The following is a 72,089-nucleotide window of genomic DNA, read 5'->3' on the forward strand; positions in this document are numbered from 1 at the left end:
GAATATTCCTATCTTTCTTAAGAGCCATCAAGTTTCTAGCAGGATAGCTTCTATTTCAGACATGAAGTTAGAGCCGCCTTTCAGAATCTGTGTGACCTCGTTGCTCAGATTATTGATTCAGTTAGGAGAGTCGAGGAGTCTTGGGAAGATACATTTTCTGAGAGTACTGAGTTAAGCGGTGAAGAGATTCATATCAATGATCTTGTTGAACAGCCTGTTCTTCGAAATTTCGATCAATGTAAGATGTTGGATTTAGTAATGTGTGAACTTGCTAATGGATTTTCTGATTGTGAACAGGATTCAATTGAGTTTCACCTGGAGACTTAAGCCCATGGGCCGGTTGAGGTCCATCAAACCCCTGAGCTTGCACACTCCATGCTGACATCGGAGAACCATTCAAAGCTATTAGTCATCTATGGCACTGAAGCCGATCTAGTTTAGGAGTTTCCCTGGACCGACGATGAAGATGATGTTTATCCCACACTATGTTCAAAACAAGTAAGTAAGGATAAGTATGAGCTCGCACCACACATCAAGGAATCTCAGGTAAAATAGTTAGAGGGTTCCAAGCCTAGAACCGTACTTTCTCCTAGTATTTTTTGCATCTTTGATTATTGCTCGTATATTCCTTATGAGTTAGAGTAAGTTGTTGAGTCTTTTCTTTCTTTCGACTCTTTCGTGTCACATGAGTCTTTCGATTCCTTCTTTTTCTCTTTTTTGCCAAAGTTTAAAAAACTAAAATTTGCCCTATCTAGTTCTCGTCAAAAGATGAGTTCTCTTATAGCCCTTCCAGACTATATAGATTCATCTAAGTGAAAGGTCCGTTGAAGGAAATTTTGAGCAGAAGCGGGTCGTCCTAATTTCCATTCTTTTACATAATCAAATTTTTACAGAAACAAACAAGAAATTATGCATTTACGAAAATTGGTTCAACATGCTTTTAGAAACAAAATACTCAGGGTTTTAGAAACCTTTACCTTTGTAGACTTGTCTTTAAGAATCCCTCAATCAGTAATAGGCACTAACACGACAAAGACCTCGGTATCCTTAGGCAGAGAACCCAGGAGAGGTGAGGCTCTGACTATTTCGGAAAGAGAGGGACAAGATTGTGAGAGGAGATGAAGGGAAGAAAAATTTCTTTGGAGATTACACACAAAGAGAACTATTTTTCTGTATTTTCTTTTTCTTGTAGGATGATCATCTTCCCTAGGACTCTCTCTCCCAATATATCAAAATAAATTTTCAACCACCCACTTACATAGGTGGAGAGAAAAAAGTGGAAGGAGTGGTAACTCACTCCCTTAATTAATTAAATCAAATTTTAATAAAAATATTTTATTAAAAATAATTTAACATATATTTAAATATGATAACGAATTATATATATTAAACTTTATAATATATCAAATATAACATATAACCTATAGTTTTAATATTGTATCATATATGATATAATCTATAGTTTATTTTCTCTCACATATGACATTTAAAATAAATCACATTTATATTAAATTTAACAAATATGAATCCAATTCATATAATTAATATTTGAATCATATTCAAACATTTATTTCCTCTTACAATGTATCAAATACATAATAATTCTATCATATATAATTAAAAATAACTTAATTATATCATATATGATTAAATCCTTCATTTAATTTGAACAATTCAAATTAATCCAAAAACTGATTCTCATTTAATCCCATTGAGCTACTAAGGGGACCTCATATACCGGACACTCCACTAAAGACCAATAGCTGTGATAGAACCAGTCAATAGTATGATGATTCTTCACAAATTGCTCGTAAGTACAACTGAGATAAAATCACCGTTTTGTCTCTATAGTTACATCTAACTCTCCTTAAGTATCACTAATTCCTCCAATGAACAATAGATCATAGTCTAACTATTACGGGACTCCTCTTGGGCCCGGAGAAGGTGTGATGCCACATTTTTCATGTACTGGAACCCGCCCTTAAGGGAGAAATTTATCTACTTACCCCGACCTCGGGAAAGGAGTGAATTTCATTTTGTGTAGTTTCGTTCCCAGCTCCCCATTTAGATGAATCCCAAAATGGTAGTTTTATTGAATTGGCGATCTGGCCACTCTCACCCATACAAATCAAAGGAACACCCTCATAAGTAGGAGTTCACAATTCACTCAGGATTCGGGTCATGTTACCTATGGTCATCCTGGTGAAACGTAGGTAGAAACTCATTTGTATAGAATATCCGCCCTCAATGTCAGTACATGAATGATCAGGATCAAATCATTTGTAGCACTTTACAACAATTGTAACACCTACAAAGCGAGTCATACTTGTAGTATCATTAGGATAAGGTATCTTATCAATCTACTATAGACCTTTTAAGTCATCACTAAACATGCCCATATGTCTCTACTTACATGTTTAATCTACAGAATAACCTTGGATATTAGTTTATTGGTTTGTGGTTAGTTTAATCTATAGAATATCTTATATTTTATTAAATAAAACAATGAGTTTATACAAAACATTTACAAACTATAGAACCCTATGAGATTTAGGGCATCAACCCCAACATTAAGAGAGGATCGGAGAAGTATGAAAATTTTTATGTACCTTGAAAAACGGAAAAGATAGATCGTGTCGAGCAATCGACGTTAAAAATTTTCCTTTCCTGGAGGTAGCCAGGTGTAAAAAATAAAACACATTCTTTTATTTTTTGGATTCATTTTTAGAATTAGTCTTAATTTTAGATTTGATTTTTAATTTTTGTTCTTAATAAAGTTAGGTTAGTCCTAATCTAATTTCTTTAAATAATAATAATAAAAAAAATAAAAAATAATAATAGAAAAATAATTAGGGCACAACGTCGTAACGCTCTATACGCATCGTCACAACGCTGCGAGATAGAACTACGATTTAAAGCAATTCCTGCAATTTGAAGGATACCAAATTCGATTTCCTCTTCTCCAAACCTATTTTCTCTAAAAAAATCACCCACCCCCACCAATTTTCATTCCCAAACTCAAAATCCAAGCATTTTTTTCTTCTAAAACTCATCATTTTCCTCATCTTTCAAGGATTTCTACCTTGAAATTTTGGGCTTCTTACCCAAAAACCCATCTCTTGGGATTTTCCTTTTCTTCTCAAGCAAGATTTGTAGCTCAATCTAAGGTAATGCATTCTTTTTTGTTTGAATTCTTTAATGATTATCTTAGTTGTAGTTGATTTTTACTTGATGGATATATGTTTTGCTTGAATGAAATGGTGTTGTAGTGATTTTGTTGAATTTTGGATAGTTAGAAATAAAATGCTCGTGATTTTTCTGTTTGCAAGTTTTAAAATCGAGTAGTGGTGTGATTTTCTTTGTTGAGATATTTGTTAAAAGAGTTTATTTCAATTTGAAGGAACCCTAATTATAAAGGATCTTTGAGCGAAAGCGGATCGTCTAAACTCCATTGTGAAAGAACACATACATTTATAGTTAAACAGATCAGATCATGCACATAAGCTAAATTACAACATGCTTCTTGAATTAAATACAAAGGATAAAGAGACAATACCTTTGAAGAACCCTTCTTCAAGTATATCCCTCTATCAGACACGAATGCAACGAGCAAGAACTCGATCTCCCTTAGGCAGCAACGAGTAGCAACTCGATCCTCGAACAAACTGGACACAACCACAAGAACAATAGATCATAGTCCCACTATGACTAAACCCCTCTCAGGTCAAGAGAGGGTGTGACACAATTGTTCAAGACCTGAAATCAACACTTAAAGGGGGCAATTTATCTATTTACCCCTGCTTTCAGAAAGGAGTGAATTCCATCTTGTGTAATTGAGTTCCCAGCTCTCCAATCAGACGAATCCCCAAAATAGTAGTCGTGTTGAGTCGACGATCTGATCACTCTCACCCATGCAATCAAAGGACCCCCATGTTCGGTTTAAAGTAGGTGTCGTTAATTCTATCCCAAAACAAATGAAATTGATTTGTACTCTACTACAACTAGAACTAACATGTAGTAATAGTGGAAGTAAGAGGTCGATCCCAAGAGAATCACAAATAATTGGCATAAAAATTGACTATTGAATTCCATAATGCAGAAGCAATAAAACGGGGCCGGGGGGGGGGGGGGGATTGTATAAGAAACTTTTTTTTTTTTTTTTTTTTTTTTAATAAAGATTGATAGAGAGAGATTATTGGAAAATCTTGTTACTAAGTTTAATTCTATCATTATTCTTGAACACATGCTTGAAAAATCATCATCTCATATTCCAATAGGGAAAGTCCCTAAAGACCCATATAGCCAATTAACATGAATTATACCAATTAACCCTAATCTAAGTCAAAAACACTTCTATATAGCATTTATCAGGTTTTTTTCTTAGATTGCTTAAAGAACTAGGGTTATTGTGATTATGACATTCAAGAAACACATTAAAGTAAATTTCAAGAATAATTATCTGAATGCTCTACATTAAGAAATTCAAGAGTTAAATTCGGAAATAGTCCTAACTAACACAAGAAAACTTAATTTTTGTAACCTATCTCTCTATTATGCAATAGTGCCAATGGAGATTTACATACAAGAAATCAACAGAATCAAGGCGTCAATTATCATCCATCAATTTCTATTCAAATTCAGTCCAAGAACATTCCAAGAAAATTACTTACCTAGCCATAAATTGGAGAGCTTTTGAAGAAATCCATTGAAGTTGGCATTAAAAATGAATAATGATTGAACAAAAATGACAGAATCTCTTAGGAAATTACAAGGAAAAGTTCTTTGGTTCGTGGAATCTCTTAAAAAATGAGTTCTCTTACTGTCGAAATCTGGAAAATTTCAGTTTTTGTATTGCAGAGGGTCGCAGCGTCGCGACCCTAGGCTGACGCTGGTCCGACGCTCACTTGCGCAAATGCACGACACACATTTTTTTTTTTATTTTCCATCATTCTTCGGAACTTCACGACACTGCCCTATTTTGCAGCTATTACCTTCCAGCTTTTAATGTCAAAATAGCAAAAATGTGCCTTTAATAACGCACAAAAGATGTCAGTTGGCAAAAAATCTACACATCTTCATATTTTCTTCCTTCTTTTCTCCACTTCCTTTGATCTCTTTTGGTTAATTTGACTTCATTATGCTCTAAACTCCTCAAAATAGCTTCAAGAGTGTCGAGATTGTCTTTTACCTATAAAATAGACATTTTAAGTAAACGAATATGATAGAATTAAGGGTTTTAACATAGAAAAGATAGTCTTTTACAAGACCTATCACGCTCTCATAGGCAGAAGTTCAGAACTTACTCAGGATTAAGGTCATGTTACAGGGTCATCCTAGTGAAATGAAAGTCTCAATTATGAACGACGTTATATAACGAGACTAAACATTTCGTGGTCCGATTTTATACAAACTTCTTTTTATAGAATATCCCCGCTCGTATGTCTAATACATGAATGATCAGGATTAGATCATTTATAGAACTTTACAACATTTGTAACACCTATGAAGTAGGCCCTAATCGTAGTGTCAACAGGATAAGGTATCTAGTCTTATCCATATACTACAAACCATTTAGGTTATCACTTAAAACACGATCCACTTGGATGTCTCCACATACATGTTTAAGTTACAACGATAACCATGGATCTTTGTTTATTGATTTCTGGTTAATGAAACTAAAATATCAAATATTTCATAGACAATGTGAATAAAATATCATATATTATAAATCATAAAATGATTGTTCATACAAGTCACTACAGGACCCTACAAGATTTAGGACATCAACCCCAACAATCTCTCACTTGTCCTAAAGCTAGTGAGGTGTATAAGATAATTAAATTACAAGTACACAAAACAATAAACTAGGGCACAAATGCCCAATACATGTTGTTCATGTAATGACATGAGGAGTGGGGGCGTTCTATGCAATAAGTTTGCATAAGATCGAACCATGAAGTAAGTCACTCTTACCTTTTAACGCTGTTTACTGTTTAAGACTACCTATTTCACTTAGATGACCTTGGTAACTCGATATTAATCCTGAGCTAACTATGAACTCCTGTTTATTCGGGATTATCCGTAGATCGGGTAGATAGCTGGGGAATAGGGTGCAAGACGGAGTTCTTGCCTACCCGATTTAGAGATAGGAGAAATGTTGTTCTCTTAAGTACTGTATCCAGGTCTTGAACAAGGGGCCCTACCCTCTAACTGGCTCGTGAAAGATACGGTTTAGTAATTGGATTATAAACCAATTGTTCATTAGAGTATCGGTTGGAACTTAAGAAACAAGACATAATATCAAGGGTAAAATAACACGTTCACCTAGTCGGTATTGCGAACAACCTGTGAATGGTCGATTTACTAGATATGGTTATATCGTGTGGACACAAATATATCTATAGTGAGGAAAGTGAAACTATCGAGCTATAGTGGTGTGACTTGATAGTTAACGAATACTGATTAATTCGGTCTACAGAGTTTAGCCAATTAATCTTAATTGTTGGAGCTCGTAAAACATTAACACCTTGAGTTATTAAACTGAGTGAATTTGGAATGGTATCAATTTGAATTGTGCAAATTGAAATTAGGGTTTTTGAGTTTGAATTAGTTCAAAATTAAACTAGGGTTTGTATAATTATATATGATATAATTAACATTTAATTTGTTGAAATTAAACAAAATTGGAGAGTTTATAATATTTAAATATTGATTTAAATATCAATTACATGAGTAGGATTCATGTTAAAATTAGATTGTGATTAGTTTAATATTTTATATTAAATTAATTAATTAATTAAATATGTTTAATTAATTAATTTCCAATTTTATTCAATTTAAAAAAAATATGATTTTTAGTATTTAAGATTTAATTAATTAAATCAAAATTTGACTAATTTTTGAATTAATTAAAATTAGTATTAAAATATCAAAATATCAAAATTAGGTTTTAGTGGGTTTTTTTTTCCTACAAAAACCAACATGGGGTGTTCTTCCCTTAGATGCACAAGAATCCAACCAATTTGCCACTTAATTTTAAAGTAGCTGTTGGCTGGATGTAATCCTTGAAGTGCTTGCATGGTGGGACTCAATAAAATCTCCTAAATTGAAGAAGAAAAAGGAGATTAAGAGCTGGAAAAAGTTTATAAACTTTATCATCTTCTTCCTCTAAAAAAACCGAAAACTTTACCACACAAATTCACTCAAATCTGAGTTCCACCACTCAAATTCAAGGCATAGAATAGTAGAGAATTTCTATTGATGGTTGACAGTTGATTTGAAGCTGAATTGGAGTGAAAAGCAGTTTGGAGTTGAAGAATTCATCAAGAGGTATGTAACATGAAACCCATTTATGTTTCCCCCCCCCCTAAAAATGCATGCTTTAGAACTCAAATTAAATGTAATTAGAGTAATTATTGATTCTGTTTGCTTCCGTTGCATGTTAGTATATCCTTTCATAGTGAACCGTATCCTTGATGTAACTTTAATAGTGTTGGACATGCGTGACTTTAAAGTGATATTGGACATGGATTGGTTGGCTGCCAACCATGGCAGCATAGACTGTTCTCATAAGGAGGTGATTTTTAATCCTCCTATGGAAGCTAGTTTTAAGCTCAAAGGGGCCAGGATCGTGGTTTTGCCCAAGGTAATTTCAGCTGTGAAGGCCAAGAGGTTGCTTAACCAAGGTATCTGGAGTATCTTGACTAACGTAGTTGACACCAAAGAAACTAAGGTTTCCTTAACCTCAAAGCCATTCGTGAGAGTCTACCTTAATGTGTTTCCAAAGGAACTTCCAGGTTTTCCTTCACCAAGGGAGATTGATTTTGCAATCGAGTTAGAGCCAGACACGATTCCTATATCTATAGAATGACTACAGCTGAATTGAAAGAACTTAAGGTCTAGTTGTAAGAATTACTTGATAAAATGTTCATATGATCTAGTGTATCCCCATGGGGTGCACCAGTGTTATTCGAAAAGAAGAAAGATGACTCGTTACAATTTTGTATTGATTATAGAGAATCGAACAAAGTGACTATTAAGAACAAGTACCTCTCCCTAGAAGATGATTTTTTTGATTAGTTTCAAGGTGCCACAATGTTTTCCAAGATCGATTTATGTTCGAGATATCACTAGCTCAGGATTAAATATAGTGATATTCCTAAGACTGCATTTTGTTCTAGGTAAGATATTACGAGTTTATTGTAATGTTGTTTGATGAACATAGTGTTTAAGGAGTTCTTAGAAACTTTTGTTATCGTCTTTATTAAAGTCGAATAAGCTATATGCTAAGTTTTTCAAATGTGAGTTTTGGTTAAAGCAGGTGACTTTCCTAGGCCATGTGGTTTTTAGAGATGGAGTTTCGGTGCATCCAAAAAAGATTGAAGTGGTTATTAGCCGGTCTTGACCTACTATAATTAGGGAGGTGCGCAGTTTTCTTAGGGTAGCTGGTTATTACCAACTGTTTGTTAAAGTTTTCTTTCGTATAGCTACACCTTTGACCCGGTTGACTAAAAAGGGAACCCCCTTTGTTTGGAGTAAAGCTTGTGAGGAGAGTTTCCAGGACCTTAAATAGAAACTTATTACTACCCTAGTTCATACAGTGTCAGATAGATCATGTACTTTTGTTATTTATAGCAATGCCTCAAGTTAAGGGCTGAGATGTGTACTTATGCAACATTGTAAGGTGGTTGCTTATGCCTCTCGCCACATGAAGAACCATGAACGAAATTATTCTACACGTGATTTGGAATTAGCAGCAGCGGTTTTTGCTTTAAAGATTTGGAGACACTATTTGTATGGGGAGGAAATTCAGATCTTCACAGACTATAAGAGTTTAAAATATTTCTTCACTTAGAAGAAGTTAAACATGAGACAACGCAAGTTGTTAGAGTTGGTGAAGGATTATGATTGTGAGATTCTTTATCACCCAGGAAAGGAAAATATAGTGGCAGATGCTCTAAGTAGGAAAGTAGCTCATTCAACAACCCTTATTAACAGACAGATACCATTGTGTAGTGACCTTGAGCAGGATGAAATTGTAGTAGCGTTGGAGGAGGTCATCGCACAATTGGCATAGTTGACGAAACTACTGACTTTGAGACAGAGGATTATTGATGCTCAACAGGGTGACCTGTACCTTGTTGAGAGTTTTCATCAGGTGGAGCAAGGGCGGGACAGTGAGTTCTGTTAGCTTTAGGGCTTCAATCAAACCAAGTATTTTGATTATAACAAACTCATATTTTTTGTTCTAACAATTTCAGTGTTTTAGAGTCACTATCTTGTAGAGCTCGGAAAGACGATTCCAATGCAATTTGAATCGCTCAAATCGGAGTTCAAACGAGAAAGTTATAAGCAAAAGAAGAATGGAGAGGAAATCCAACGTGGCAGTGACACGTAGCACCTTGCTGACGTGGCACACAAACGATCAATATTGATGATGTGGCAAATGACGTGATGTTCCAACCGGTCACTTTTTGCTGACATGGCGACCGTGGACGAATGAGATAATGATAAGTGGTGGTCACCCAGCTTCACGCGTGGACGCGCGCGTGCGCCGCACATGCCTGTGATTTCTTCACAGAATGCGGCGCGTGACACTCAATCTTCTTCCGTGTACGCGTGGTGCTCATATCATCTGGCTATTTTTTATTTTTATTTTTATTTTTATTTTCTTATTTTTCTTTAATTTCTTGATCCAATTTTCTCCAAATTCTCACCAAATTTCAGCCTTTTCAAATTTGATTTCCTTCCTAAATTTTCATCCTTCAAATCCTTTTTATTCTCCAAATCTCAATAATTCCAATCTTTCAAAATTCCTCATTTAATTACAAATCCTTTCCTTTTCTTTTTTTATTCAATCTCCACCCTTCGTTTGTAATCATATCCAATGGCCAAAATTTATCCCCCTTGCCTATAAATTCGACTTGATTTTACTCTTCATATACACATAGCAAAAGCTATCAAGTCTTAAACTCTTAGTTCTCCCTACTCTCAAATTCTTGTCCTCCTTCCTCCTAAATTGGCCTAGAGTTATTTTTGTGAGTTTTTTTTTCTGAGTGCTCAACTTGTGTATTTAGCCTTCAAGAGGTAATATTGTGAGGTTTTCTTTTAATTTTTGGGAATTGTAGTAAAGTGTGGGTGCACCTTGGATTGTGAGAAAAAGAAATTGGTTTGATCCTGAACCAGTAAAAAGGATCTTGGGTTTCTCTTTAGCCTAGGAAAAAGAGGGTCGTGTGTCGGTTTGGTCCTCACCTACAAGAAGATCACTTAGTGAAATCCCCAAGAAGGAGTCTTGGAGAGTGGAGTAGGTAATTTGCGGAACCACTATAATTTCCGGTGTTTTCTCTTCCTCTCTCTTTTTTATTTCTTGTTTTCAAATTTTTTACTTCTTGTCTTAGTTCTTTTTTTAATCTTTCCTAATTGCATGATTTAATTTCTAGTGTGTTATTTAAATTTATCCTTGATTAAATTGTCTTTAAATTTGAAGTTATCATAGCTTGCATGATAAGTTTTGTCTTGCATAAATTTTCTTTAATCAAATTAGTAGGTTAACTTTATTGAGTATTGTTTGAAGATAAAATTATTTTTTAAAAATTGGTAGTCAACCCTATTCACCCCTCTAGTGTTGCCTTTAGATCCTACAATTGGTATCGGAGCGGGTAGCTCAGTTTTCTTATTTCAAAAAGATTTTGTAATTTTTTTTCTTGATTTTACATTCTGTTTTTTTTAATCTTATTAAATCTCGAATTTTTCTAATTTTTGTAAAAAGTTTGAAAAATTGAGTTTTAAAAGCCGTTTTCATTAGAATTTTTTTTTCTTGAAAATTGGTTATTAAAACCTTATTTTTTTTCTTCTATACTTCTTAATCTTTGAAATCTTTTTGATTAAAATCCAAATTTTGGAAAAGTATTTCTCTTTACAAAAATCTTTAATTTTTTTTTTATTATATTCTCTTCCTTTTTCGAAAAACTTAATTGTTCGAGCTTATGGCAACTACTGGAATAAATGGGTATGGTGAAGATCAATCTACCACTAGGCCACATTTGTTTGATGGAAATAATTATGCATGGTGGAAAACTAGGATGAAAATTTATTTGATTTCTATTGACTATAGTCTATGGGAAATTGTTTCTAATGATCCTTTAATTCCTACTAAGATAGTTGATAATAAAAATATTCGTAAGGAAGAAAAAGAGTTTAATGAGGAAGATAAAAAGAAGTTTTCTATTAATGCAAGCCATGAACTGTCTATTTTGTGCTTTATGTCCTGATGAGTTTAATCGAGTCTCTGCATATAATTCTGCTAAAGAAATTTGGGATATGCTTGAAGTAACTCATGAAGGAACTAATCAAGTTAAACAGTTAAAGATTAGCATGTTAGTTCATAATTATGAATTGTTTAAAATGGATGCAAATGAAACTATATCTGAAATGTTTACTAGGTTCACGAATATTGTTAATGCTTTGATAGGATTAGGAAAATCTTATGCCACCTCTGAAAATGTGAGAAAAATTCTTAGATCATTGCCTAAGAGTTGGGAAGCTAAGGTGACGGCGATCTAAGAAGCAAAAGACCTCTCAAAACTTCCACTGAAGGAGCTCGTTGGATCTCTTATGACACATGAGATAATCATGAAGGCCAATGTGGAAGAAGATGTCAAAAAGAAGAAGAGCCTAGCATTAAAGTCCACTCAAGTCAAAAGGACTCTGAAACTGAAGGTAAACTAAATGATGAGAAGTTCGCTTACTTGATCAAGAAGTTCAAAATACATTTTAGGAAAAGGAACTTCTCAAAGAAAGTCAACAATCAAGAAGGCAAAGGAGAAAAGAGCAACAGAGATACAATTATCTGTTATGAATGCAAAAAGCCTGGACACGTGAAGTGGGACTGTCCTCAAAGGAAAGCCATTTCAAAGAAGAGCAGGAAGGCCATGAAAGCTACTTGGGACGAAAGCGATGAAAGCGAATCTGAAAGCGAGGAAGAAGTAGCAAATCTGTGCGTTATGGCTTTTGGAGACGACGATGATGAGATAAGTCCTGAAAACCTTACTTTTGATGAGCTCATTGATGCATATAATGAAGTTAAAATTGAATTTGAAAAACTAGGTTGCAAATATATGTCTCTTAGGAAGAAAAATGCTAAATTAACTCTTGAAAATAATAATTTATTAATTGAGCTAGATAATCTAAACGAGAAAAATGAGACATTAGGAAAAGATCTAGATTTATCTAAATCAAATTTGCATGCTTTAAAAGAAGAGTATAAATTATTAGAAAATAAAAATGAAGATATTTCAGCTACTCTTTTAAAGTTTACAAATGGGAAAAAGAATTTAGATATCATGATGGGTAAGCAACAATGCATATTTGATAAAAGCGGCTCAGGTTATAAATCTCACCAAAATCAAAAGAAATTTACAAACTACTTTGTCAAAGAAGGTTCTATTATTTGTCATGCATGTGGAAAACATGGTCATAAAGCTTATGGATGAAATTTAAGAAAAATCAATATTATGAATGAAAAGAAATGGATTCCTAAATTTTTGTTAGCTAACCCAAGGACCCAAACAAATTTGGGTACCTAAGGTTACATCTTGAGAATTAATTCTCTCAGGTATGTTTGAGATCCATAAAGAATAAGTGGTACTTGGACAGTGGATGTTCAAAACATATGACTAGGGATCACACAAAATTCACATACCTAGAAAAGAAAGATGGAGGATACGTTACCTTTGGTGACAATAAAAAAGGTAAGATTGTTGGCAAAGGTAATATTAGTAACGGTTCAAATTTTCTTATTGAAAATGTTTATTGGTTGATGGTTTAAAGCATGATTTATTAAGTATTAGTCAATTATGTGATAAAAGATATAGAGTAATTTTTAGTGATAAAAATTGTACAATAGAAAATGCATGTGATGGAAAAGTTCTGTTTGTTGGAAATAGAGATAAAAATGTTTATACTATTGATCTATTAGATTGTCCTATAGTAGAAAATAAATGTTTATCTGCATTGCATGAAGATTCGTGGTTGTGGCATAGAAGATTAGGTCATGCTAGCATGCATTTAATTTCAAATATTTCTAAGAAATCTCTAGTTAGAGGTCTTCCAAAATTAAACTTTGAAAAAGATAAAGTTTGCGATGCTTGTCAAATGGGTAAACGAACTAAGTCTTCTTTCAAACCAAAGAAAATGGTTTCTACGCCAAGGATCCTAGCACTACTTTTGGGAGTAAGTTTGATTGTCTTGCCTATACCAACTGCTATATTTTTTTTTTCTTACATGTCTTCCTTGATCGGTAATAGTCCATTCTTGCAAAATCTTGAAAAAAATTCGGTATCTTCTTTCTTTTCTAGAATTTAGAGAGTTCCCCTATATAGATGTGGATTGTTCAATAACGAGCACAACTTATGAAGTTCCCTCTTGCGATCAGTATCGCTAAGAGTTTTCTGGTCTTCCAACGGTGGTAATCAACATTAGCCCAGACGGCTGTTCTAATACCAAATTGATGACTACAATAGAGAATTTTTATTCAAATGAATCAAAAGTTATAAAAACAAGAAGACAATCTTTATATTTATAGAGAACTGAAAAGTAAACTAATCTTAATCCTAATTAACAAAAGAAACTAATCCTAATCTTAATAAATTAAAGAAACTATTCCTAATTATAATCAACAAAAAAACTAATTCTAATCTTAATAAATGAAAGATTGGACCAAGATATCCTAAGTTACTCTAATCCTACCACATCATTATGATTAGGATTGATGTGGTAGGATTAGAATAACTTAGGGTATCTTGGTCTAATCCTCGATTTATTAGGATTAAAATTAGTTTCCTTGATTGATTAGGATTAGGATTAGTTTCTTTGGTTTATTAGGATTAACATTAGTTTATTTTATTAATTAGGATCAGGATTAGTTTGCTTTTCAGTTCTCAATAAATAGAAAGTTTGTTTTCTTGTTTTAATAACTTTTTATTCATTTGAATAAAATTCGAGAATGACCAGAAAACAAGAAGCCAATCTCTCTATTTATAGAGAATTGAAAAGCAAACTAATCTCATTCCTAATTAATCAAAGAAATTAATATAATCCTAATAAACCAAGGAAACTGATCCTAACTCTAATCAATCATGGAAACTAATCATAATCCTAATCAATTAAGAATTTGACCATAATACCCTAATTTACCCTAATTCACATTAGAGGGCAAGACCAAGGGGGATAGGGACGGGTAATTAACTTACGAAAAAAAGTTTTCCACTCCTTCCCCTATTATTCATCTAAATGAGGAATCCTCGTCCTATTTGGAGTGACCCTAAGGGAAAAAATGGATATCTCTAATTAGATTCTGAAAAGTTTGAAATATTGAAGATAGGAATAAGTTCACATTTCTTCTTTATCTTTGATCAATCTTTTTGAACCAAATATGTTTAGCTTTCTTAGTGTTTTTCATCAATTACTTAATGTGGTCTATTCTTATTATCATTGTGGGGGTTCATCTAAACTATACAAGGGGAATTCTCAAACATAATTAGGGTAGTTTCCTTTATCATTTGATATAAGAGCTTTAGATCTAAATAGATTATATCCTTTCTTATTTTTCATTTTATCTTAGTTTTTCTCTCTTCCAAATTAATTTCAAACTATCTATTTTTTATGATTTTTTTATCTTCTTTCATTTCCTTTATATTTAAGTGTACTTGATGTTTTTTTTAAAAAAAAAAATTGTCTTTTTGCATCTTTCTATAATTTTTTAAAATTTTGGGATTTTGTGACTATTCACATTCTTAGACTATACTGAAATATTCTTGGATGATTCTCATAAGAATGCTGTAAACTTGTTGAAGTATGAGACATTAGAATCCTTACAGTATATTTCACTAGAGAAGAAATCATCATGTGGTACTTACAATAACGATATAAATTTTTGGAAGATTTTTGGAGAAAGTTTAGTTAAGTTTTGATCCATTGATTATATAGCTCAGCTGAATCAAGAGTTGAAGTTGAATTTCAATGAAAGTTATTGTCGGGCTTTTTATACTAATCAATCAAGGCCCAAAATAAGAACTAATCAATTGCGAATAGATAGACAACTGTAGAATGAGTGGAGATTCTTCAGCCGCATATGAGAGGGAGTAAAACACACTGTCTGGAGCTTCTGTTGATCACTCTTTTGTTTGGCAAGATTTCAGAAAATTAGAAGCTCTCAGGCTCTCTCTAATGACAACCAATTCACAGAGAAGAAAATCCACATGCAAGGAGAAAGAAGGAAGATGATGGCACAAGTTTTAAGATGGTTCGATTTTAAACATCAATATCTAGGGGAAGGAGCTCAATCTTGAAAAAATTAAAAAATAAGTACAACCCTTCTTTTCTAAATAACTCACTCTGTATGTATTTTATCTCTAAATCTCCTTCATATATGCATGATGATTTAGTTTCAACCATTAGAGAAATTTTTTTTGATTTATTTTACCGTTGATTTCAATTTCTACATATCTCCACCTTGAAATAAATGGGAAATTTTTCTTCAAAACTCCTTATAGTAACCTCTCTGACTAACCCTTTTCAGGAAGATGAAAGCCAATCAGCTCGAAGCACCTCTAGAATTTAAGCTTGGTAATGAGCTTTGTCAACATATCGGGTGCATTATCTGAGGTATGTATTTTAAGAACCTCCATCTCTTAGTTTTTGATAAATGTATAGTGCTTTAATTATCACGGTAGACCTTTGCTGCATAAGTATTTAAGTAGTCTTTTTAGCCATATACTCTCTTTAATAACCTATGATGAATGCTATGAATTCTATCTTTGTAGTAGATAAAGCAACTACTAGTTGTAAAGTAGCTTTTTAGCTCATGAGGTTACTACCATACATGACAATATAATCTGATAGGGATCCCCTTTTATCTAAATCCCCTCCAAAATGAGAATCCACAAACTCATACAGCTCTGCTTTAGGTTTTTAGCACTTTTGATAGATATGTCTAGTTTCACTAGATCTTTTAAGATACTTTAGTATCAATTTAGTGGTTTCTCAATGTCTTTTACCCGGATTAACCATGTACCTACTTACCAGGCTTGCATCATAGGATAGATCTAGTCTAGTGGAAATCATTAGGTACATCTAACTCCCTTCTTTTTGACTATAGGGAATAGGAGCCATTTTGGTTGAAGTGATCAACACCAGTTTCCTTAGGAGAGAGTTAGCAACTAACAACTTAAAATGCTAAGCGATAAGTGTATTTACAGATTTGACTTTAGATAGGTGAAACCCTAGACAACTTTGTCACAGTAAGTTTTCTGGCTAATAAAGAGAAGAGTTTCTTTATTTCAAATTCAATTCCTAAGATCTTTTTAGACACTCCTAAATCTTTCATGTCAAGTTCTTTCTTTAAAATTTCCTTGACATCCTTGAAGTCCTCTTTGGAATTCCCAGACAACAACATCCACTTATAAGAGAAGGTAAACTTTATCACTATAAGATCTTATGTTTATGTAAGCACAATTGTCAAAAGGATCTTCTTTCAAACCCAATGCTTGCAATACCCATTGAATCTTTGGTACCAATACCCAAGAATTTTAGTCCATAAATGGACTTATTTAGCAAACAAAATAGGTCTTCTTTTCCTTTAACTTCATAAATTTTATGTCACACCCCACCCCGAGCCTACCTCCTGAGTCCTAGGGGAGACGTGAAGGATCGCAGATACCACCCTTTTGTGATACCTACTGCCCAACTGAACCTCTTTACTCTCAATAAACTTTAAGCCAAAGATGTAAACAACAACTGTTTGACTAAGCTCATTTTGTTACAACAGTATAGCGTTTATACAACTCTCAGGCTTAATTATAAAGTTTACAATAACAACTCTTAAAACCCGTAAGTGTGACTGTGGCTGTGGCAGACCTTAACCTTAACAGCACCCTGAAACTCCTCACCTTTCGCTACATGGGAAGAAAAAACATGAAAGAAAAGGGCGAGCTTCAAGAAGCTCAGTGAGTGGTAAGCAACTTCTAGAGTCTATTTCAACTCATTAATAATACAAGTATATCACAAATACGAGGTTAATACTCAAACCTTAGCCTTGAATGAGTCTGATCTCAAACTCTACCTACACACATGGAAGATAGTTCAACTGATACAAGTCATAAATGCTTACTCTAATGCATCCCCTTTGTTTCTTATGTGCACATAGCTCCCCACTTATTGGCTCAGAAACTAGGCCTACCGGGCCTCTGACCATCCTACACAAGGTTCCTTCCACAAGCTCAGGAACTAGACCTCTCGGTCCTCTAACCATCCTGTGAGGTTCCACTAGGGGCTTAGGAACTAGGTCTCCCCCTGACCATCTCAGTCACACATTCTCAATCTCATGCTAATTACCCATTCATAATATAAGCATATACAATTTACTCTAATAGATATGCTTAAGACTTAAAGGAAAGTACCATTCACCTTAGTAAAGTAGGAACCTTCCTCTCTAGAAGTTCCTTTGTTTCCTCGGCTCCCTTTTGAACCCTAAAATCCAGATTCAACTTTAAGCTCAGATTACTTATAGTTCTAAGCCTTATTCTGAGATACTTCCTTCTACAAACGTTCTAAAATGTCTCAGAAAGCATACCTTAAAATCTTAGCTTAGAACTTCTCGTGGTTTGGCCGGAATCATCAAAACATGAAGACTGAGTCAAGCTTAACCAAGAGCTCGACCCTTCTGTCTTTTCCTCACTCTCCAGCCCGATTCCTTGGAGCTTCTTCTTCGAAAGCCCTATTTTGAAAACTAGACTCTCTGAGCTTTCAGGTGGATTTAGAATCACTCAAAAGGCATGAGCATTTTGGGAGAATTTCTCGTCTCAAATTGATGCTACTTCAAGACCTCACTGTTCGATATCATTTCCTCCTCTTGGAATTTCTTGATCAACGCATGGTCTTGCTACCAATGCATGCCCTTCATGATCAACCTCCTTCAAATCTACCTTCTAAAACTCTTTCAAACGTTCTTTAAAGAGGATTCGAGTTATGAATTGAAGAAACACTTTAAGGTGGTATTTATAGGCCAAAGGAATTGATCTTTCTCATCTTATAAAGCCTTCAACACAAGACACCTCCTACTTTGGAGTGTTTGCACCATGCTTTGCCACCACCTTCTTCCTTGCCATTCACCTACTTCCATACCACTCACCTGCTTGCATCTTCCTCATGCTAAGTCTTCCTTTGCATGAAACTCTATTCGTCTAGCTTTTAATAACTCAAGCTCAACCTTCTCTTCGTATAGCCACTTATCCGGGTGAACTTATCAGCCTTGCGTAATGCAAGCCTAAACACCGTATAAACACTCAACCCATCATCTAGTCCATCGTGTAACTCTTACACTTCATCGCACAGTTCCATCGTCTAGCTAATCTTTCGCTGTTGCTTAACATCTAACCCTTTCGCTGTCGTGCATCATCTAGTCCTCTCGCTGTTGCCAATTGTTTAATGCCTGCATCCCATCGCATAGTTCAATCGTTTATTGATATCTCGCTCTCAACGATCTCGCTACCGCGTATCTCTTGTTGATAACGATCTCACTGACGCTCAACACATAGTGCATAGCCTATTGCATAGCTCCTGCACTTATCGTTTAGTGCCATCGTGTAGCACTGACGCCTATCGTCTAACGCATCACGTCCATTGTCTATCGTGTCCATTCATCGTGTAGTCTATCACCCAACGCCCGCGCATCGTCTAGCATTTACGCTTATCGTCTAGTGCCCGAGCTTATTGTCTAGTGCTATCGTATAGTGCTATCGTATAATGCTATCGTCTAGTGCTATCGCCTAGCTTTATGCTTATCGTCTAGCACTTAAGTTGATTGTGTTGTGCCATCGCCTATCGTGTAGCTCTATTATTTAGCGCATCGCTTCACAACGTTTAGTGTCGCACGTAGCTACACGATCGTTTAGCGCATCGCTCAGTGCCGCCTCTAACTACACGATCGTCCACCCAACACCTTGCGCTCAATGTCTTGTTCTCTTGCTCTCACTCACATAGCCTCAACGCATGAGCAACTTTTGGCAATGCCTCTTGCCAACGCTTCGACCAACATGCATCCAAACCTCCCAAGCTCAACACATGGTTGTTCTTTGGCTGCAATGCTTAATCCCTTTTAACCTTTTCAAACTTAGCCTCTTCTTATGCATTAATGCTTCCTAACACTAAACGCTTGGTTTCTTTTGATTTCACACTTAGCCAAATTTCCACTAGTTAAGGCTCAACTCAAAACTACTCAAGGAAAATCTATTTAACACTTAGAAATTTTCCTTCTCTTTAACATAGGATTTAACTTACACTTAGTTAATTCCCTTAATTACCTGCTTAAGAAGGGAAATTGAAATCCGGGTTTCACATTTTAGCTTAACCATATAGATTTTCTCTTCTAAATGTCCATGTAAGAATGTTGTCTTGCATCTAGTTGATCTAGCTCTAGATTATTCTGAACAACCAATGATAGTAATAACCTAATTAAGGTTTACTTGACAATTAATAGGGGAAAATTTTTGAATAATCAATCCCTGCCTTTGTGTCTAGCCTTTGACCACTAACCTAGCTTTATGTATAGGTTTTTTAACATTTAGAATACTTTTCTTCAGTTTATAAATCCATTTGGATGCAATTGATTTATACCACTTAGGAAGAAGAGTTAAAGACCAAGTTTCATTCTCACTTAGTGATTCCATTTCTTCATTCATAACCTCAATCTATGAAGCATAGATACTTCATGTGAGGCAAATAATCAGTATCAGACACGTATCAGATATCGATACTTCCAGATACTTCCCAGATATGTATCTGACACACGATTTTGACGTATCTATACTTTCAGATACTTCCCAGATACGTATCTAACACACGATTTGACGTATCTATTTTTATGCATATTTTTTTTAAGAAAAAAGATAAGTAACTCATCTAATCTTTCCCAATATAAAATTAGACAACCTATTTAAAAAGCTCCTTACTCGAGTCTAAAACTAAAAGGAAAAAAAATTAAAATAATGGACCAAACCCTAGACTAGAATCATCCAATCTTCATCTTCACATTTTAGTCCCCATAAAGTCCACCAAAATATGAACCATTTGGATATCTTCAACAACAAGTTCTTCGTTAATCTTCATACTTCTCCCTCTAAACTTCTTCTTCTTCTTTGCAATATGAGTCACTTTTCTATTGCATTTTATTAACTATTGTACTACATCAGTTTAAATGTTTTTTTTTTTTTGTATTGTATTTCAGTGTTTGTATTCTATTTTGTGCTATTGTTGTTAACTTATATGCTAAATTTATCTATATCCTAGATTTTTTAAAGAAAAAAATGTATCTTCAACGTATCAGTATCCTCATTTTTTTAGAAATATATATAAAAAAATGACGAATGCTTAAATGTATCTGTATCTTAGTTTTTTAGAAATTGATGAATCTCTGTATCCGATCATATCCGTATTATGTAGCCGTATCTGTGTCTGTGCTTCATAGGCCTCAATCCACTTTCTAGTAATAGGGTCACTTACAGTTTCCTCAAAAATGGATGGTTCATTATCATTAGGAGTCACTAAAACATTTAGGACTAAGTTCAGATAGTTTCAGTGTACTTTGCTGGAGGTATTATAGTTCTTTTTTTTTTTTTTTTTTTCTATCTCTAGCTAATGAGTAGCGATTCAAATCTTGCTCAACATCTTCAAAATCATCATGTTCAACTATTACTTCCTCTTCCATTTTAGTTTCAGCTTGGAGATTAAAGCTTGAAGGTTAGTCATTTAAATTCTCTACCTCAATTTCTTTGGTCATGGATTTCAGGATACTTTTAGGACTTTCTTTCTTTTTCATAAACATTTCAATTTTAATGGTAACATCCTTGTTGTTGATAAACCATTTTTCAATAGGATGTCACAATCTAAACCCTTTTACACCTTTTGTGAAGCCAACAAATAAGTTTCCTTTGATTTTGGTGCACATAACCAATACATCCAAATAACTTTAAATTATCTAGGTTAAGAGGATGTTTGGTCCATTTTTCTTTAGGGCATAGGCAATTCAGTGAGGTATGAGGGCACTTGTTCAATGTATAAATAGAATAAGAGGCTACCTCTATCTAAAACTTCTCATGTGAGATCGCATTAGAAAGTAAGCACCTTACTCTTTCCATGATTGTTGTGTTTAAATGTTCTGTAACCTCATTTTGCTGAGGAGTGTACTTATTGTTTTATGTCTTGTAAAACACCGTTCTCTAAAAATTTGATGAACTTTTCACCACAGAACTCTAAACAATTGTCAATTCTTAAGTACTTGACTTATTTAGTGGTTTTTTTTTATAGTAAGAAACTTCCATTCTTTAAATTTCTCTAGCACTTGATCTTTTGATTTCAATAAATAAACCTAATTTTTCTAGACAAAATCGTAAGTTAGGGAGAATAAGTACCTTGATCCACTTAAGGATGGAGTTGAAGGTGACTCCCATAAATATGAGTGAATGTAGTTTAAAGTTCCTTCCTTAGTAGTATGTTGAGCTTTAGTGAAGTTATGTCTAGTTGCTTTGCTCATAACACAATGTTCACAGAAGGATGGTTTGTCACAAATGCCTTATTGAAGGATTCATTGTTTAGATAAGGCTTGATCCCTTGTTGTTTATGTGAGACAATCTTTTATGTCAAATATCACCCTCTATTAGGATGATCTCTATCACAACATAAGCTGTATTCACAATTTCAACAACTTTGATCAGAAAAACATCATCTAGTTTCTCTCCACTTAGAACTACCTTAGAATATTTAATGACTTCGTAAGTGCCATCTCTGCCTCTATACTCACAACGAATAGAATCCAACATTCCTAAAGATATTAAGTTTCTCTTTAGGAGTGGTACATGTCTTACATTTTTTAGAAGCTTTATGGTCCCATCCTTTAGTTTAAGCGAAATAGAACCAATGCCAACAATTTTTCATGCTTCATTGTTGTCCATGTAAATTGAATCTTCATCTCTCTCTTTATAAGTATTAAACCGAGGTTTGTGAGGTATCATGCAAAAAGCATCCATAGTAAAAAAAAAACCCAATCATGTTTCCCTAAAAGACTAATTTATTTGGCTTCATCTTGCATTGAGGCTAAGGCGAATAGATGATTGAACTTTCATTAATTGAGTTTTCATCAACAGATTAAATAACTGTTGGGAATTGTGTCCTAAATCTCCTTGTAATCTCGTAGTTTGTAAACTCTGTATAAACATATTGTTGTTAATAAAATAAGTGTTATTTTATAAGCATATACTCAATCCAATAAAATAAGATCCGAGGTTATTTCATGTAATTTAAACAAATATGTAGAGACATACAAGTGGATCTTGTTTAAATAATAACCTAAATGGTCTGTAATAGATGTATAAGACTGGGTACCTTATTCTGGGGACACTACATATACGACTTGCTTTATAAGTGTTACAAGTGTTCGAAAGCGCTACAAATGATCTGATCCTTATCATTCATGTGGACACATGCGAGCGGGGGTTATCCTACACAAAGAGTTTGTATAAGACTGGACCACAAAATGATTAGTCTCTTTATATAACGCCCATTAATAATAGAGACTTACATTTCACTAAGATGACCATAGGTGACATAACCTGAATCTTGAGTGAGTTGTGAACTCTTGCCCATGAAGGTGGTCCTTTAATTTGTATGGGTGAGAGTGACCAGATTGTCAACTCAACAAGCCAACCATTTTGGGGATTCATCTGACTGGGGAGCTGGGAACTCAGCTCTACAAGACAGAATTCACTCATTCCCTGATGCAAGGGCAAGTAGATAAATTGCTCCCTTAAGGGCTGATTCCAGGTCTTGAACATAGTGGCCACACCCTCTCCTGGCCTGAGAGGACTTGGTCATAGTGGGACTATGACTTATTGTTCATTAGAGGAATTCGAGGTACTTAAGGAGTTAGATGTAACTACAGGGGCAAAATGGTATTTTGGTCCAATTGTACTTACGACCAATTTGTGAAGGGTCATCGCACATTTGATTGGTTATATCCAATGGACACAGAAATATATCTGTAGTATGAAGTGTGCAGCTGTTGTCTTTAATGGAGTGATCGATAGTTAACGGATGTTGAGTAATTTAATTAAAGAGTTTAATTAATTATCCGAGTACTATTGGAGCTTCAATCTATAGGTCCATAAGGTCCCCACTATAGCTCAACAGGGATTTAATCTTTAGATTAATTTGAATTGTTCAAATTAATTGAGGGAATTAATTTATATGATATAATTAATTATAATGTATTTAATACCTTATGAGAGGAATTTTATGTCAAATACCAATTATATGAATGGGATTCATATAATTAAATATAAATATGATTTATATTGAGAGGAATAAAATATTTGGATATGATCCAAATATCATTTATATGGATGTGATTCATATAAATGGATTTAATATAAATGTGATTTATATTAAATACCATGTTTAGTTAAGAGAGAATAAGATCTATAGTTTATGTTGTATTTGATGCAATATAAAACTATACGCTATATGTTATATTTGATATGAGATATAGTATGTATATATATATATATATATATATATAAAGTAGTTATTATATATTCTATTTTATTAATTTATTTGAAATTAATAAAAGGGAAGAAGTTATAACTCCCTCCCACATTCTCTCAAGATAACTAACATGTTTTTCAAATTGGTTGTAGAGAGATCATCTTCTTCCAGTGTTCTCAATCTAAGAGAAGAGTTCTCTAAGAAAAATCTCATCGTCTCTTCTCCTTCCCTTTATCAAGGATTCAAGCAAAGCCCATAACTCCTGCTTAAATCCTTTGATCCAAAAAGAGAATACAGAGGGTTCTCGCTTGGTAATGTTCGTGTGTGAAGAAGGAGGTCCACGAAGAAGAAGTTCTGTTCGTGACTAGTATGAGGGATTACTTGAAGAAAGGTTATTCAAAGGTGAGGTTTCTTAAAACCTGCTTTTCCTTGTAAAAGCTTGCTGTAATTTAATCTTGAATGCATATCTATTTGTATGTTTACTGTAAATTTTGTATTCAATAATTAATGGAATTTGGACAATCCGCTTCTGCTCAAGGATCTTCTCATGTCGAGTTTCTTTCAATATGGCGCCTCACCTTCTCTTGGCCTGAAAAGGATTTACTCATAGTAGGATTATGATATATTGTTCATTAGAGGAATAAGTGGTACTTAAGGACTTAGATGTAATTATAGGGGCAAAACGGTAAATTGGTCTGGCTGTACTTATGAGCAATTTGAAGGGTCATCGTACTGTTGATTAGTTATATCCAATGGACACGAAAATATATCTGTAGCACGAAGAGTGCAACTGTCGGTCTTTAATGGAATGCCCGACAGTTAACGGATGGTGAATATCGTGATTAAAGATTTTAGTCAGTTATTCACGTAGCTTTGGAGCTTGGAAGCTCAATGGATTCATGTTGAGAATCAGTTTTTGGGTTAATTTGAAGTGCTCAAATTAACAAGAGGAGATTTGATTATATATGAGATAATTAAATTGCATCAATTATATGAGATATAATTGACTTAATATATTAGATACATTAATTGGAAGAATTATTATTCAATGCTATAAGGGGGAAAAAGAGCTATGGTTTTTATATTGCATGAGATGTGATATCAAAACTATAGGTTATAAACATATTATTTATATTTGTAATTAATTAAATTATGGGATAATTGGTTAAAATTTTCTCTCCCAATAACCAACTTAGTGGGAAGTTGTAATCAGTTTTGGTAACTAATGGATAAAATTAAAATTGTTTTCATTTTTAGAGAATGTGATCATCAAGCGATTGAGAATCGTGCGCTCAAAAGAAAGAACTATACTATAGCTTGAGACCATAAACGATTTTGTAACAAGTTTTCTATATGATAGTTACATGTTTTCTGAACTTGAGACCATAAACGATTTTGTAACAAGTTTTCTATACAATATTTACATGTTTTCTGAACAATCAAGTACTCAGTCTATACGATAGACTATAGTCACCCCTTACTTACTCGATCGTCTATACGATCTATCTAAATTCTCCTACCCTTGACCAAATTCTATGGAGCCCACAATTCCTGGATTCTCAGACCGAGAATACCAAGGTAGCCTACTAGTGGTGTATGCTTCCTGTTCGAGGGTCGAGTGAGATTTGTTCTTGTTCAAGGAGATTGCTGAGGCGTGACGTTCGTGTTGGTGAACGATCGTGCAAGATCTAGGGAACGAGAAGAATAGTTCTTAAAGGGTAAGTTCTCTTGATCCTTAGTTTTTTCCTTTTGAAGCATGCTGTAATTTAGAGTTTTGCATAACTATTATTGTTTGATCGTAAATTCGAATATTTTGTTACAATAGGGTTTGGAACGATCTCGCTTCTGCTCACTGGTCTCTTTGATTAGTGTTCCTTCAATTGGTATCCGAGCCAGGTTGTTATGATAGTCCAAATTCCATTGATGCATCAAATTACATTTACGGTCGTTATGGGTTTTATGTAGTCTGCAATGCGTTTAAATGTTAGATGTAGTTATGGATGTGAAACGATGGATGATTCGGATGATTTCCTCTGTTTCTTAAAGCTTTCTTTACATTTCAAGTTCATTTGTAAGGGCCTCTGTGTTTTTAGGCATAATGATAATGCTATCAAGTATGTATTCAAAGTGTTTGAGTCTTTAAGAGCCGTTCATGAAGAAGCTTCAACGCATAAAGATGTTGTTCTCATTGAGAAAGAAGACCAAGGGTTGGTCACGTCGTGTAGCCCAAGTTAAATGATCGTTTAGATTTGGCTATGCGATCGTGTAGAAAAGTTCTATCCGATTGTGTAGTATTTGCCAAATGATCGCATGGCTGATGCTAAGCGATCGGGTAAAGTGTTTACTCGGTGGTGTTGCATTGGTTACTCGATTGTGTAGACGTTAAGTTAAACGATCGTTGAGGTTTTAATTCTCGTCGCATGTAGGCGCGCACACTAAATGATTGAGTCAGCCAACATGCTTCATCACATAGTCCCTGCCCGTTCAATCACTTGGTATATGATAGTTGATGCTTGCTCCGCAATCGAGTAGACGATCGTTTATTCTCGTTCAATGTAACTAGACGATCACATGGAGATTCTATACGATCAAAGGAACGTTCCTTCACCTGTTTGAACCGACTGGCTCGTTAGTTTTGTAAAAGATAGCTTTAATTTTTCTAGTTTTTTAGGCTAATCATCTCGGTCCATTGATTCTTGATGAATGTACATGTGATGTATGTTTATTTTTTATATATCATAAAGTATGCCATATAGTTTCTAAAACCCACCATGGGTTATGCTTCTGTTATGCATCATCTCTATATTATAAGAGTTATGATATAATAGCTTGCATGGCTAAATTACTTTAACGCATGCTCATACATCATATAATATAAGAGTTATAATATATGCATGCATTAAGCATATCCATGCATCATCTTTATGTTATAAGTGCTATAGTATAAGGGTGTATGAAAGCATGTATGCTTAGTTCATTACAAGTTATATAAGAGTTATATATAGTAATGAATGAACATTGCATGAGGCATGACACATAGGTTAATTTATAAAAGTTATAAATACCTAGTCTAGCTTAGCAATGTGAATGATTTTAGTTCTTTCTTTTATAAGAGTTATATTAGAAATTAGAACTAAAATCAATAAGAAAGACATGCATGCAAACTTAAGTTTAACCAGGTTTTAAAAGAGTTTTAAAATTTGATTGAGATAGGCCTAACATCACGGTTCTAGTGAGATTAGAAACATAAATTTAATCTTTTAATCAATTTAATAGGATTAAATTGACTAATAAAAGATTAAATATGTACCAAAACTACCTATAAGGGACTTTTTGTCTAAGGTGGGTTTTGTCTAGGCTGGGATATTTAAGGTGACGGAAATAGAACACCCCTACCTAAGAACTTACCTGGAAAGGTGAATTAGATAGATTTTATTCATGCATGCAAATTTGATGTTTGTCTATTAAAGTGTTTAATGGGACTTGATTCGAACTTGTTTAATTATCAAAAGCAAGAGTTATTTTTTTAGCAAATTAAACTTACACTTAAATAAAATTAGTAGCCAGATTGTCTAAGTTAATGAATCCCTAAGTAGAAAATTTAGTGGGATGTATTTGAGATATATGATACTTCACTTAAACCTCTACACATTTCTCCCTAAAGTTCACACTGTGAGATCTATCCTCGGCCTCGTGGCACCTGTGAGTATCTCCCTAAAGGATGGTGTTTGGGTAGGTCAATACCAAGGTGAACAGAGAGAATGTTCATAGTAAGTGGGTTAGGACGTGTGACAATATATTCCACGGTCTCTCTCATTAGGTTGGAGAACGTTTTATGCATTGCCTCAAGGCACCTTGGGAGTATCCCCCTCAAGGATGGCAGTTTTGCACGACTTTTTATCTGATCTTCTATAAAGGATAAGGTCGCTAATGTCTCTTGTCCTAATTTGATTTTTCCCTGTAGTGGGCGCATTAGGGCGGGACTTTAGGGCCTAAAATGAGGGGTTACTTACGCGAAATTGTTAAATGTTAATAAATTCTGGACCGAAAAAATGGTGACTATTAGAGCCAGTAATAAGAGTTGTTTCTATCTAATGGTTGAGAATGTCTTATCCCAGTGAAGGGGTACTTGATCACCCCACCGGTGACTTTTGTCCTGCCTCTCTAGGGCATCATTGCAAAATAGATGTCTTTAACTTAGGGTACGATAATACTATTTTGCTAAAAACTAAAATTTGTGTTGAAAGTTGTAGTACAAATAGACTTATTAAGTTTGTTCATGTTTTTCAGCAACTTTAAATTATGGCAACCATGATATTAGCTTTATTAGCCACCGAAAAACTAATGGCGACAACTACGCTATTTAGAAAAACTCAATACTTACTATATTAATCATTGATGACCTTTGGTTCGTCTTTACGGAGGAGTGTCCTTCTATTCCAGCTCCTACTGCTGCTCAAAATGTTCGAGATAAGTATGAATGATGGACACGGGCAAACGAGAAGGCCCGAGCGTACATCTTGGCCAGCATAAACGATGTTTTGGCCAAGAAGCATGAACCCATGGTCACTACACGTGAGATCATGGAGTCCCTGAAGGGAATGTTCGGACAACAATTCGGGCAGTTCATGTATGACGCTCTCAAAAGCATCTTCAATTCCAAAATTAAGGAGGGTACATCTGTTCGAGAACATGTTCTGAATATGATGGTCCACTTTAATATGGTAAACATAAATGGGGCTCGCATCGGTGAGGGCAGCTAGGTTAGCATTATTCTGCAAATGTTGCCAGAAAGCTTTCTGCACTTTGTAAGCAATGTTGTTCTGAACAGGGTTGATTACACTCTTACAACTCTCCTCAAGGAGTTGCTAATGTTCCAATCCTTAATGAAAATCAACGAGAAGATAGTTGTGAGGTAAATGTTGCTTCATCATATAAAAAGTTCCACAAAGGTTCGACCTCATAAACTAAGTCTACACCTTCTTCTTCTAACATTAACAAGTGGAAGAAAAAGAAGGGTAGTAAGCAGAAAGGGAAGGCATCGACTAACCCACAACCTACCGCATAGTGGGATAGGGAACCAATGGTGGTTGAAAAAGGAAAATGTTTCCATTGCAACCAGGATGGGCACTGGAAGTGCAACTGCCCACGTTAGCAAAAGGAGAGGAAGAAGGCTAAGGCCAAAGGCAGATAAGGTAAATTTGATTTACTAGTTCTGGAAACTTGTTAGTGGAGAATGATGATTCTACCTAGATTATAAGGCTCTAGGGCCACTAATCATGTTTGTTCTTCTTTTCAGGGGATTAGATCCTGGTGGCAGCTTGAGGCTAGTAAGATGACGATGCGAATAAGCTAGTTAGATCCTGGTGGCAACTTTGGCACCTTCAATTAAGACACATAAATCTCAATAGGATTGAGAGATTGGTGAAGAATGGACTTCTAAACGAGTTAGAGGAAAATTCTTTACCTGTGTGCAAGTCATGCCTTGAAGGCAAAATGACTAAAAGACTTTTTACTGGAAAAGGTTATCGAGCCAAAGTGCCTTTAGAGTTAGTACATTCAGACTTTTGTGGTCCTATGAATGTGCGAGCCAGAGAGGTTACGAGTATTTCATCACTTTTACTGATGATTACTCGAGGTATGGGTATGTTTATTTGATGCAACATAAGCCAAAATCCTTTGAAAAGTTCAAAGAGTTCAAGGCTGAGGTTGAAAACGCATTAGATAAACGGATTAAGACACTTCGATCTGATCGGGGTGAAGAGTTTTTGGATTCTGAGTTCTAGAACTATTTGATAGAACATGGAATTGTTTCCTAACTCTCAGCACCTGGTACACCTAAGCAGAATGGTGTATCAAAGCGGAGAAACAGAACCTTGTTGGACATGGTTCGAACGATGATAAGTTAGGTTTCCTTATCGAACTCGTTTTGGGGTTTTGCCGTAGAGACTACAGCCTATATCCTCAACCGTGTTCCTTCCAAGAGTATTGCCAGAACACCTTTGGAGTTGTAGAATGTGCGTAAAGCTAGTTTCATCACTTCTGCATTTGGGGTTGACTAGCACATGTGCTTGAGGCTAATCCTAAGAAATTGGAACCACGTTCGAGGTTGTGCCTATTTGTAGGCTACCCCAAAGGGACACGAGGGGGTTACTTTTATGATTCTAAGGAAAACAAGGTGTTTGTGTCGAAAAATGCTACCTTCCTTGAGAAGGATCATATAAGGGAGCACAGTCCGAGAAGTAAAATAGTATTGAGTGAACTTTCCAAAGAAACTATCGAAACTTCAACAATAGTTATTGAAGGGCCTGCTACATCAACAAGAGTTATTGATGGAAGTTCATCTTGTAGGTCAAATCCACCTCAAGAGTTAAGGGAACCTCGACGTAATGGGAGGGTTGTGAACCCACCTGTTCGTTATATGGGTTTAACTGAAATCCTAACTATAGCAGCCGATGGCGAGGTTGAGGATCCATTGTCTTATAAGATGGCAATGGAGGGTTTTGACAGAGATGAATGGGTCAAAGCCATGAATCTCGATATAGAGTCTATGTACTTGAAGAAATGGGGTGCTGATGGGACGGTGCAAACCTTCAAGGCTAGACTTGTGGCAAAGGGTTATACCCAGGTGGAGGGAGTTGACTACAAGGAGACTTTCTCACTTGTTACCATGCTTAAGTCTATCTGCATCCTCCTATCCATTGCCTCATATTATAACTATGAGATATGACAAATGGATGTCAACACTGCCTTTCTGAATGATAATCTTGAGGAGACCATTTATTTGGTGCAACTCGAGGGACTCATAGCCTAAGGTCAGGGGCAAATGGTTTGCAAACTGAATCGGTTCATTTATGGACTAAAACAGGCGCCTCGATCTTGGAATATAAGGTTTAATACTGCGATCAAATCTTATGGCTTTGACCAAAATGTTGATGAGCCTTGTGTTTACAAGAAAATCATCAATAGTTCAATAGTTTTCCTAATGTTATATGTAGACGATATCCTACTCATTGGGAATGATGTAGGTTTAGTCACTTCAGTTAAGAACTAGCTAGCGACCCAATTCCAAATGAAAGATTTGGGAGAGCCCCAGTTTGTTCATGGGATTCAGATCTTTCGGGATCGAAAGAACAAACATCGTACATTGACAAAATGTTGATCAAGTATTCGATGCAGAACTTCAAGAGGGGCCTTTTGCCTTTTCATCATGGACTTACATTTTTTAAGGAGCAATGTCCTAAAACACCTCAAGAGGTTGAGGAAATGAGACGGGTCCCCTATGCATCTTCCATTGGTAGTTTGATGTACGTGATGCTATGTACTAGATCTGACATCTGCTATGCTGCGAAAATAGTCAGTAGATATCATTCTAATCCAGGATAGGGTCGTTAGACTGCCGTCAAGAACATCCTCAAGTATCTTTGGAGAACGAGGGACTACATGTTTGTGTTTGGATCTAAATATTTGATCCTTACTGGATACACGGACTCTGATCTTCAGACTGATAAGAATTCTTGGAAATCCACTTTAGGATCAGTGTTCACTCTTAACGGAGGAGCTATAGTATGGCAAAGCACTAAGCAGGGGTGCATTGCTGACTCCACTATGGAGGCCAAGTACGTAGCAGCTTGTGAAGCTGCTAAGGAGGTCGTATGGCTCAGGAAGTTCCTAACTGATTTGGAAGTTGTTCCAGACATGTCTAGGCCCATCACCGTTTATTGTGATAATAGTGGTGTTGTGGTGAATTCTAGAGAGCCTAGAAGTCACAAGCGCGGTAAGCATATCGAGCGGAAATACCATATCATTAGAGACATTGTGCATCGAGGGGACTTGATTGTCACGAACATATCTTCGGAGCACAATGTTTCTGATCCATTTACGAAGGCTATCACGACTATAGTGTTTGAGGGTCACCTTCAGAGCATGGGTCTATAGAACCATCCATGGCTGGACTAGGGCAAGTGGGATTATTATTGTATTGGGCCTTTGTGCCCTAGTTTATTGATTTGCACTTGTAATTTTCTTGTACACCCCACTAGCTTTAGAACAAGTGGAAGATTGTTGGGGTTGATGGCCTAAATCTCGCAGGGTCCAGTAGTTTGTAAATATTGGGATGGTGTCCTAATTCTTCTTGTGCTGTCGTAGTTTGTAAACCTTTTGTACACACATTGTTATTAATAAAATAAATGTTATTTTATATGCATTTACTCAAATCCAATAAACTAAGATCCGTGGTTATTTCATGTAACTTAAGCATGTATGTGAAGCATACAAGGGGATCAAGCGTTAATTAATAACCTAAATGGTTTGTAATATAAGGATAAAAGAGGGATACCTTATCTTGGTGACACTACGGATACAACCCGCTTTGTAGATGTTATAGGTGTTGTAAAGTACTACAAATGGTCTAATCCTAACCATCCATATGGAGACATGCGAGTGGGGGTATCCTAACAAAGAGTTTGTATAAGACTGAACCACAAAATGATTAGTCTCTTTACATAACCTCGTTGATAATTGAGACTTACATTTCACTAAAATGACCATAGGTGACATGTTCTTAATCCTGAGTGAGTTGGGAACTCTTGCTTATGAGGGTGGTCCTTTGATTAGTATGGGTGAGAGTGGCCAGATTGGCAACTCAACAAACCTACCTTTTGGGGGATTTGTCTGATTGGGGAGCTGGGAACTTAGCTACACAAGATGGAATTCACTCTTGCCCCGAAGCAGGGTTAGTAGATAAATTGCTCCCTTAATAGTTGTTTCCGGGTCTTGAACATAGTGACCACACCCTCTCTATGGAAGAGAGGACTTAGCCATAGTACGACTTTGACTTATTGTTCATTATAGGAATCAGTTGTACTAAAGGAGTTAGATGTAATTACGAATTGGCCCAACTGTACTTACGAGCGATTTGTGAAGGGTCATCACACTATTGATTGGTTATATGGACACAGAAATATATTTGTAGTGCGAAGAATGCAGCTGTCGGTCTTTAGTGGAGTGACTAGTAGTTAACGAATGGTGAATCTCGTGACTAAAGAGTTTAGTCCGTTATTTATGTACCGTTGGAGCTTCAAGCTACAGGTCCATAAGGTCCCCTTGGTAGCTTAATGAATTCAAGTTGAAAATAAGTTTTTAGGTTAGTTTGAAGTGTTCAAATTGATAAGAGGAAATTTGATTATATGATATAATTAAATTGGTTCAATTATATGTGATATAATTGATTTGATGTATTAGATACATTGATTAGAAGAATTGATATAAATATGATTTATATTAAATAAAGGAGAAAAGAACTATGGTTTAAATATTACATATGATGCTACATTAAAACTATAGGTTATAAATATAGTATGATAAGTTAGTTATTATATTTATTTATAATAAAAAAAAATTATGAGATAATTGTTTAGTTGGTTATTTTCTCCATTAACTGTGCAAGTGGGAGGTTAATTTCAGTTTTGGATAACTGAAGGATAAAATGAAAAGAGTTTTCATTCTATAGACGATTTCTTCATTAATTGCTTCACTAATCGTTTTCTCACGAAAGACTATACGATAGCCCTCACGAGAGAGTAAACGATCTAGCGAGAGACTAAACGATCGTGTAAATGATCTAGCAAGAGACTAAACAATCGTGTAAATGATCTAGCGAGAAACTAAACGATCGTGTAAACGATTGAGCAAGAGATTAAAAGATCGAGCGAGATTTGCTAGACGATTTGCTAGACGATTCACACGAGAGCGAGAGATTACTAAACGATCAAGTACTCTCAGTCTATGCAATAGACAAAACCTTTCTCCCACTTATTTGATCCTGTAGTTCGTGAAGAAACTCTTTAACAAGAGTACCTATGAGCGGAAGTGGGTCTTTCGAATTCATTGTGACAGAATTTCCACATACATATTCAAACATATGGATATGCATTCACAACGCTAAATTACTAGCATGCTTAGAGAATCAATATATAAGAGATTGATAGACCATATCAGTTGAAGGCTTTTTCTTCACAGCAAATCTTGCTTTCGTTAGAACGACAAGCTATCATTTAGCTACACCCAATCATCTATAACGAACAATCTCCACACGAACAGAAGGAAATGGGGAAGACACCACTACTTGAAGTCCTCAGTATTCTTGAAGTGAGAATCCAAAGGGTGGGCTTTATTCGAATTTGGTAGAGGGAAAGAGGAAGAGAGATCGTATACAATGATTAAGCAAGTGGGAGAAAGGCTTGTCTATCGTATAGACAAAATGCTTGATCGTTTAGGCTAAGTATACGATCGTGTAGAAAAAGGTAAGCAATCGTCTATACACTCGTGTAGAAAATCTAAGAGATCGTCTATACGATCATTTAGAAAAACTCAGGCGCTAAATGATCGTTTAGTAAAAGGTAAGCGATCGTTTAGTAAATAACGTGCGTGGGTGTAAGCATTAAGTGATCATCAGCACTATCATATAGGTAAGTGATCGTTTAGCACTATCGTATAGGCTCTAATTTTACTAAGCGATGACACACTTAACACTATCTGCGCATCCAATGTTTAACACACCGTGAGCTATTTAAGCGTCTCAAAGAAATTCTTCATCTTACTTATCTCATAGCTGTCCAATTAATAGATAATAAATATAATCACATTATATTCATAATCTATGGTTTAATATCATATATTAACCATAGTATTTTTCCTCTACTAGATATAAATCATATTTATATCAAATTTCCTCCAAATTAATGCATCTCATACATAAAGTTAATTATATCATATATGATTAACAAGTTCAATTATATCATATATAATCAAACTCCCTCTTGTCAATTTGAACATTTCAAACTGTCCCAAAAAGTGATTCTCCACTTGTATCCAAGCTACCAAGGGGACCTTGTGGACCTATGACTCGAAGCTCCAATGATACATGAATAACTGACTAAACTCTTTAGCCACGATATCCACCATCCGTTAACTGCCAGGCATTCCACTAAAGATCGACAGCTGAACTCTTCTTACCATAGATATATTTATATGTCCATTGGATATAACAAATTATCGTATGATGACCCTTCACAGATGCTCGTAAGTACAGTGGAGCCAATTTACCGTTTTGCCCCTGTAGTTACATCTTACTTCTTAAGTACCACTTATCCCTTTAATAAACAATACAACATAGTCCTACTATGTGTGAATACCTCTTGGGCCATGAGAAGGTGTGTGGCACCACATAAAGCCCCGGGATCAACCCTTAAGGGAGCAATCTATCTACTTACCCCTGCTTCGGGAAAGGAGTGAACTCCATCTTGTGAAACTGAGTTCCCAACTCCCAAATCAGATAAATCCCCAAAGTAGGAGGTTTGAGTCAGTGCTCTGGCCACTCGCACCCATGCAAATCAAAGAACCGCCCTCAATAGGAGGAGTTCCCAACTCACTCAAGATTGAGGTCATGTTATCTATAGTCATCTTAGTGAAGTGAAGTCTCTGTCATGAACGGAGTTATATGACGAGACGTTAACACTTCGTGGTCAAGTCTTATACAAACTCTTTGTATAGGATGACCCCGCTCGCATATCCCTTACACGAATGATCGGATTAGACCATTTGTGACAAGTCACAACACTTGTTACTATTCCACAAAGTGGGCCACGGCTGTAGTGTTACGAGGATAAGGTTTCCCTCATATATCCATATACTATAGACCATTTTGGTTATCACTTAAGACATGATCCACTTGTATGTCACTACATACATGCTTAAGTTACATAAAGATAACCAGGGATTTTATGTTTAAGTGTTTGTGGTAAAGCAAATAAAACATCTAAATGTGCAAAGTCAAGAAGTGAAGTAAATATCATATATTATACATCACAAGCGTTCGTACAAAATGTGTTTACAAACTACAGAACACGAGACTTTAGGGCATCAACCCCAATATTTCGATCATTTTATTCCTTCTTCCCTCTACCAAATTCACACAGAGCCCACACCTCTTGGATTCTCACTCCGAGAATACCAAGGTTTCCGAGTGGTAGTGTCGAGGGGTTGTTGTTCGTGGATCAGATAGTTCGTGGTTGCTAGACGATTAGCTGGACGATTACATTACAAGCGTTCGTACAAAATGTGTTTACAAACTACAGGACATGAGATTTTAGGGCATCAAACCCAATAGTTCGATCGTTTTCTTCCTCCTTCCCTCTACCAAATTCACATAGAGCCCACACCTCCTGGATTCTCACTCCAAGAATACCAAGGTTGCCGAGTGGTAGTGTCGAGGGGTTGTTGTTCGTGGATTAGATAGTTCGTGGTTGCTAGACGATTGGCTGGACAATTGCTCACGAGAGCGAGATATTTTTGGTCGATTGATCACGAGTGCAAGAGATTTCCAGAAGAAGAGTTCTTCAATGGTATGTCTCTCAATTCCTTTTGTATTTGATTCAGAAAGCAGGCTGTAATTTTTTTTACAATGCATAACTATTTTTATATATTTGTGAATGCATTTATTCTTGCACAATGGGCTTGGAAAGATCTTGCTTCCGCTCACTGTTCTCTTGAATAAGAGTTCCTTCAGTAAAAATGTATATGAACAATATGAGATGTAATAATATGAAATATTTTTTTCACTACTGTCTTTGAAATATGAGATATTTTAGTTGCATTAACTACAAACCAATAAAATAAGATCCCTGGTTACCATTGTAACTTAAGCATGTATGTGATGACATACAAGTAGATCGTGCTTTAAATGATAACCTAAATGGTCTGATCTTGACCATTCATGTATTAGATGTTACAAGTGTTGTAAAGTGCTACAATGGTCTGATCCTGACCATTCATGTATTAGACATGCAAGTGGGGATGTTCTATACAAAAGAGTTTGTATAAGACCGAACCACGAAATGTTTAGTATCGTTATATAACAACATTCATGACAGAGACTTTTATTTCACTAGGATGACCATAGTAACATGACCTTAATCTTGAGTGAGTTGAGAACTCTTGCCTATGAGGGTAGTCCTTTGATTTGTATGGGTGTGAATGGCTAGATCGCCGACTCAAACCTACCCGTTTGGAGATTCGTCTGATTAGGGAGCTGGGACCTCAGCTATACAAGACGAAATTCACTCCTTCCCCGATTTAGGGGTAAGTAGATAAATTGCTCCCTTAATGGCTAATTTCAGGACTTGAACAATGTGGTGCCATACCTTCTCTTGACCGAGAAGGATTTACTCGTAGTAGGACTATGATGTATTGTTCATTAGAGGAATCAATGGTACTTAAGGAGTTAGATGTAATTAAAGGGGCAAAACGGTAAATTGCCCACCTATACTTATAAACGATTTGTGAATGGGCATCGTACTGCTGATTAGTTATATCCAATAGATATAGAAATATATCTATAGCAAGAAAAGTACAACTGTCGGTCTCTAGTGGAATGCCCGACAGTTAATGGATGGTGGATATCGTGATTAAAGAATTTAGTCAGTTATTCACGCACTGTTGGAGCTTCAAGCTACAGATCCATAAGGTCCCCTTGGTAGCTCAATGAATTCATGTGGAGAATCAGTTTTTGGGTTAGTTTGAAGTGTTTAGATTAACAAGAGAAAATTTGATTATATATGATATAATTAAATTGCATCAATTATGTTAGATATAATTGACTAAATGTATTAGATACATTAATTGGAGGAATTATAATTAATGCTATAAGGGAGAAAAAGAACTATGGTTTATATATTGCATGAGATGTGATAGTAAAAGTATAGGTTATGAATATATTATTTATATTTGGAATTAAATCAATTATGGGATAATTGGTTATAATTTTTTGTCCCAATAACCAACTTAGTGGAAAGTTGTAATCAGTTATGGTAACTGATGGATAAAATGAAAATTGTTTTCATTTTTAAAGAATGTGATCATTAAGCGATTGAGAATCATGCGATCAAAAGAAATAGCTTTACGATAGCTTGAGAGCATAAATGATCATGTAACGAGTTTTCTATATGATAGTCACTTGTTTTCTAAACGATCGAGTACTCAGTCTATACAATAGATTATAGTCATCTCCCACTTACTCGATTGTCTATACGATCTGTCTAAATTCTCCCACCCTCTACCAAATCCTACAGAGCCCACAACCCTTGGATTCTATCTACGAGAATACCAAGGTAGCCTACTGGTGGTGTCTGTTTCCTGTTCGAGGGTCGAGTGAGATTTGTTCTTGTTCGAGGAGATTGCTGAGGCATGACGTTCGTGTTGGTGACCGATCGTGCAGTAACATCGAGGCAACGAGAAGAATAGTTCTTAAAGGGTAAGTTCTCTTGATCCTTGGTTTTTTCCTTTTGAAGTATACTGTAATTTAGAGTGTTTGCATAACTACGGAGGCCGGGAATACCCTATGGAGGCATCATATTACTGTATGTCGAAGATCTATTCATTGAGGAAGAAGAATGTTATGTGTTTTTGAAGAAAATGTTCTTTAAAGGTAAAAATTTCCCCCCTATATTTCCATGCTTGACCTGTGAAGTTACAACATTATGAATGTTTTCTGTATTTTTTTGTGTTTTAATTCCAAGCAAAATCAAAGTAAAATGATCACATACTTCCACTGTGGAATTTGATTCTTTCATTGAAAGCACGTATGACTGCATTCCTTAAATCCATTAATAGAAAAACCTCAGAAAGTTTTTGTTACTCGCTGATCTTATCTTGATGTCACTAAGCAGAATAGTGCTAAGGTACCTAAGCCAGAAAACAGCTGGACTAATGAAGGAGATGAAGCCTCTGTGGGAAACTTGCTTGCTCAAATGAAATTTTTAATGGTGTAGATAACAAACATTTTTCGTCTCATCAATACATGTACTTCAGCTAAAACGGCTTGGGATATATTAGAAGTAGCCCATGAAGGAACTTTGAAAGTGAAGCTATTAAGATTGCAACTCTTTACAACAATTTGAAAATATGAAGGTGTTTGATAATGTATCGATAAATTAATATTTGTCTATTGGACATATAACATTAATCTTTTATTCTAGGTGAAAAAATTTCTTAGGAAAAATGTATTAGAAAGGTTCTTAGATATCTACATAAGAGATTTGATATGAAAGTAATTGTTATAGAAGAAGTATGAGATATTGCCATTACGAACGTTGATCATGGGATCCTTACTCACTTTTGAGACGACTTTTGATGACAGACCTAAAAGGAAAAACAAAGGAATTTCTTTACCGTCAACTATGAATGATCAAACTGATGCGACAAACAAGGACTCTGAAGATAATCTAAAAACCTCATCTTCCTATTAACCAAACAATTCAATAGAGTTATAAAATGTTTTGATAAGCGGTCTAGGAACCATGTCCCACAACATGTCAAAGACATTGATAATTCTCTATCCAAACCTCAGAAGCTTCAAAGAAGTAAGAAAGAATTTGATAAGAGCATGAATAGTTCTCAAAGTAACAGGAATGACAATTTTAGATGTCTATAATGTGAATGCTTTGACCATTTTCATGCTAAATGTCTTAATTATAACATGAGACATCACAAGAATATACAATGAATCATAAGACAATAGTGAATTTAATGAGGATGTTAGAGCGTTTGTTGGCCATATCTCTCAAGACAATGTTGAAGGTGTTATAACTCTAGTAATCAATACATCGATGGAGAGTGGTAATAAAACTAACACTGACTATTATAAAGAACTTTATCAAAAATGGTAGAAGACTGAAGCCTTAGCCATACAATAAGAAAGAATAGAGAATCTTCTTCTTGATGATTACAGGTTGATGACTACAATCTCTGAATCAAAAAGGGAGGTTAAAGAACTTAAATCTCAACAAGAAGCTACAATGAAGTCTGTTCGTAGGTTGTCTATAGGAAAAAAAATCTAGAAATCTTAGAGGGCTTGGGTACTCTGAAAATGAATTGATTACTAATTCATGTATCGGTCCTACTTTTGAAATACGTTTTGTGTTGAAGGAATCTTTTGAAATAGGAACCATGTCACATAGAATATTATATGTACCACAAGAAAAAACAATGGAGCAAATGGTCACTCAAATGAATGAAAATTATACAAGGCGAAAGTGGATATGTCATCATTGTGGGAAGGAAGGTCATATACGCGTTTATTGCTTTTAGGTGTTTGGAAGAAATACGAGTGGAACAATTACACCAAAAGAGCATCTGAAAAACATTACTGTTAGGAATTTATCCGAGATATAAATAAAGTGGAATAAACTAAATTATATCTCAAACCCCTACTTCACAAATTAGAGCCAAATGAAAAAGGAGAACAACACCGAGAAATATACTAGTTCACCCCAAACTCGGGACTACATCCAATCTTTTACAATTGCAAGTTCTACTATGATGCGTTGGGTTTTATATCCTAAAACTCGTAGATAGTAAATGTAATTAATGGACTGTCATCAATAAACAGTTATTGATGTCATTTCAATAAATGTTATTGATTATGTTATATTTTATTTTGTTTTAATAACCCTAAATCCAATAAACTAACATCCAAGGTTATCTTATGAGTCTTTTTACAGTATGTGGAGGCATATAAGGATCAATATTCAAGATATCGCCTAAAGGGTCAATGGTATAGAGATAAGGTTGGGTACCTTATCCTGGTTACACTATGGATACGATCCACTTTGTATTTGATACAAACACAATGATCTAACGTGTTCATGTAACTGGCATGCGAGTTGAGGTATCTTATGCAATGAGTTTGTATATGACTGGGCCGCAAATGGGTAACCATTAGATGTAACATCGTTGACAAGTTAGGTTTATATTTCAATAGGATGACCTAGGCAACTTAGTCTAAATTCTGAGTGTATTATAAACTTCTGTTCACGAGGGATTGTCCTTTGATTTATATGGATAAGAGTGATCAGTTTGCCAACTCAATAAGCCTACCATTTTGGGGACAAGATCGAATGTAGAGTTGGAAACATAATAATACAAGATCGAATTCATTCATTCCTGACTTTATGGTAAGTAGATGAGTGTTCCCTTAGCTAGTGTCTCCAGAACTTGAATAAGGGGTCCTACACTCTCATTGGCTCGAGAGGAATTTCTGTTTATTGGTTGGACCATAAACAAGTTGTTCATTATAGGAGAATAAGTACTTAAGGATATAGCGGTAACCCAAGGGTAAAATGGTAATTTGACCCAGTTGGTGTTATGGACACTCATGAAGGACTAACTTATTGTTATTATCTATATCCATGAACACGAAAATATATCTGTAATAAGAAGAGTGCAACTGTGGGTCTTTACTAGAATGTACCCATAATTAACGAAAATTGATTAATTTGGTTAATGAGTTTGGCCAATTAATCTCATATCGTTGGAGCTTCTGATCTGTCAGTCCACCAGGTCCCCTTGTTAGCTCACTAAAGGATATTAATAAGGAAACGTTTGCATTTTTCAAATCAATTGAGGAAATTGTATATTGATGTGATTAATATATAATTAATTATGGATGTGATCTATAATTCAAATTATCTAAGAGAGATATATTTGAATGAGATTCAAATATTAGATTTATATGAATTGGATTCCTAAAGAGATGTATACATATAAATATGTATACATCTCTTTAGGTTAATATTTATATGTTAATCAACTTTATGTTAAATATGATTTAATATAGTTACTTAAATGATTAATTAATGGTTAATTAATTGATTAAGAAATGATAGAGAGATGGAAGAATATAAACATGTGATGTTTATATATATTAATTAACTAACTATATACATTAAATTAGATTTAATACGTGGATATTTAATTAATGTATCAATTAATTAAATAAGAAATTATTTAATTAATTGGCATCAAGGGTAAAATGGAAATTACTTGGAGAAGGGGTAAACCTTTCTCCATATAAATTTATCTTATTAGCCCATTTAGAAGAAGAATTGTTGTTGGTGAAAAACACACCATAGCCTCCACAAATCAATTCCTCTCTACACTCTCTCTACAATTTCTCTACCTTTTCCTCTTCCTCTTCCAAGGGTTGGAGACCACTCATCCAACTCTTAGAATCCTAGAGAATAAAAATGTTATTCTTGTGTATTCTTGTGGTAATGTTTGTGATCGTTAGGAGATGTTAGTGCGAAGAATAAAAGGAATTTTGAGGAGCTTAGGAGTCTACAAAAGTAAGAATCATTCTTCTCTTTTGTTTCTCCTTTCTTAAAGCATGCTGTAAGATTTTGTATATGTTATTTATCCTTTTTCTACGTTTTAGCTTGTTGTTTTTGTTTCATTTAATATGGAAAAACTTTATGCAAGACGATCCTAACATTTCTGCTTGAGATTCGACCCCTACAATTGGTATCAGATCTAATTTCTTGCATTTTTTTTTTCACATTTTGTAAACAAAAAATAGTGTAGAAAGGTGGATTTATAATATGCATTTTGAATGAAGATTTGCAATATTGGATGTTTATCCTTTTTGGCACTTAGCTTTACATTTTAATCCGATTAAAATGTAAGGACCCGTTATTTTTCGGCATTTTTGTTTTGCTATCGAGTCTATAAGTCCGTGTCAATCAAGGAGAAACAGTTGCGGAAGAGATCAATGAGAAAATTGAGGTTTTCAGTCCAAGTTTGAGGCAAAACGAAGCAAAATGGAGCATTCTGGACTGCAACGTCGCGACACTACTGTCAAAGCATTGTGATGCTAGGGGGCCAGGGGAGACGGGCAACGAAGTTCTTAGTAATTAACAATGGGGAAGGAAGATCTCCACTCATTTCATTCATTTAGTGCCTACGGTGAGGAGAGACCCATAAGAAATAAAAGGGAAAAGCTTGCTTTGTGTAGCCCTCAGTGTTGCAACTCTCCGAACTTCACAAGCGTGCGCGAGTGTCAAATGGTCGTGGGTTTGAGCCTCCATTCTGTGTCTGCAACTATTTTTCTTTTATTATGTAATTTTAGTTATATTAATTTTATTGATTTTTAGGGTACCAAAATTTGTTGTTTTAATTTATTATGCATTGGATGTTTGTTTAAATTAATGTTTGAATTTATATTACATAGTGTATGTCATATAGATTCAAAATCCCACCTTAGGATAAACATATTCATGTAACATGATTAAATATAAGTGTTAATTTTATGGATGCATGATTTTACTAGCATGTCTGTGCATCATAATATAATTGTTGTATTATTTTGATGTATGATTAATTGAGCATGTTCATGCATCATACAAAGTTATAAATGTTATATTGTATGGTGGAATGATGAATATGATTTTCATTTTTCATGGATGACAAATATAATTGTTATATTTTTTCGATGAAAATGAACCTTGCATTGAGCATGACACCACTTAGATAAATATAAGTGTTATATTTGACCGATGTCATTAGATGCAAATTACAAGTTCTAATATGACATTAAAATATAAGTGTTATATGTTTAATAGGATAGATTAAAATCTATAATCAAGAGTTACATGCTAACATAGGTCCATATTATTTTTAAATGGTTTAAAATTAATTCACCTAGACCTATGTTGGATGTATTTCTATGGAGATTAGAAATAGATTAATTTTTTAATTTGTTTTAACAGGATTAAAAGGAACTCCACTAAAAGATTAAATTTATAAAATAATTTTCCATAAGGGACCTTTGTTTATGGAACGTTCTGTCTAGGCAAGGGTATTTAAGCTGACGGAAACGGGACATCTCCACCTGGGAACCGACTTGAAAGGTGAATTAGGCAAATATTTTATAAGTCTGCAATAGATGATTGATTTTATTAAAGAGTTTAATAAATAAAATCAAGTATTGTTAAAACATTCAATATAAATGTTATATTGAGCAAATTAAGAAGAGTTTAGATAGATTCATTAGCCGAAGTTTAACTAAGTATAATAAAACCCTAAAATAATAAAATACTTTAATAGGAGAAAAATGATATATGGGATATATCAATTTTTAGCTCTCACATTCTTAAGAGTTCACACCGTGAGATCTATGCTCAGCTTCTTGACGTCCTGAGCGTGGCCTTCCTTCGAAAAGTGTTTGCATTAGGTTGCACTGTGAGAGTCCTATGGTCCACTTGCATGTTGTCTTGAAGTAACCATCCCATCGGAGGGCTTGATCATAGGATTCAGAACAATGCAAACTCCAATAATGAATAAAGTTTCTTAGGTTAATCTTCAACAGTTGTCTTTCCTTACGGTAGCCTGTTGAAGCGTACCTATGGGATCCGAAAATGATAGGGTCACACTTATGGGATGACTCAAGTCAGTTAAGAATCCTTGACTAAATATAGTAGCTAAGAACTATAGGAATAAGAGTTATTCTGGTATTAGTAATTAGTTGAGATTGTCTCAATTTAGAGGAAGGGTAGTTGATCACCCTTCGATGGTTGTTGCTCTAAATCTCTGAAGTATGGTTGCAAAAACTAAATCAATAGTTTAATTAGGGTTCTTTGATTACTTGTTTTTGCTAAATTGATTGGATACTTATTTTTTTAAAAAAGGGTTAAGACAAATGTAACTAAAACGGTCAATTATTCGTTATTCGTTTCAGCATGTCTTCCACAATCATTTCATTGCTTGAGAATAAAAAATTAACCGGAGAAAATTATGTAACATAGAAATCTAAATTAAATACAATTCTAGTATAGATGATATATAGTTCATCTTAACGGAGGAATGTCCTCCAATCTCCGCTCGTAATGTATCCCTGACCACTGGACAAAGGCCAATGACAAGGTCCGAGTCTATATCTTGGCAAGTCTGTCTAACGTTCTCTCAGATCCGACATGAAGCCCTCAAGTACGTTTATAACGTGCATATGAAGGAAAGCTGATGCTTGAATTTTATGAACGGGAAATTATAGATGATAAGTGTTGGTGGATTTCGTTGTGCACTCAAGTTTCCCCAGAGGAATCCAAGTATAAATTCCTCTGTGTTTCTGGGTGAGTCCAGGGTCGAACACAGGGACTTGTGAAAATAGTTGCTCGGAGATTTTTATGAAAACTTGCAGTAACCAGTTCAATAAATAAGTGTTGGATTGTTGTTGCATTAATGAAAATAATAACGAATGCAGCAGAGTTCGAAAAGAGTTGGTAAACAGGAAATACGATGAATATGCAATGAACGGGTTGAGAAGGATTTCGGCTAACACTCCCTAGGATGCGTTCATGTCTTGCGATCATGCACATGCATACAATAGTAAACCACCTCTCGGTGTGAATGCCACGGCTTCTAAAGCTAGAACGCATGCGATAAATATGCGATAAGTCTATAGGGTTTACACATAAACCTCTATCTCTATTTATGCAATCACAACATGACATTCACACAAATATGCGACTACATAATATCATTCCTATTCCTAGGATGCATGCGATGCAATTTGACAAAAAGAGCTTATCTCTAAGTCCCTATCTCTTGTTTATGCAAGCCTAATCTTGCTCTTTCGAGTCCAGATTCTAACCTAGCTCTCTCAAGACATTTGATTCTTTCTTTAGATTCTCTCTCGAGTAACTCTAAAAGGGTATTTTGCACAACATAAAACAAGACAATCGCAAGCAATGAACTTCCTAGATCATGTTAGCTTAGTTCCTCTCAACCCATTCAACTAGTTTAGCTACTCATGCGTATTAAGAGAGTGAACAGATGTAGAAATAGGACTTCCATTGAATAGATATAAGATGAAGTATATAATAACAATGCAAGTATAGTAAAGAGCCTGGAGCAATTTCTTGCTGCCAAGCGTTACGCTGTTTTTACTCGTGCTCTAAAGATATTCTCGCTTTTGTGAGAGTCAGCCCACTCTCTGCTCTTACACCCCAAGGTTCTCTCTCGAGCTACCTTGGACAATCTCCGACGTCACCACTCTTCTCTTGCTCCACCGTAAAATGGAAAAGAAAACTATGAACAAAGCTATGAACTTGTAATGGTGATGAGGTAATCGACTGCTTAACCCATTTTCTGAAGAGGTATTTATAGGGCATCAAAGGTGAAAGGCAGCTTCTCTCTCCTGGTTGTACAGATGGGACAGCTTTAATTCCTGACTGATACGCTGGATAATTGTCACCGATAAATCTGGATGTACTTTGTGACCATTATCAACTGTCAACTTAATTTGGATTGCCATCAGCTTTCTGTTCCATCGATCTTAATTATCCTTTCGTCCGGATGCGTCCACCATGTTGCGGTGATTCTTCTTGGGTGAATGTTTGCGAGCACGATCAACGTAAAGTCTTGCGGTGAAGTTGCGCTTGACCAATGTATTCTTATGATCGCGTTCTTTGCATTGCGTTAACGCATTATTTTGCACAAAAATATAAAGATCAACTGCTCTAATGCATTGGACGCATGCGACTGCAATATTATAGAATTTATGCTTAATGGACATAATTTAACATATTTCATCAACACAACATTGTTTAAGGATTTAGCACTATGATAACGTGCATTTCTGCCCGTTATTACACCCCTAAATTTAAAAAATGCTTGTCCTCAAACATAAGCTAAAGATTCCTTTAGCAAGTTAGCCATAAAGTTCTTTCCCTAGATTTCTCAAGGATACTTTGTTAAAATCCTATATGCCAGAATTTCCTTAAGTCTTATTCAAATCTCTTCCTAAAATACTTCTAAGACCTGGGGATTGCAAGCTTAACTTTCAAAAGGACTTTACTGAATTCCGGAACATCGCATGATTTATTTCAAAAAGAAAATTTTCCACTGGGGTGTGAGATGATTTATCCTTGCACAAAAATTTTCTTCATTGCCATTTTTTTCTATCCTTGTGCCGATCTGAGTGCCTTGCCTTCATTTTGGCTTGCCCCCACGGGTGTCATGCGGACATCCAACTATGAGCAATGCACTCTTTCTCAGACTAAACTCATACCAACTTGGCAGTGAAGTTGCAGTCATTTATTCATGCGTAGATCCTGGTGACTTACTTTCGGTTTGGCTTGCCTCCACGTGTGTCATACGGACATCCAACTACGGGTAAGTGCCTTTCACAACTTACTCTAATCAACATGGGTTTCCCATTGCGTTGACAATGGAATTGTTATTCAATTTTTTTTTTTTTTTTTGTAGCAAGGTCAAAAACAAATACCCCACCCCCAAATTTAAAATACGGCAATGTTCTCATTGCCAAAAGTTAAAATAAGTCATGCAATGGTCATAGAATGTGTTGTAAAGAAAATTTGAAAGAAAGCTAGCAAACCCCTAACTTCGAGAAATATTTCATGAGGTAACTATCCTAAGATTTACGTTGACTCTAGTATATACGAAAGGGATAGAAGCATATTTTTCATCATTGAAATCATACTTGTAGAAGATTACATGCGGTAAACTCTGAAGTTATCTACTTGTGATCTGTTTGCGGTAGTCAAGGAGGATGTGGTGATAAAACTTTGAAAAGTAATATGCAATGTGATAGCACAAAATTTAAAGTAAGAATAAAGAAGAATACACCCCCAAATTTAGCGTTGTCGCCCGAATTGTATTGACGCATCCATCTTGCGGCAATCATTCTTCGTAGGGTTGCATTGATGGAATAAGATAAGTGCTGCTTCGCGTAACATTTCCGCAATCTAGTGCCTCGATCATTGTAAGGGAAACAAAGAGAGGGTAAAATTATTTTAAACAAATAAAAGGCTTTTTTTTTTTTAGAAAAAGAAGTGAAAAATGAAAAGATAGTAAAGTAAGGATAATTCTGAGTAGTGGAGAAAAGAGCTGAAGACTTGAGATTTTCCAAAACTTTGCGTCCCTGATAAATTGCGATCATCTGAGAATGCAGGGACCACCTATTTCCTTCTTCATTCAACGTTTCTTAATTCCATGGAGTCGACTTAGCAATGCTAGTCTTCTCCATGGTATGCCTTTACTCGCTGCCCATTGACCTTGAATATGTTGGTTCTATCATTATTTGATAATTCCACCGCGCCATGCGGAAGTACTTGTCGAATTATGAACGGTCCGGACCAACGAGAGTCGCAGACATGAATTGAAAAGCAAGACTTTCTGCCCGACTTGGAGGTTCTTACTGCATATGCATTGATCATGCCAGCGCTTGGTGCGCTCTTTATAAATTTTCGCATTTTCATATACGTTGTTTCTCCATTCTTCTAGCTCGACTAGTTGCACTTTTCGCGCTTCCCCTGCTTTCTTCAAATTGAAATTCAGTTTCTTGACTGTCTATAATGCTTTATATTCCAGCTTCGAAGGCAAGTGACACGCCTTGCCGAATACCAACGTATAAGGGGACATACCTATAAGTGTTTTAAATGTGATCTGGTATGCCTATAATGCATTATCAAGCTTCATTGCTCAATCATTCCGCGAAGGTTTGACTACCTTCTCAAGTATCAATTTAATTTCCCGATTGGGTATCAATTTAATTTCCCGATTGGACACTTCAACTTGGTCATTTGTTTACGGATGGTATGCGGTGGCCACTTTATGGAGGATATTGTACTTTCACAGCAGCTCCTTTATATTGTGGTTGACAAAGTGTGATCCTTCATCACTTATGATGGCACGGGAAGTGCCAAAACGCGTGAAAATATTTTTCTTCAGGAACTGGGAGACTACTGTCGCATCACTTGCGGTGCATGCAATTTCCTCTACCCACTTGGAGACATAGTCAACGGCTAATAGAATATAGTGCTTACCGTTTGAAGGAGGGAATGGTCCCATGAAATCAATCCCCCATACGTCAAATAGTTCCAGATCCAAGATAGTATTCATTGGCATAGCGTTCTTCCATGAAATGTTATTGGTGCATTGACATCGATCACATTTCATTGTGTAGTCAGCAACATCCTTAAATAATGAAGGCCAGAAGAATCCACTTTGTTAAACTTTTGCTACAGTACGTTGTCCTCCAAAGTGCCCTCCATATGGCGAATCATGGCACTATGATAATATGCGTTGTTGAGCAGCATCCGGGACGCATAATCGATGGTAAGTGCCCTCCATATGGCGAATCATTCTTGAGCTTCTTCTGTTGATGGTAGGTGTAATCTTCAAAAAATTGTTCACAAACCAAATAATTAACGATGTCTGCATACCAGGGTAGTTTTTCTATGCGAAATAGCTGCTCGTCCGGGAACATGGCACTTACTTCAGATTCATTGCGGTCAACCTCAAGATTTTCTAATCTGGACAAGTGATCCGCAACTTGATTCTCTATTCCCTTCCGATCAATTATCTCGATATCAAATTCTTGAAGGATGAGAACCCATCTTATCAACCTCGGCTTTGTGTCCTTTTTTGTCATCAAATATTTGATTGCCGAGTGATCAGTGTGAATGAGTACCTTGGTTCCCAATAGATATGCCCAGAATTTTTCCAACGCAAAAATCAAAGCCAGGAGCTCTTTTTCAGTGGTGGTATAATTAAGTTGAGTAGGGTTCAGAGTTTTACTCACATATGCGATGGGATGTAAAATAGTTTTCTTCTTTTTTGCTAATGCAACTCCAATCGCATACCCACTTGCGTCGCACATGAGTTCGAATGGGAATGCCCAATCCGGCGTAATCAAGACATGTGCGGTAATCAGCGCATCTTTTAGAATTTTAAATGCGTTGAGGCAATTGTTGTCAAATTCAAACTTCCTGTCTGCCTCTAACAACGCACTTAGTGGTCTTGCTATTTTAGAAAAGTCCTTGCGAATCGTCTATAGAATCCGGCATGCCCCAAGAAGCTTCACACAACCTTCACGTTGGTTGGAGGTGGAAGCTTTTCAATTGCGTCAAGATTTTCTTTGCCCACCTCTAACCCTTCTCGGGAGACTTTGTGTCCCAACACTATTCTCTCCTTCACTATGAAGTGACATTTTTCTCAATTGAGCACCAAGTTTGTCTCTTCACATCTTTTTGGAATTTTCTTCAAATTGGCCAGGCAGACTTCATAAGTGTTCCCATAAACGGAGAAGTCGTCCATAAATATTTCTATTGAGTGCTCGAGATAATCTAAAAATATCGCCATCATGCACCTCTAGAACGTGCTTGGCGCATTGCAGAGACCAAACAGCATGCGGCGAAAAGCAAATGTCTCATATGGGCAGGTGAATGTGGTCTTGTCTTAGTCTTCAGGAGCTATCATGATCTGATTATACCCGGCATATCCATCCAAGAAGCAATAAAAATCCTTCCCTGCTAATCTGTCTAGCATTTGATCGATGAATGGCAAAGGGAAGTGATCTTTCTTTGTGGCCGCATTTAATTTGCGATAGTCCATGCAGATGCGCCATCCAGTGATGGTTCTTTGCGGTATTAATTCATTGTTCTCATTTGGGACTACCGTCATTCCTCCATTCTTCGGCACATATTGCATGGGACTGACCCACGTGCTGTCTGCAATGGGATAGATAATGCCCGCATCCAACCACTTGATAATCTCCTTTTTGACAACCTCCTTCATCACAGGGTTAAGTCTACGTTGATTTTCAATGGTTGCTTTGTGGTCATCCTCAAGACGAATGTGGTACATGTAGTACGCGGGGCTAATTCCTCTGATATCAGCGAGCGTCCAGCCGATTGCTCGCACATGCTTCTTGAGAATGCTCATCAACGCATTCTCTTGATCTGCATTAAGTGTGAAGGAAATTTTCACTGGCAGCTTCTCATTCTGCCCTGCGTACTTCAAATGTGTTGGTAGGGTTTTCAATTCAAGTGTTGGTGGTTCCACGAGAGAAGGTTGCGTTATTTTTATTTCTTCTTTCGGCTCTTCTTCTTACGTTGCGATCAATCCTTCTTCTTTGTTTGTTTTTTGCTACGATCACATTGCAGGCAGCTACGGATGCGTTGGCATCCTCTTCTTCACACTTTTCATCAGAGTTTTCTTCTTCAATCAAATTCAGGTCACCTTCAGAATATGGCAAGTCTTCCTCATCAAGAAATTTCATGGCACAAATTATGTTAAATTTGAGCTTCTGTCCGTTTATGCTGAAAGTGATTTCTCCCTTGTGCACATCAATTTGAGCACGACCCGTTGATAAGAAAGGTCGCCCCAAAATGATGGACACATCTTTATCGGCCTCATAATCCAGATGATGAAGTCAGCTGGCAAAAAAAATTTATCAATCGTGATCAGCACATCCTTCATTTTATCCTCTGGATGAACGAGAGATTTGTCGGCCAGTTGGAGAGTCACGGATGTGGGCACAAGTTGCCCCACACTTAATTATCGAAAGATTGACAGCGGCATCAAATTTATGCTGGCCCCCAAGTCACACAGGGCTTGCCCAATATAGAGTCCTTCTATAGAGCAAGAAATAGTGAAACTCCCAGGATCGCTTCTTCGGTGGGATAATAGATTTGGAACTTTGCGTTAGTGCCACCGTGGCAAATTTTCCACCGCCTCTCTTCTTAGTTACCATGTCCTTCAGAAGCTTGGCATCGGCAAGCATTTCCTAAATCGCTTCACTAAAAGGAATATTAACATGTAATTGTTTCAGCATAGACAGGAAGCGTTGGTACTGTACCTCTTCGTTTTTCTTCTTCCTTAGCCTCTGAGGGAAGGGTGGTAACTGAACTTTCACGGTTCCTGTTTCATTTGACTTTGAGGTTGGCGCAACCTTAGGTTCTACTACTTCATTTTCCTTTTCTTCTTCTTGCGTTGCCGCAATCTCAGGCTCAAATGCGATGGAAGTTGTTCTACTTTAGTCCTTTCTTCCTCCTTCCACGGTCTTTCCACTGCGTAATGTCAAAACCTGACATTGCATCTTAACTGATCCCCCTGGGTTGCGTGGATGCTCGGTTGAACTTGGAAACGCCCCTTGCGATCTACTTTTGAGCTCATTCCCAATCTGGCCCATTTGCAATTCAAAGTTGCAGATGGATGTAGCCTGACTTTGAAGCACTGTCTCGTTTTTCTCTATGTATTACTTCAATAAGCTTTCTAGAGAAGAAGATTACGGTGGTTGTTGTGACTTACTTGTTTGGTTGCTCTGTTAACCATTACTGCGTTGAAAGAATCCTTGTGTCCCTTCTTTTTGCGCCACAGATTGAAAATTTTGTTGTTGATTCTTCCAAGCAAAATTAGGGTGGTTTTTCCACCCAGGGTTGTAGGTGTTCGAAAATGGGTTGTTCTTTACATAATATACAAACTGTGGATTTTGCGGGCAATCTTCAATTGTATGCCCATCACTACAAGTCGCACACCTTGCGGTATTTTGACTTATTGTGTTAATCTTCCCACATTGCAGTGTTGGGCTACTGATCGTCATTCCTTGAATCAAATTCATCATTGCGGTCATTTGGTTTTGCAATGAGACAATAGCACCGTTATTTCTGTCAGAATCTTTGAGTCTTAATCTCTGGTCACTTTCCCTCTAGTCTTTATGATTCTTAGAAATGCGGTCCAGGATATTCTTTGCCTCATCATAAGTCTTGTCAAGCAGACCACCAGCTGCTGCCGCATTGGCAGCGGTCTGCGAAGAAGGATTCAAACCGTAGTAGAAATTTTCCATTTGCAGGCAATCTAGTAAGGGTGTTCAAAAAACCTGGTAACCCGACCAACCCGGACTACCCAACCCAAACCGCAAAGGTTGGGTTGGGTTAAAAATGTTAAAAAATATTAAATTCGGGTTGGGTCTCGAGTTATCCCATTTGAGGGTCGGGACGACCCGACCCGAATATATATATATATATATATAAATTAAAAAATAGTCAAATTAAAAAAAAAAAACAGAATCGTTGACTCAACCCGGCTGAACCTGGAAATTTTGGGTTGGGTTGGGTTGGTTGAGTTGACCCTCCAAAAAAGAACTAATAGGGTTCATTATTAGCAAACCCTAATTTTTGGGTTAGTCCACAAAAATCTTCCAACCCGGACTATGTAGACCCTTACAATCTGGTAGCCCATTATGCGGACAATCTCAGAAAAACCTTTTAAACCTCGCCCTAGTATCGCTAAACTATTCGTCCATATCTTGTTCAAAATTATTAATAAGCTTTCTTCGTCTCGCATTCTCGGTAGGTGGAAAATACTTCTTCATAAACTTCTCTACCACCTGCTCCCAAGAAGTGATCTCTCCTGGTTCGAGCGAATAAGCCCATTTTCTAGCCTGATCAAAAAGAGAAAATGAGAACAAGATTAGTCAAACTTCTTCAGCAGAGATGTCGGGAACACAAAAGTATTGCAAATTTCAATAAAACTTCGGAGGTGGGTGTGCAGATCCACGTCACGCCTTCTTCCGAATTGACCTGTAGCCTGGATCATCTGCAGCATCACCGGTTTCATTTCAAACCTACTTCCGTCTAAGGCAGGCCTCATGATTCCCAGAGAGAAATCATAGAGGTTTAGTGATGCATAGTCCCTAATGGGCCTATTGCGATCATTTGCCAACAGAATCGAATTTGTCATGACATTGTTGTTGTTTGGTGTTTCATTCCTAGGTTGCTCTGCCATCTCTTCTTTATCAGATTGTGGTGGCTGTTGGCGATCTCTTAGAGTCTCCTTTGAAATTTTCTCTCAATCTCCGGGTCATAGTTCGCCAGAGATTGAGAGTTCTGCAAAGAAATCAAAAAAAATTACCGTTAACAACTATTTTACCGAAGTCCACGACAACGGTCTCAAAAACTTGATGCTTAAATTTTATGAAGAGAAATTATGGATGATAAGTATTGGTAGATTGCATTGTGCACTCAAGTTTCCCCAGAGGAATCCAAGTGTAAATTCTTCTGAGTTTCTTGGTGAGTCCAGGGTCGAACATAGGGACTTGTGAAAATAGTTGCATTGGAGAATTTTATGAAAACTTGCGGTAACCAATTGAATAAATAAGTGTTGGGTTGTTGTTGCGTTAATAAAAATAATAATGAATGCGGCAGAGTTCGAAAAGAGTTGGTAAACGGGAAATACGATGAATATGCGGTGAATGAGTTGAGAAAGGTTTCGGCTAACACTCCCTAGGATGTGTTCATACCTTGCGATCATGCAACATGCATACAATAGTAAACCACCTCTCGGTGTGAATGCCACGGCTTCTTAGGCTAGAACGCATGCGATAAATATGCGATAAGTCTATAGGGTTTACACATAGGATGCATGCGATGCAAGTTAACAAAAAGAGCTTATCTCTAAGTCCCTATCTCTTGTTTATGCAAGCCTAATCTTGCTCTTTCAAGTGCAGATTCTAACCTAGCTCTCTCAAGACATTAGGTTCTTTCTTTAGATTCTCTCTCGAGTAACTCTAAAGAGGTATTTTGCACAACATAAAACAAGACAATCGCAAGCAATGAACTTCCTAGATCATGTTAGCTTAGTTCCTCTCAACCCATTCAACTAGTTTAGCTACTCATGCGTATTAAGAAAGTGAACAAATGTAGAAATAGGACTTCCATTGAATAGATATAAGATGAAGTATAGAATAACAATGCAAGTATAGTAAAGAGCCTGGAGCAATTTCTTGCTGCCAGGCGTTACACTGTTTCTACTCGTGCTCTAAAGATATTCTCGCTTTCGTGAGAGTCAGCTCGCTTTCTACTTGTGCTCTTATGCCTCAAGGTTCTCTCTCGAGCTGCCTTGGACAATCTCCGGCGTTACCACTCTTCTCTTGCTCTGCCGTAAAATGGAAAAGAAAACTATGAATAGACTGCTTGTAATGGTGATGAGGTAATCGACTACTTAACCCCTTCACTGAAGAATGCACTTGGTATTTATAGGGCATCAAAGGTTAAAGGCGGCTTCTCTCTTCTGGTTGTACAGATGGGACAGCTTTAATTCTTGAATGATGCGCCGGATAATTGTCACTGATAAAGCTGGATGTACTTTGTAATCGTTATCGGCTGTCAACTTAATTTGGATTCAACTGCTGTCAGCTTTCTGTCCCATCGATCTTAATTGTCCTTTTGTCCGGATGCGTCCACCATGTTACGGTGATTCTTCTTGGGTAAATGTTTGCGAGCACGATCAACGTAAAGTCTTGCGGTAAAGTTACGCTTGACCAATGTATTCCTATGATCGCATTCTTTGCATTGCGTTAATGCATTATTCTGCACAAAAATATAAAGATCAACTGCTCTAATGCATTGAACACATTCGACCGCAATATTATAGAATTTATGCTTAATGAACGCAATTTAACATATTTCATCAACGAAATCCAACATTGTTTAAGGATTTAGCACTATGATAACGTGCATTTCTGCCCGTTATCAAAGGCCAATTAGTTAGGGAATATATTCTCGATCATATGGTCCACTTCAATGTCGCGGAGTTAAATGGTGTGGTCATTGACGAGCAGAGTCAGATATTCTTTATTTTAGAATCTCTTTTGAAGAGTTTTCTTCAATTCCGCAGCAATGTAGTTATGAATAAAATAGAGTACACCATAACTACCATCCCGAATGAGTTACAAACTTATCAATCTCTTATGAAAAGCAAGGGACCGGTAGCAGGAGAGGAAAATGTTGCCCATTCCAAGAAGTTCCACAAGGGTTCATTCTCTAGAACCAAGTCTGTTCCATTATCTTCTGGTCTAAGAAGACCTAGAAAAAGAAAGGAGAGAAGTGGAAGGCTGCCGCTGCTAGGAAAGGCAAAGACAAGGCCAAGGTGGCTGACAAGGGCAAATGCTTCCACTGCAATATGGATGGTCACTGGAAATGTTATTACCCCAAGTATCTCACCGAGAAGAAGAAAGAGAAGGAAGGTAAATATGATTTACGGGTCCTAGAAACTTGTTTAGTGGAAAATGGCCATAATCCTGGGTGCTTGATTCGGGAGCCACTAATCACGTTTGTTCTTCTTTACAAGGAATTGGTTCCTTCTAGCATCTCGATGAGGGTGAAATGATGCTCAAGGTTAGAATGGGAGATGCCATTTCAGCTCGTGCAGTGGGAGCTGTAAAGTTGTTTTTTAGAAATAGATACCTATTTTTGGAAAACTTATATATAGTTCTTAAAATTAAGAGGAACCTTGTATCTATTTCTTGTTTAATTGAAAAATTTTATTCTATTTCCTTTTTAATTAATGAAGCATTCATTATGAAAATTGGTGTCACGTTTTGTTCAGCTAAACTAAAAGACAACTTATATGTTTTAAGACCAACTGAATCAAAACCACTTTTAAATCATGCGTTGTATAAAACTATGAATAATCAAACTAAAAGGCAAATAATTTCTTCAAGTAACAATAAAACTCATCTTTGGCATTTTAGATTGGGTCACATAAATCTCGAGAGGGTCAGGAGACTGGTAAAGAATGAGCTTCTAAGTAAGTTAGAAGATGATTCATTACCTCCATGTGAATCTTTTCTTGAAGGAAAAATGACAAAAGCTTTTTAGTGAAAAAGGTTACAGAGCCAAAGAGCCCTTGGAACTCATAAATTCGGATCTTTGTGGTCCAATAAATGTAAAAGCTCAAGAAGGGTACAAATACTTCATCTCTTTCATAGATGATTATTCGAGGCATGGTTACTTATACCTAATGGGACATAATACTGAAGCCTTTTTAAAGTTCAAGGAATACAAGGCTGAAGTTAAAAATCTATTAGGTAAAATAATTAAAACACTTCCATCTGATTGGGGTGGAGAGTACATGGATGTAGAATTCCAGGACTATATGATAGAATATGGAATTCAGTCCTAACTTTCAGCACCTGGTACACCTCAGCAAAACGGTGTATCAGAAAGAAGAAATATAACCTTGTTAGACATGGTTCGTTCTATAATGAGCTATGCTCAATTTCCTAGCTCGTTTTGGGGTATGTAATAGAGGCTGCAGTTCACATCTTGAATAATATTCCTCAAATAGTGTTTTTGAAATACATGTCGAGTTACGGAGGGGGTGTAAACCGAGTTTATGTTACTTCAAAATCTGGGGTTTTTCTCCATACGTGCTGCTGACAAATCCTAAGAAAACACGGCGTCTTATCGAAAAATACTACATTCTTGGAGGAAGACCATATAAGAGATCATAAACCACGGAGTAAATCAGTATTAAATGAAGTCACTAAAAAATCGACAAGGATTATTGATGCAGTTGGTCCTTCATCAAGAGTTAAAGAAGAAGTTAGCACTTCAGGTCAGTCTCGTCATTATCAATCGTTGAAAGTGCCTTAACGTAGTGGGAGGATTATATCACAACCTAACCGTTACTAGGGTTTAACTGAAACTTAAGTTGTCATACTAGATGATGGCATTGAGGATCCATTGTTCGATAAACAGGCAATGAATGACGTAGGCAAGGACCAATGGGTCAAAGCCATGGACCATGAAATGGAGTCTATGTACTTCAATTCAGTATGGGAACTTGTAGGTCTACCAAAAGGGGTTAAACCCGTAGGGTATAAATGGATCTACAAAAGAAAGAGAGGTGTTGTTGGAAAGGTACAGTCCTTCAAAGTTAGACTTGTATAAAAGATTTATACCTAGAGAGAAGGGGTTGACTATGAGGATACTTTTTCCCCTGTTGCTATGCTTAAGTCTGTAAGAATTCTCTTATCTATAGCCATATATTATAACTATGAGATATGGCAAATGGATGTTAAGGCTGCTTTTCTAAATGGCAATCTTGAAGATAATATCTTTATGTCTCACCCCAAGGGGTTCATAGTCCAAGGTTAGGAGCAAAACATTTGCAAGTTGAATCGATCATTTATGGGTTGAAGCAGGTGTTCAGATCTTGGAATATTAGATTTGATATTGCGATCAAATCCTTTGGTTTTGATGAAAACGGTTATGAACCTTGTGTCTTAAAGAAAATCATCAATGATAAAGTAGCTTGCATAGTACTTATGTGGACGATATCTTACTCATTGGGAATGATGTAGGGTACCTAACTGATATTAAAAATTGGCTGGCAGCTTAATTCCAAATGAAAGATTTAGGAGAGGCACAGTATATACTTGGGATCTAAATTATTAGAGATCACAAGAATGGAATGTTGGCTTTGTCTCAAGTAACTTATATCGACAAAATGTTGACTCGATATTCGATGCAGAACTCTAAGAAGGGTTGAGGATATGAGATGTATTCCCTACGCCTCAAATATGGACAGCTTAATGTATTTTATGCTTTATACTAGGCCAGACATTTGTTATGTAGTGGGAATAGATAGTAGGTATCAACCCAACCTAGGGTTAGACCACTAGACAACAGTTAAGAACATCCTTAAGTATCTTAGTTGAACGAAGGACTACAAGCTGGTTTAGAGCTCTAAGGATTTGATCCTTATGGGATACACCGACTGTGGTTTCCAAACTGACAAGGATTCTAGGAAATTCACATCAGGGTCAGTGTTTACCCTGAACGAGGGAGTTGTAGTATGGCATAACATCAAGTAAGAATGCATTGAAAACTCCATAATGGAGGCGGAATATGTAGCTGCTTGTGAAGTAGTAAAGGAAGCGGTTTAGTTGAGGAAGTTCATAAGTGATTTGAAAGTGGTTCCAAATATGAACTTGGCCATCACCTTACACTGTGACAACAATAGAACAGTAGCCAACTCTAAAGAACCTCGTAGCCACAAATGAGGAAAACATATTGAGAGGGAAGTCTCATTTGATACGGGATATTGTGCAATGAGGAGATGTGATTGTCACAAAGATCGCTTTGGAGCACAACATTGTTGACCCATTTACAAAGGCTCTCTCGGCTAAAGTGTTTGAGAGTCATCTAGAGAATCTAGGTCTATGAGACATTTTTATTGTGTAATCTAGGGCAAGTGGAACATGTGTAATGGGTATATGGATGCCCTAGTTTATTGTATTTATTTACCATTCCCCTTGCTTTGGATAGTGACATTATATACATCCCACTAACTAAAGTTTTAGTTCAAGTGGGAGTTTTTTGGGTTTTATGCCCTAAAACTCGTAGAAGTAAATATAATTAATTGAATGTCATCAATAAAGAGTTATCAATGTTATTTCAATAAATGTTATTGATTGTGTTATATTTCATTTCGTCTTAATAACTCTAAATATAATAAACTAACATCCAAGGTTGTCTTATAAGTCTTGAATAGTATGTGGAGACATACATGGATCAATGTTCAAAATACAACCTGTATAGGGATAAGGCTGGATTCCTTTTCCCGGTAACACTATGGATACGACCCACTTAGTATTTGATACAAACGAAATAATCCAATGTGTTCGTGTAGGTGACATGTCAGTGGGGGTATCCTATGCAATGAGTTTGCATAAGATCGGACTACAAAATAATAACCACTAGATGTAAATCCGTTGACTAGTTATGTTTCTATTTCAATAAGATAACCTAGGCAATTTAGTCTTAATCCTGAGTGTATTATGAACTCTTGTTCAAAAGAGATTGTCTTTTGATTTGTATGGGTGAGAATGGTCAGTTCATCGACTTAATAAAACTACCATTTTAGAGACAAGATCGAATGGGGAGCTGGGAACATAATAATACTAGATGGAACTCACTTTTTCTCGACTCTAGGGTAAGTAGATGAGTGTTCCCTTAATCGGTGTCTTTGAGACTTAAACAAAGGGCTCTACCCTCTTAATGGCTCGAGAGGGGTTTCTGTTTAATGATTGGACCATAAAAAGGTTGTTCATTAGAGGAACACTGGTACTTAAGGATACAGAGGTAACCCAAGGGTAAAACGGTAATTTAACCCAATTATCTTACGAACACTCGTGAAGGACTAACTTTCTGTTATTGGTCTATACCATGGACACGAAATATATCTGTAGTGAGCAAAGTGCAGTTATGGGTCTTTAGTAGAGTGTACCCATAGTTAATGAATATTGATTATTTTGGTTAATAGACTTCTAAGAGAGTTAGAAGAAAATTCTTTACTAGTGTGCGAATCTTGCCTTGAAGGTAAGATGACTAAACAACCTTTTACTGGAAAAGGTAATAGAGCTAAGGAGCCTCTTGAGTTAGTACATTCTGACCTTTGTGGTCTTATGAATGTGTGAGCCCGAGGTGGCTATGAGTATTTTATTAGTTTTACTGATGATTACTCTAGGTACGGGTATGTTTGTCTTATGCAACGGATGTTTGAATCCTTTGAAAAGTTCAAAGAGTTCAAGGCTGAAGTTGGAAACGCATTAGATAAACGGATTAAAACACTTCAATCGGATCGAGGTGGAGAGTTTTTGGACTCGGCATTCCAAGACTATTTGATAGTACATGGAATCATTTCCTAACTCTCAGCGTCGGGTACACCTCAGCAGAATGGTGTAGCGGAGAGGAGAAATAGGATCTTGTTAGACATGGTTCGCTCAATGATGAGTTACGCTTCCTTACCGGACTCGTTTTGGGGTTTCGCAGTGGAGACTACGGTATACATACTCAACTGTGTTCTCTTCAAAAGTGTTGCAAGTACACCTCTGGAGTTGTGGAACGGGCATAAAGCTAGTTTATGTCACTTTCGCATTTGAAGTTGCCCTGCACATGTGCTTGAGGCTAATCCCAAGAAGTTGGAACCACGGTCGAGGTTATGTCTCTTTGTAGGCTACCCCAAAGGTACACAAGGGGGTTATTTTTATGATCCAACGAAAAATAGGGTGTTTGTTTCAACAAACACTACTTTTCTGGAGGAGGAACATATAAGGGAGCACATTCCACGAAGCAAAGTTGTGTGGCGTGAGCTTTCCAATGAAACTAATGAAACTTCAACAAGAGTTGTTGAAGAGCCTGCTACATCAAAAAGAGTTGTTGTTGGGAGTTCATCCAGTAGGTTTGTTCCACCTCAAGAGTAGAGGGAACCTCGACGTAGTGGGAGGGTTGCGAACCCACCTGTTCGCTATCTAAGTTTCACGAAAATCCTTGCTATGGTAGAAAATGGTGACGTTGAGGATCCGTTGTGTTATAAGAAGGCAATGGAGGATGTTGACCGGGATGAATAGGTCAAGGCCATGGATCTCGAGATGGAGTTGATGTACTTCAACTCAGTATGGAATCTTGTAGATCAGCCTGATGGGGTAAGACCTATAGGTTGTAAATGGATCTACAATTGCAAACGGGGTGCTGATAGGAAGGTATAGACCTTCAAGGCTCGACTTGTGGCAAAGGGTTATACCCAGGTAGAGGAAGTCGACTATGAGGAGACTTTCTCGCCTGTTTCTATGTTAAAGTCGATATGCATCCTCCTGTCCATTGCAGCTTATTATAATTATGAGATCTAGCAAATGGATGTCAAGGCGGCCTTTCTGAATGGAAATCTTGAGGAGACCATTTACATGGTGCAACCCAAGGGATTCATAGCCCAAGGTCAAGAGCAAAAGGTTTTCAAATTGAATCGTTCCATTTTTTGACTGAAACAGGTGTCTTGATCTTGGAACATTCGGTTTGATACTACGATCGAGTCATATGGCTGTGACCAAAACGTTGATGAACCTTGTGTCTACAAGAAGATCATTAATGTTTTAGTATTTTTCTTAGTATGTATATAGACGATATCCTAATTGGTGAAATCGTAATCGATCGCTTAATCTCGAGAGCTTATACGATAGTCGCTTTGCGCCTAAACAATCGTCCACCTTGCACCTAAACGATCGTACACTAAGTCCTAAATGATCGGATAGCTTCCCTAAACGATCGTATAGGGTGTCATGTTAGCTAAACGATTGTATATCTTTTCCTTAACGATCGTTCAGTAATATCTATATGATCGTGTAGTTTCTCCTAAACGATAAGCATCGTGCTATACGATAGCGTCTTTTTTCCTCCCACTTGCTTATCGCCTACACGATCTGTTCGTCCTCCTTCCTCTACCGAATTCACCAAAGGCCATACTTTGAGTTCTTACTCTGAGAATACCTGGGGCTCTTTTCTGGTGATGTCATCCCCGTTGCGTCCTTGATTTGCGGTTGTTCGTGCTGCTGCAGTCGACGCATCTATTGGGTGTTGGTTGACTAGGTAGAGGTTTCTGCTGTGTTGAGTTTCGAAGTTTGAAGACTGTCTTCAACTGGTATTGCAACTCTCTCCTTTGTATTTTTCTTGTTCAAAGTATGTCGTTAATTGACTGATTGTTTGCATAACTGTGCGTTTGAATGTATTATGTGTATTTCGGTCAAGTGAGATCGGAGCGATCCAAACGTGCTCATGGAACTCCTAGGTAAGAGATCCTGCATGGAGTCCACTTATCCAACCTTGAAATCCTAGAGAATAACAAGGTTATTTTTGTGGTAGTGTCTGTGAGTGTTGAAGAGATGTTCGTGCGAAGAACAAGAGGAATTTTAAGGAGCTTCGGAGTCTACAAAGGTAAGAATCATTCTTCCCTTTTGTTTCTCCCTTCTTAAAGCATGTTGTAAGATTCGATCCCTACATGATGGAGATTGCAAAAAACCCTAAACTCGTGCTACAAATCTCTCCCAAATAGCCCAACTAGCACTATTAATTTCTAATACCACAACCCAGTATCTTGGAATAAATAAGAAGAGTAACCTTAAACCCAATAAGAAAAATATACACTGTATTTTTTGCATACTGCCCTCTAAAATACTGAAGAAAAATACTCCAGTGCTCTTGGTTTTAATTCTTCTTCAACGACAAAAAAATAACTTATGGTTCACTTGCATTTTTTCTTCCCATTACAACACATATATATTGTTTGGCCAAATGGGCCAAAGCCCAAAGCAAATAAACCTTCAGCAAAATTAATTTCCACCACCTCATTTTTTTTCTTCTTTAATAAGTCACCTCCATATTTACCAATAAAAACAAGGTTTCACTCACCTACATAATTTACCAATAAAAAACATGCTTATAGGTTAAGTAACAAATGAAATTATGCTTAAAATAAAATTTTGAGTGTTGACCTGAGCTATACTAACTAACATTTCAACTGAGTGAAGTAGCAGTAGAAGTATTCGAATGAAAATACAAGAAGAAGAGAAGAAAGAACAAACAATACATAAATTATAGTGGTTCAATCTCAAGGTGAGATTTACATCCCCTATGAAAGGGCTCTCAATCTTCTTTACTGATATTCATAACAGAATTACAGAGGAATTCTTTTGGAAGAGAAAATACAAAGTTCGTTCTCACAGCAACAAGAAGAAACCACTTAAATAGCCAGTGTTTCAAAGTTTGCAAGCTCATACTCGTTCCTCGATAGAATCTTACTCAATACTTGATCGCTCACTTACTCACTTACTCGTTGCTCACTGCTCACCTGAAAGCATGCTCGGTTACACGCTTACTTGATTACTCGATGCACACTTACTCCCTTCCTCGATACATGCTTACTTGCTTCCTCGATGCTCCCATGAATACTCGCTCAACCGGCCATTTAATTACATCAAGGGAAACATTTCAGCTAGGACCACTTTACGCATGATGAAATCCCTAGAAGGAGAAACGAATTCAGGTGACATACCTCAACCAATCAACCAATCCTATGTTGCCTTGCATAACAGATTTAGTGGAGGTCTTCTTCCAGCTCATTCACAAACAGCTTGAAGATGAGCCTAAAAACAACTATAACAATACTCTTTCTTTGCAGACTACAAAGAGTATACTAAGCCCAATAAGAAGCCAAATTAATGTGTTGATATAAAATAAGGCCATTAAATATAATAAAGGGCCAAAATGTATTAGGCTAGCAAAAACTACAATATTGGGCTCCAAGTTTTGTCTCCATAAATGACAAAATCGACAAACAAATATAACATTTGAAACAAGTTTGTAATATTCAACAAGTGTAGCATATAAAAACTACAACTCCTCAGTATAAATCGCGATGCTATGTTGCTTTTACTTCTTTACGATTGTCTATCAAAGAAGATTGGTATTTTGACCATGGTTGCTCCATGCATATGACAGAAGAGAAGAATTTTGTAACCAATCTAAAGTCATGTGGTATTGAACATGTTACTTTTGGTGATGGTGCTAAAAGAATAATTATTGGCAAATGAAAACTTCAATATCCTAGACTTCCTTCTCTCAATGATGTCATCCTTGTGGAAGGCTTAATAGTAAATCTCATCCGCATAAGTCAGTCATATGACTAGGGCCTCTATGTTAACTTCTCAAAAGATAGAAAGACAAATGTCTAGTGGCTAATAGTGAAAAGTCTCTCATCATGTAAAATACGTGATCTTCTGATAATTGTTGCTTGTAGACTCGTAATGTTGTTAATCATGTTGTAACATCCCTAAGTACAATGAAGTTGTGCTCTTGTATAAGAGACTTGATCATGTTTACGACATTAGAGATAGAAAGGACATAAATTTTGTTGAATAAAAATTGATCAAGGAAGAGAGTTTGAAAACTCCTTACTTTCTCCCGAGCAAAGTGGAATTATCAAGTGCAAGAATAATACTCTACAGGAGATAACTCTTGATATGATGCAACGTACTAAACTTTTACCATATCACCTTTGGGTTGAAACTATCATTACTGATTGTCATTTTTCTAATTGCCCTACTCTTCAACCATGCTATGTGCCAAATTATGAAATACGGAGGGGGGAATTATAATTATGTCTAGTATTTTTATATATTTGGTAGTAGATATTATATTATGACTAATTGTAGTTTGAGACCAAAATGGGTTCTAAGAAGTGATTACAGTATTTTCTATGATATTTTGTCAACAGTTGAGCGTATCATGTGTATAAACTAAAGCATGCTCTATTTATCAAGAAGTTAGAAGGAAGATTAATTGTTTTTCAAATTTATGTTGGTGACATAGTTTTTAGAGAAATGTCTCAGAAGAGATGGAGTTTCTTGTCTAACACACGTAGACTAAGCTTGAAATGAGTTTAGTTAGATAACTAACTTACATTTTGGGATCTCAGAATAAACAGATGAAAGGTGTGAAAGTTGTTCAATTTGAATCCCTCAAGACAACTTTAGATCTTTACAAAATTAACTTATAGCAACTAAAAATATCTGATCAAGGAAAGTCAAAAGAGTAGGCCAAGTTAGCTTCTATAAGCAGAAAAATCTCAATTGTAATTCTGAAAAATATTGACGGTCTTAGTTTTGTGATTGATTTGTTTTAAACTATGATTTTCTTTTGTTTGTCTTCATGGTGAATACTTATCATAGTACTTGCTCTTCTGAAAGTATAATTGTTTGTGTGAAGAAAACGGTAAAGAAGAGCAAAGTTTCCTTGAAGGGTGTTCCTTCACAGTGTGTCATTGTGTATGAGGTTCAAGTGTGATGACTTTCTTTCTCTTTCGGCGGTGCCTTTACTATAAATTTTGTTAGCTTTTTTATCCTAAATTTTAAGTTAATTAATTAATATTTTGATGATAACAAATCTGATTTTATTTACTCGTAATTTCAATATTTTGAATAGTCTATAGCGAAAATTCTGATGCCTCTCGAATCACCCAAATTGAAGCTTAAACGAAGAAGATATAATCGAAACAAGTTTAACAGAAAAATACCTGAGGTGGTGACGTGAAGACCAAATCATCAAATTGGACCATTTAGAATGTGTCACTTGGTCTATGGAGGAATAATACATGGGATCTTAAATTTGTAATCGGTGGATTATAGTTTTTCTTTAAAATAGAAAAATGATTTTGTTTAAAAAAAAAAAAAAAAACTTTTGACAATTCAACAGTCATATTTAAAAAATTAATTTGTTTGGTACTGTTACTCGTACTTTTATATATATATATTATTTTCTCTTATTTCTTTTTACTTTTTACACAATTCAAGACCCAAATTTAAATTCGATTTTTATCCTACTTTTCTCTCTTTTGAAGATCTTCTGTCAAATTTTCCCAACTTTACGATTCCTCAAAATTAGCAAAAATGCTAACTTGATTGCTCTCTCTCCAAGCTCTTAATTTTCGTTGCTTTCATCTCATTCTTAAAAGAATTTTTTTTATTGTATTGTGAGGATTAGATATTGTGAGTTCAAATGTGTACTTCCGCTCTTTTTGGAGAGTTTATTATATATTTTAAATTTTAAAAAACATTATAACAGTTGGATCCTAATCTGTGAAAAGAATCGGGTATACTCTTGAACCCAAAAAAGGAACAAGATAGCAGTTCGGCTCTAATACATGGAAAGAGTCTAAATAGATTCCAAATCAAAATCCCAAGAGGCACTTATAAAAGTAGAGTTGTTTGAATTTGACCGAACTACTATAAAAATTACGGTATCTTATTCTCTAACTCTTTTTTATTTATTTTTGCAATTAATTTTAGTTGCATGGTCTAGATTATTCTTTTTGATCATTTGAGATGGATTAAAACTATAGTTCCATACTGTATTTTTAATCAAGCTTGTTTTTAGCCTTATTTAAAATTTTTGTTAATTTAATTTAAAAGCCGTCTAATTAGTTTAAATTGTGCATACTTAAAGAAAAAATTAATTAAACCTTATCCTCCCATTCTAGAATTATCATACCAGTCAAATAATTGATATTAGAGAGAAACATTATTGTTAGAGTATTATGACAAATCTAGTGATAAATAAAATTGTTGAAGGTCAATCTATCTATTTACTTTCTTACTTTGATGATTCAAATTATGCATATTGAAAAGTTAGAAAAAAAATTATTTATAATCTATTGACTATATTTTGTGGCTAATTGTTATTATCTATATGTACTCACATAAAAAAGGTCGATAATGGTGATAAGCCTAAATTATTTGCAACCTCTGCTCTAATATCGACCTTTTTAGTTTCTCTTTGAGACTGTTTCAAACTAAACATTCAAGCATTTTAGTTATGGTAACTTTTTGTGGAATAAATAACAAGAAGCTTTCTCAACAGATTTGAAAGTGAGAAATAAAAAATAACAGAGAGGGTGTGTTTGGGAGTAATAGTTGGAGTCATTATTTAAAATAAATAAATAAATAAATACAATTGATTTCGTAAAATTGATTTTCAAACAATCAAAATGATTTTGAATTATTATATTTGATTCTAAAAATTAATTTAAAGTTACCCAATTACTTGAAATTGTATTTTCTATTTGAGAAATTATTTTTTAACTAAATATTTATGATAAATATCTATTTCTATTTATTTTCTAGTTAAATTCTTATACGCATGATTGATATTTTGAGTAAAGTGAATGTTTATAACAGATATTAAAAGAAAATTCAAAATATATATAATTATTTATTTTATTAACAATTTAATGACAGACAATGATTGTCATTTTTTGTTCATGCATTTAAAATCTTAAAAGAATGATTTTACAAATAGCTATCAGCAATAGTTTAACAAAAACTAAATTAAATAGTCATTTTGGGACTGATTCTTTATCAATTACTTAACAAAAATCACCTATCAACTAGTTCCTTCAAAATCAATTTAAAATTATTTTGGATTTTTCTAAAATCAACTTTAATTCATGCCAAACACCATCATTTTAAAGAAAAGTGATTTTGGCAAGAGAAAAAAGTGATTTGATCACAAACATACCCTAATACAAATAAAAAGTTACACTAGCGTTAATGATGACCATTAGAAAGTTGTTTGGACGAACTTTGGTTCAGTTTGAGTTTCAACATTGCCTTGTTCTAAATAATTTGTCATGCATAAATATTTTTAAGATCAAGATTGTGAGGATTTATGAAGGGTTGTTGTAGAAGAGTTTATTTGCATGGTTGTAATTAGAATATAATTCTAAAATATAAAATTGATAGAAATTTATCCGTAACTATCTCACTTAATAGACTTTATTATTACTAATTTTTTAGCTTTTTGTTCATATATATTGAATTTAAGTTTTTGTTTTTTTCATGAAATTGTTGAATACAAATTCAACTATGATCTATCTCAAATTAATTTTTATGTTGTATTGTTTTTATTCTTTTAAAGAAACACCATCAACTATAAAATAATAATATTAAGCTAGTAAGATATGACTTGAAAGTACATACTATGACAGACTCTAGAATCAAGGAATTGTTGGATTTTTTTTAATGTGTGTTAATTTACGCTGGATTTTCTGAAAGGAAAAAAAATTGTATTCCTTAATTGGACAATAGAATATATTATTATCTTTAAATGTTCTACTTACGTTTTTTCAAAAAAAAAAATATATAAATTAAATATATCATTACGACTAAATACCAAATTGTTAATAGAACACATTAAATAAAATTCTTGTCGTGTGAGTATGTGAAGATTTTTTTTTTAATATAATATTTTATAAGAAAAAAATGTATTTTTAGTCCCTGAGATTTGAGATTAGCATCTATTTGATTCCTTAAGTTTCAAAATAAATAGTTTAATCTAAGGTTTGGAAAATGTTTCTAAATGGTCTTTCAATTAACTTGATTGTCGGGGAATTTTATATAATTTAATAAAAATAAGTATAATGAGTGAGGCTTGAACCTAGATAAAAAGTGGTTGGAAGGTAAATTTACCACTAGGCTTTCTTATATATAACATAAAGAGCATAAAGTTGAGGGGAGCTCGAGCCTCTAGGCCCATACTAAATCCGCCCCTGAATGTAAATCTCTATATTTGAGAACAAGTTAACCTACGACTTGTATGAATGCCCAACGGTACGACAACTGGGTGAAGAAATCGAAGATGTGGAAAATTGATTTAGGGTTTTTGGAATCTAAGAGAGATTTAGGGTTCAACATTTTACAAATAAAAAATAATCTTTTCTTCTATGGAGGTTTTTGCGAAGATCAGAGATTTGAGGGGAGAAAAAAAAAAGGGAGGACAGAAATGGAGAGAAGGAAAGATTAAAGAAAAATCGACCTAATTAAACAACAATAAAAAAATATTATTTTATTTAAATTTGGCCAACGTAACATGTCTTGTCATTTTTCCGTTCGTCAACTAACAGTCAAGTTAACCTGGGGACCATTTAAAAGAATTTTCTAAACCTCAGGAACAAAGTGTTAATTATAAAACTTTAGGAATCAAATAGATGATAGCCTTAAAGCTCAAGACCAAAAGTGCATTTTGCTCTATTTTATAATTAGTGTTGGAAAGTGAAATATAAAATTTGAATGAATGTAATTTTCATTGAGTTTCCATTGAAATATAAACTTCGCTCGACGCAATTAATTTATCCGTACTTTCAAGAGAAATGACTTATCCCGAAGGCTTCATTTAGGGTTGATAGAAAGCCTCATCATTGATCCGTTGAGATATCCTTTTTCCCTGACAAGGCTTTTTTGGGTCAGAAAATTAAGGTTTTCTCGATGACGCTTTCCCGATGATGCTATCGATGATTGGTTTATCATCGGGATAGATTTTGTCGATGGTATTGTAAACTTTAGCCGACGGTTTCCGTTATCGGGAAATGTTCAAATTCTTGCCGTGCTAAAATAGAAGTGGCATTATTTCCCCCAAATTAAAGCTTAAAAAAAAAGGTTTAAAAAAAATACTTTTGATCCCTAACTTTCATGAAAGTAATTTAGTCCCTAAACTTTAATATGTAACAATTTAGTCATTATACTTTTAAATTCACAACAGTTTATTCAATAACGTAAACAAATCTATCAAAATTAGATGTTAATTTTTACTATTTTATGATGTAAACTTTGTATTTTATAAAAATATTAAATCTCTAATTAGTTTGTTGATTTCTTTATGAAAGAAATATCAAATCTTAACATTAATTTCTACAATAGCAACTAAATTGTTACAAATTTTAAAGTATAAGAACAACATTGTTACATAGTAAAATTTATGGACTAAATTGTTACCAATTTTAAAGTACAAAGACTACATTGTTACATAGTAAAATTTAGGGACTAAATTATTACAAAATCGAAAGTTCAAAGACTAAATCGTTACAAACCAAAATTTAGAGACTAAATTATTACAAAAAGACTAAATCGTTACAAACTAAAATTTAGAGACTAAATTGTTAAGTGAATTTTAAATGGGAGAGAGAACCTATTCTGTTTGAAAGACCTCAGCCCACATTTTTCCTTAACAAAAACAAAAGTAAGCGTAAAAGTAAATGAAAAGCAAATGAGAAAACCTAAACCCTCTTTCACTTTCTTCATCAGTCTCGTCGCCACCATTGGTATACATATTCAACTACGTATGTGGAAGATAAAAAGGTTTTCATAACTTATTGTGTATAATAATAACAGGGTATTAATTATAATCATTTACACCATTCATTAGCATTATGAATTCATATGATAATATAACGGCAGGAATATGAAACACCAAACTTTAATGTAGCATATACTCCTAAATTGAATAAAATTGTGTAAAATGACAAAATTACAAATTAATTACATAACATTTTTTATTTAATGACAAAATTGTGTTAAATGGGTAATAATAATGAAATGATGATGCATTTGACATAAAATTCTATCAAATTTTTAAACCAGAACAAAAATTTTAAAAATGATTATTTGCAATTTATTAAAAATTTAAGGGTTAAAGTTATTCAAAAATGTAGTATAGATAAATAAAATTATGTAATAATATGAGTTTAACAATACTAATCATCGATAGAATTAAAAAAGTTTGGGTTAAAATTTATTATAAATTTTTGGGCGCATTTCATCTTCATTTCAATTTCACATCACGCATTATATAAAGCCGTTCCCCCCCTTCCCTGTTCCTTGCATTACTCTCCCTTTCCTTCTCTGCGCGTCTCTCCTAATTCTAGAAAACCACCATGAGAGCTCTCAGAAGCGCCGTCGTCAGTCGCAAGAAGCTTAACGCACAGTAATCTTCTTCTTCTTCACGCTGATTTTGGGCTTCTTGTTTCGATTTTCATCTTCAATAAGTTCCTACGTTCTTTTGTTTCGATTTTCGATCTATGTTTTTACTTCATGTACGATTAGTTTCTCTTCAACTGATTCTATGTTCTTCATCTCTGTATTTTTCTGTTCTTATGCTTTCTACGTAATGTTCGGCCATTTTTCTTTCTAAGTTGTTTTTCTATTCTTTTGTAATGTTTCGCCTCTATTTGTGTTCCTAATTGTGTTGAATTTTACAGCCTGCATTCTCTAATTCTCATCAGTTTTTTATTAGTTTTGCTTTCCTATTACGCAAGGTTCCTTCATCAATTATCTGAATACCTGAACTAATCTACTGACATTATTTTTGTATTCTATGTTTTAACTCTACTATTTTCCCTACGTTTTTGGATGTAAGACTAAATTGAATATACTCCTAAAGATTTTATTCGATTACATTCGTTCTTCTTGATATATACGTGATTTTTTTTTTTTTTAATCATCGATCCGTTTTCTGAAGGATGCTGAAGCAGAGAAAGACTGAGATGAAATCCACGAAAAGCAAAAAAGCCACGAAGAAAGATCAAAATGCTCCGAAACGTCCAGCTACAGCCTTCTTCGTTTTCATGTAAGAATAATTTATAATTGAGGCTACTTCGTTTTGAAATCTACTTTTACGTTCTAGTTTTCATCAGATTTGTCCATTCTGATTTCGATTTCTTGTTTTGGAAATGATAGGGAGGAATTCAGAAAGACGTTCAAGGAGGAGTTTCCTGATGCAAAAGCTGGTCCAGTGGTGAGATTTTATACTGTTTGTTTTTATTGCTCCACTTATGTTTTAGATATGACTGAGTGGAGAATCAGGACTTCTAGCTAGATTTTATATTTGCGTTTAACTGTGTTTTGTTATTTTGCAGGTCGGCAAAGCTGGTGGTGAGAAATGGAAGTCGATGTCTGATACTGTAAGACTACGATCTCTTATTTTCGTACTATTTCTATAGAAAACTAATTCGAGACTAGAAATGAGCGAGTAATCTTAACAACAAATGATTAAGGAGAAAGATTGGAGGTCACTGTATTTGAAGATCGTTTCACGTTTTGTTCTCTGTATTGACTTCTCAACTAGATCAGAGTGATTGACGATACAAATCTGTGGTACTTGTGCTTCTTCCTCAGGAAAAAGCTCCTTACGCTGAAAAAGCTTTGCGAAGGAAGGCAGAGTATGAGATAGCTCTTGAAGCTTACAAGAAGAATCTCGTAATTAACTTGTTCCCACTCTTCATTCACTCCTTCGCCTTCACTTTGCCTGAACATCACAATGGTTTCATTTATCATCTGTTATCCGAATCTCTCCTCTCTAAGATCTCCTGGTTCACAGAATTGCTGCGCGGACGCTGAAGCTGAAATTGAAATGCCAACTGAATCACAGAAATCAACCTCTGAGGTCCATGATGACGCAGAGCAGGAAGCTAGCTCTAGCTCTTAGGTATTGTTCATACATCTGATCATGTACATTATCCTCTTCCATTATTTCTTTTAGCTAAACTATAGGTGTTAATTTTATCACTACGGCCACCTGATTTGGTTTTCTATATTGTTTGCCATGATTTTTGCAGGACTTCAGTGTACTTAGTGGTAACAAACGATGTTCATATCAATAAAAGTTTCATGGTTATGTGAACGAAAGCTTGCAAGTGCAAAGGGAGTCGACAGGAAGCTAGAATTTGCGCAACTCTTTAACAATTTTAGCACAAAATATTTCTTTCTATCATATGTATATTCTATGTACTGCTCTAGTGGTGAACTCAATTCTCTTGTGATTATTCTCTGGTTAACAAGGGTTGCATGTTTTGAATTTCCGATTCAAATTTCTTATGGATATTTCTGAATTCGGAACAAAGAAAATCTTAGTTTTAAA

General features: G+C 35.4%; 1 protein-coding gene and 1 long non-coding RNA gene across 3 annotated transcripts in view; both read left to right on the forward strand.

Moving 5' to 3' along the window:
• The first annotated feature begins 15,142 nt into the window (after positions 1-15,142).
• On the forward strand, positions 15,143-41,141 carry LOC150033306 (uncharacterized). 2 transcript variants are annotated; one of them, XR_016523739.1, is made up of 3 exons: positions 15,143-15,363; positions 15,578-15,663; positions 37,722-41,141. It is a non-coding gene; the product is annotated as an uncharacterized LOC150033306 (long non-coding RNA). The 2 variants fall into 2 exon arrangements; XR_016523738.1 differs by lacking the exon at positions 37,722-41,141 and adding an exon at positions 23,745-26,478.
• Positions 41,142-70,020: 28,879 nt separating this feature from the next.
• The window catches only part of LOC120088876 (high mobility group B protein 3-like), a 2,079-nt gene continuing 10 nt past the window's right edge, over positions 70,021-72,089 (forward strand). The window contains exons 1-7 of the mRNA XM_039046314.2: positions 70,021-70,157; positions 70,692-70,799; positions 70,910-70,967; positions 71,089-71,133; positions 71,348-71,428; positions 71,550-71,657; positions 71,788-72,089. The exon at positions 71,788-72,089 is cut by the window's right edge and continues 10 nt beyond it. Coding sequence (XP_038902242.1) covers positions 70,108-70,157; positions 70,692-70,799; positions 70,910-70,967; positions 71,089-71,133; positions 71,348-71,428; positions 71,550-71,657 — 450 coding nt within the window. The 5' untranslated portion in view covers positions 70,021-70,107 and the 3' untranslated portion in view covers positions 71,788-72,089. The remainder of the gene's footprint in view (positions 70,158-70,691; positions 70,800-70,909; positions 70,968-71,088; positions 71,134-71,347; positions 71,429-71,549; positions 71,658-71,787) is intronic.

Source organism: Benincasa hispida, chromosome 10, assembly GCF_027475165.1.
Source record: "Benincasa hispida cultivar pf3 chromosome 10, pf3_genome.v1.1, whole genome shotgun sequence".
Classification (NCBI taxonomy): Eukaryota; Viridiplantae; Streptophyta; class Magnoliopsida; order Cucurbitales; family Cucurbitaceae; genus Benincasa; species Benincasa hispida.